General features: G+C 35.3%; 6 protein-coding genes across 12 annotated transcripts in view; 3 read left to right on the top strand and 3 right to left on the bottom strand.

Moving 5' to 3' along the window:
* Positions 1-11294: 11294 nt before the first annotated feature.
* LOC108987840 (transcription factor bHLH149) lies at positions 11295-12621 on the bottom strand. Of its 2 annotated transcripts, none has more exons than XM_035695496.1 (2): positions 12408-12426; positions 11295-12271 (listed from the first exon to the last, which is right to left on the bottom strand). In XM_035695496.1, the coding sequence occupies exon 2, from the start codon at positions 12205-12207 to the stop codon at positions 11614-11616; it is 594 nt and encodes a 197-aa protein (XP_035551389.1). In that variant the 5' UTR covers positions 12208-12271; positions 12408-12426; the 3' UTR covers positions 11295-11613. The 2 variants fall into 2 exon arrangements, with proteins under 2 accessions (XP_035551389.1, XP_018816410.2); XM_018960865.2 differs by having other exon boundaries at positions 11297-12275; positions 12412-12621.
* A 5915-nt stretch (positions 12622-18536) lies between these two features.
* Positions 18537-43211, bottom strand: LOC108987880 (protein SUPPRESSOR OF QUENCHING 1, chloroplastic). The gene is made up of 28 exons (XM_018960925.2): positions 42772-43211; positions 42221-42321; positions 42050-42106; positions 41867-41961; positions 41140-41239; positions 40584-40642; positions 40287-40411; positions 39789-39921; positions 38323-38410; positions 38059-38137; positions 37757-37817; positions 37540-37615; positions 37348-37458; positions 36300-36395; positions 35982-36104; positions 34868-35065; positions 34331-34435; positions 33023-33087; positions 32144-32237; positions 31739-31896; positions 31589-31638; positions 31358-31479; positions 31108-31215; positions 27175-27267; positions 26813-26849; positions 19830-20077; positions 19494-19643; positions 18537-18986 (listed from the first exon to the last, which is right to left on the bottom strand). Exons 1-28 carry the CDS (start codon positions 43154-43156, stop codon positions 18822-18824), a joined length of 3282 nt encoding a protein of 1093 aa, XP_018816470.2. The 5' UTR covers positions 43157-43211; the 3' UTR covers positions 18537-18821.
* Positions 43212-46235: 3024 nt separating this feature from the next.
* LOC108987914 (pentatricopeptide repeat-containing protein At5g66520-like) lies at positions 46236-48759 on the bottom strand. The gene has a single exon (XM_018960981.2). The coding sequence runs from the start codon at positions 48739-48741 to the stop codon at positions 46738-46740; it is 2004 nt and encodes a 667-aa protein (XP_018816526.1). The 5' UTR covers positions 48742-48759; the 3' UTR covers positions 46236-46737.
* A 783-nt stretch (positions 48760-49542) lies between these two features.
* Positions 49543-57358, top strand: LOC108987900 (solute carrier family 40 member 3, chloroplastic). Of its 4 annotated transcripts, none has more exons than XR_001995599.2 (15): positions 49543-50133; positions 50765-50978; positions 51095-51158; positions 51696-51820; positions 51904-51993; positions 52080-52256; positions 52345-52419; positions 52603-52704; positions 52779-52896; positions 52977-53123; positions 54145-54251; positions 54338-54451; positions 55593-55894; positions 56344-56495; positions 57050-57358. XR_001995599.2 is itself a non-coding variant. In XM_018960958.2 (14 exons), exons 1-13 carry the CDS (start codon positions 49976-49978, stop codon positions 55884-55886), a joined length of 1785 nt encoding a protein of 594 aa, XP_018816503.1. In that variant the 5' UTR covers positions 49543-49975; the 3' UTR covers positions 55887-55894; positions 57050-57358. The 4 variants fall into 4 exon arrangements, 2 of the variants coding, with proteins under 2 accessions (XP_018816503.1, XP_018816502.1); XR_001995598.2 differs by having other exon boundaries at positions 57047-57358; XM_018960958.2 differs by lacking the exon at positions 56344-56495.
* A 4032-nt stretch (positions 57359-61390) lies between these two features.
* LOC108999524 lies at positions 61391-65910 on the top strand. Of its 2 annotated transcripts, XM_018976432.2 has the most exons (9): positions 61391-61905; positions 62752-63279; positions 63379-63444; positions 63934-64100; positions 64175-64331; positions 64431-64521; positions 64598-65004; positions 65123-65227; positions 65318-65910. In XM_018976432.2, the coding sequence occupies exons 1-9, from the start codon at positions 61774-61776 to the stop codon at positions 65618-65620; spliced, it is 1956 nt and encodes a 651-aa protein (XP_018831977.1). In that variant the 5' UTR covers positions 61391-61773; the 3' UTR covers positions 65621-65910. The 2 variants fall into 2 exon arrangements, with proteins under 2 accessions (XP_018831977.1, XP_018831976.1); XM_018976431.2 differs by having other exon boundaries at positions 61488-61905; positions 65123-65867.
* A 4100-nt stretch (positions 65911-70010) lies between these two features.
* Positions 70011-71459, top strand: part of LOC108987884 — a 5130-nt gene continuing 3681 nt past the window's right edge. The window contains exons 1-2 of one of the 2 annotated variants that reach the window (XM_018960933.2): positions 70011-70432; positions 71458-71459. The exon at positions 71458-71459 is cut by the window's right edge and continues 658 nt beyond it. The gene's annotated coding sequence lies outside the window, so the exon portion shown is untranslated. Of the gene's footprint in view, positions 70433-71435 lie in introns of both variants that reach the window. The other variant, XM_035682709.1, reaches the window with a different exon arrangement.

Here is a 71459-nt window from a genome sequence, read left to right as displayed (position 1 = left end):
CATGTATATGGATCTAAAATACTGAGGTGTTGAGGTTCACTTCTTGAATGCTTAGACCGGGTGGCCAGTTCTTAAGAACCATATGGAACCCTTTAAAGTTCCACCGTCTGTTATCCAAAACCCGTTCCTTATCTTGTTGTGATGGGAACGTAAAAAGAAAACTGTTCGTTTTGATGTCGTCGATCATAAGACCCAACACAAAACTCCACACAACCTTGATGGTAACATGGAAGGTATTCTTGTTAAGAGGCTTAGATGATATAAGCTTGCCTATCAAAGTCAAGTTGGAGAAAATGTTTGTTATACCAAGCTCTAGTTCCAATTGGAGATCCTTCCATGAAAGCGTTTTTGCTTGGTTGATAACCTGATCAATTTCCTTTTGATTCGTAGACATGTCGTTGACTTGTTGATGAAGATGGTTGTAGGGACCGTGGGGTACAAGGGGTCTGGGCATATTTACCTTGTACTATGATGGTGTTATGGTTGACCGGAATTGTGCGCGCGCACGGGGAAGGGGGGGTGTGGTTTAGATGGTACTTGGGGAAAATGTTCTTTACAAAAGGAAGTTGAGGTATATGGACGATAGAAGGGGTCCTATTTTGGAAATCAGGAACTGAGAACTACTATGAGGGGCCTAACTCACTGTTGAGGTGGAGAAGACTCATCTAGAGAGAGCCAAGATAGTTCTTGTAGAATTGGGCTATATTACAATCAATGTTTTGGTTCTGGATTAAACACTTAAATGTTGTTTGGATAGTCAGTTGAGATGAAAATTGAAGAAAATATTGTTAGAATATTATTTTTTAATAATATTATTATTATTTTAGAATTTGAAAAAACTGAATTGTTTATTATATTTTGTGTAAAAATTTGAAAAAATTGTGATGATGAGATGAGATAAAACACTTCTTATATCTAAACGGGGTCTTAACCAATCTAACATATCCAATAATCCTAACATATGAGGAACCAAATAGTGCAAGTCATTTGTGATCTCCATTTGCTAGAGTTTTTACAAATTAAGAGAAATATTTTAGTCACAAACAAATTACACAAAAATAAACTCACCCAGTGACGTGGCTTGATGTGATATATCAAATTGTAAAATTACTTTTATCGTAAGAAAACCACTTTGGAGCGGTCAGGCTGGACTTTTGGCTGTAACAACCCTCAATCACAATCTACCACATTAGCAATTTTAGCTAAAGCACAATAGACCTTATCACAGCAGAATTGCAAACCCCTGACACACCCGATAGAAACCAAAACCGTTTGCTCAACCCACACTACAACCCACTTTGCTTATTTCTCAAATCTACAAAAACATATGGATTTCTATCTATACATACGAATGGGTCCAGCAGTGATGGCGTTGATCGCCAAATGAAATCTTTTGATTGCAAAAAACCTCCGGCCGACATCAAGGCTTATCAACCCACTCATTTTCAGCAGCAATATGTCTAGATTTCCTGCCACGTCCCATCTTTCCAAATGACCCCATTGAGGCTAAGCCCTTAAAGTTGCTAATTCCCTTACTGAAGTTTTGGGACTTCTTTGACCTTTTTAACTTGGAAGAACTCATATCACCGATACTACGCTCAGTGTCTTTGTAACTTTTTATCTTTGCAACCACCAGTCTGGCAATTGTGAGATTTGGATCGAGGGGCTGCAAGTGTTCAATAGGAAGACAAGATCTGTGCTGGAGAGAGGGAGATTTGAGTGGAGCTCGCCGACGTAGAGATTTGCATAGAAAAGGGGGAGCTCGCTGATCTATGCAGGAGGGGATATCTGAAATGGGAAGAGATGAGTGTGAGAGTGAACTTTTTCTTGTGGTGTGGTTTGATTGTAGTGTAAATGAAATGCCTACGTGGCATTAAATTATTGGAGGGCTGTTTTTTGGTGGAGTTCAGCCCGACAGGTTATAAGATTAACTCTTATCATAAAATAGATCTAACATATCATATAAAATCACGTCAATTTGTGAATTTATTTTTGTACAATTCTTTTGTATATGTAGCATTTTTCTTTTACAAAGCCGAACAAATCATGGAGTATTATGCCATTAATTATCAAGATGATGACGATGCTTATGTTACTTATAATAACCTGATCGCAAAAAACCAATCTCTTGAATTTGCTCTAGAGCTTTAATTTATAGATATCTTTACAAATTTTTGTGATTTTATTTAATGGGCTTTTCTAATTGGTAATCTTTGATTTAAGTTCTATGGGGATGTTTAGGGAATGAGATGAGATGATAATTTTGTGAATAATAATGACATAGATTAAGTTAAGTATTTATTGAGTTTTGGAAAATGATAGAAAAAATTGAATAATATTATATAGTTAAAATATTATTAGAATATTATTTTTATTTTGAAATTTAAAAAAGTTGAATTATTTTTTATTTTTTTACATGAAAGTTTGGAAAAAGTTATAATGATTAGTTTGAATTTGTTCATATTTGAATGATATTTGAGAAGGAAATGAGATGACTTGGAATGGGATGAGATAGAAATTGTTTCCAAACATCCCCTTAATCTATTTAATTGGCGATCCCTTAAAGATACCTGAATGCATATATGCAGTTCTCGAAAGAAACTTTAGGGCCGCAAAAGATCTGGATTATATATATATACGCATTAATGTGATCCTATTTTTGCAATTGTTCTTTTTTGTATGATAATTATATATATTATATTTCAATTTGCTCCATACATACGTAACGAAAATATTCCTATTATATGTACGTACGCGCATTTGCTCCATTTATAAAAGTGGCTATTGGTGTGGAACAGGAATTCACGGTAACTTTTGTTTGACACTTTATTTTCCCCGTGTAACTAGTTATTATTATAGTTTTGTCCCTACTCTTGTATTTTATTTTCTGCTTGTGCCCTTTTATGAGTGATCTTTATTATGGTCTTGCCCCTGTTCCTGTGTAATTTGATTTTTTTTGTTCTGCTGATGCCCTTATTTGATTGAGTATTATTACATTTTTGTCCCTGATTGTTAAACAATATTTTTTCGACCAACATTTTTTTTTTCAAATTTGTTCCGTGTTTTCTCAAGAAATTTCCTTCTCTTTTGTGTTTTTTCTTCATTTCACCGACTTATCTATTTGCTTTCCAATTTTGACCCTTATGCAGTGTCGCCTCTTTCACGGATTAGTCTTAAAGTTCTGTCTGTCTCTCTCTCTCTATCCTGCTGAAAAAATTTCTTCGCAATTTTTGACTTTGATGTGTTTTACATCAACCCCCATATTTTTTATAAGAACTTTCTTAGTAGAAATCTAGGCAATGCCAACTTACACAGGTCTTATACAAAAGAATCAACTCCCAAACTAATGATGACATATAAGATGATACTGGACGATTGGCAGCCATTTTGTTTGGACCAGTAGCAAAAGAAGCAATGGGTTGTACAACAATTAAGTTCATGAATCACACTAATGAGGTAATCAAATTATTTAATAGAAGGTTTTATGGTACTACATTTTTAATAAAAAGCATTAAAAAACATTACTTCTTCTATTCACGTTCATTTCTATGTATATAAAATTCTTACATAAAATTTAAAACATTATAATTTATAAAAACCTCTTTAAAGCCATGGCATAAAATCTAACATCCTTAGAACTAGGAAATAAATACATCTAAATAGATGCATTTGTTTTGTATAGTATTATTTTCTGTCCACATTTCTTAAATTTCTAAATTTATTTTATGTAGAAACATTTATTGTATCTACAAAGTATTTCAACACAAGCTTCAGAAAAAGAATGGATCATACACCTTGGTGCAGAAATAGATCAATTTCAAAAAAGCGACATAAAAAATTTAACGTGTTGTCTATTCATCCAGTGACTGAAACAATAGCATGAGTTCCAGATGTATATATTTCCCTCTGTGTTGTATATATTGTTATTCAAAACCTACCTTTGAAGAGCCTCTGTGATACTTTTTGGATATGTGTTAGATATATGTTGTATATATTGCTCTTCAAAATCTGCATTTGAAGAACTTTTGTAATATTTTTTCTATAAATGTCGTTATGAGATGATAATATTGTCGGTCAATATTGTCTCTACTAATTCCAAGGTAGCAGAGGGAGAGCCGTAATTCGTATGCAACTCATACAGAGTGAGAAACCTGATTCCACAAATTTAGATTCCTATATATCATTCATGTCACAGCAATAAGCAATTTTTCGCAATGAACGAAAGCCTAACAAACATTTCTATCACCTTCATAAAACATATTTTTCATAAAACATTATTTATTCTTCCAACTGGACGTTACAGGGGCATACGTGCCTTGCACGTAGCACACTTACTAGTGTGTATATATATATATATATATATTATATATACGCCCCGGCCAGTACTACTCAATATTGATCTTGAACTTTATATTATTCTAGGAATAGCTAGGATTAATAAAGATGATCATGATCAAGACCCGGCCATTACTTTGAGAATAGCTCTAAATATAGTTAGTTTGTCCTTGCCGTTGAATAAAAAAATGATCAGGTTTGATCTTTTTGCATAAAATAAATGCTCTCTATTTGTTGGGCACCGGGTCCTCATGAAGTACAAGGCCAAACTACCTCTCTACATGATGAACACTTCGATCATTTGGGTTAAGGAAATATGATTAATGGATGTGGATGCCCATCTCAATTATGATCACTCAATTCTTAAGTGACTGACACATACTCTACAAATTCATGTAAAGTATGTACCATTCATTCAGAAAACAAATTGGTGATGATCTTAATGGCCAATTCTGAAAAGTGGGGGTTAGTGGAAAATTTTGTTTTAGATCAGGGGATAAAATGATAATTTTGATAGTTTGGTGATCATATTGCAAAATGAGTGGATAATCGCGGAAAAAATGTGATTTCTCCCTCAAAATTAAACTCTAGAAAACATTAGAAGAATTTGAATACACATCAACAATACAATGTAGAACCCTAGCATTCAGTTGTAGCGTCAAGAGAATTTGCCAACTAAGAAGACATTCTACTGCCTTATATATAGGGTAACTAATTAACTTCAAGTAATTAATTAAATTTCAGCAGCTGCACCCAACGTTTTGAATACCGTACCAGACGTCGTACCAGTCAAGGTACTGGAACGAAATATTTCGGTACCGGTACCGTTTCGGGATAGTGTTTCAGGATAACGTTTCGGGATAGTCGATATATAAATAAATTATATATAAAAATTATATTCTAAAATAATAGTCTATATATAAATAAATTATATATAAATACATATATATAAAAATTATAAATAGTCTAGTTTGAATTAGGGGTTAAAAAATAAGTTTGTAGTTTGAAAAAAAAAAAAAAAACACAGGCCGAAATATCGGCCAGTACCAGCCAAAATATAAGCCGGTATAGGCCGAAATTTAGTTCGGTACGACAGGTATTTTAGCCGGTACGGAACAGATATAGTACCTGTACCAGCTGGACGGTCGAAACGAAAAATTTTGACCGTACCGGTCGGTACGGTATGAAATTTAAAACACTGGCTGCACCACCAAACCACCAAACTCACATATAAACTTCTTCTATAAACGGCTCAAAGGAGCTAGTGCTATTCCCAGGCCATGGATGATCAGTACGTACGTACATGTTGAGCTTGATCTTGTCATGTGTAGTGGCAGCGGAATTAGCTAGGCTTTAGAAATTAGAATAGCAACCACCATGATTCCTGTTTCAGTCCTATCCAAAATGTGCATGTATGAAATAGAAATACAATGAGTTGATGTAAAGGCAAGTGTAGTAGACCGTGGTGTTATTGTAGATGCCCATATTGCAGAGTTAAGGTCTGCCCTCGAAAAGCCTTTTGTTACTCCTCTTGTCACATTTGATATTAAGTGCATTCCAAATTACAATGGTGCAGCTTTGCTGATCCTTTGTGTTGATCATTTACTGAATCTATCAAGAAGTTTTTGAGTGACGAGAGTGTGTGTTTTGTGGGTATGGGAGTTAAGAATAAAGTAAAGAAGATACTGCTATGGCCGCAGATGAAGGGTTGTAAGACTGGTGTAGAGCTGGGTCATTTGGCTGCTAGGGTTCTTAAGAAGCCCAATATTGATGGGTGTACTACTGGTTTCTTTGAGTTAGCAAGTGAAGTTGGGCTGCACATTCATGAGGACCCAAAAAGTGCAAGTTTCTCAGACTGGGGTGCTAGGGTTTTCTCTCATGAACAGGTCAAGTATGCCATTCATGTGGTCTTATTTTCTTTTGTGGGCTTGTATATCTTTTGTCGTTTGAGGTTTTGGGTTATTGGTGTTTTAACTTTCTCTAGTGTTCTTGTGGAGAAAATTGCTATTAAGGCTAAATAAATCAAATCTTTCAAAAGAAGCTCTCATGATCAGATGGTCTGTCTGTACGTAGTTAAAATTGCTTGGGGGAGATATATATACATGATTGTCATGTGAATTTAATCTTTTAAGACTGACTCATCAGTTCTACATTTCTTAACAAGAAATTGATGTGAATTTTAAATTTTCAATCTTGAATCTATATGCATTTTGTATTTTTTTTCCACAAATATAAATTATTCTGTAATAAATGATTCGCTAGAAAGTAAATTATTTCCAAAAAAAAAACAAAGTGCATTTTACTGTTTTGGGTTTCCAGTCAATTAAATGCAAAAACAAAGTAAAATAGACTCAAATATGAGATACAAAGTGGAGTGGATAACCTAAATTATGTATGCATAATAATATACAATGAAAAATTCTAGACAGAAGCTCATATCCTACATTCATTTAAAAATATGTCATTTTACTTTTTTACTCACATAATAAAAATAATTTCAGACATATTTGTAAGTAAAATAAGATAAAAAGATAAAATAATATGTTTTTAAGTGAGTGTCCAATATGTGAGGTTTGAATAATGCTACTCATCATCTCAACTTCTATCATCCTTTTATCATTTTATGATGTGGTATTAGGTGATTAAAAATTATTTATTATATTTCACTTGTAAATTTATTATTTAATGTCATATTATGAAATGATGAGAAGATGATACGAGTTGAGATGATAAATAAATTTTTTCGTCAAGTTTATGGATAGTACTGTTCATATACAATAAGCAAGCAGAGCAAGAAAGAATTTAATGAGGGGTCATTTTCCCAGCCACAGAAGAACCACGTGTGGCAAAATAACAACTGGGACCCCAAATCAACCACATATATATGATGGATGTTTGGGTCAACTTTTTCTTTTGGTCACAAGACAAAGGAATCACGATGGAGGAGGACATTGTGCTAATGGATAGAGCCACGAGGTTCATTTATTTTACTTATTTATTTATGAATAGCACCACACCAAACAGACAACACACAATGTTGTTGTAAACTTTTGTAGGACTACCCAAAAAGTCTGATTTGACACAAGTTTTTGTCTCTCGTTCCTCTGCTAACTGGGGGGGACCCAACAACCCCAAGATGTGTGTTCGTGACCAAAGTTTCTGGGGCTGCCACAAGGATGGATGGATCGATGGATGGGTGGGTTGTTGTTGGACTTTGACAACTCAAAAGTGTTTTCTCTATTGTCGTTTTGTGCTTTGTTTTGTTCACTTTTCACCCACTCTGTTTCTGTTTTAGTGATATTTGGGATGCAATCTCTGGGTTAAGAGTTCATCCATAATACCCCCAAAGTACTCTCTAGGCCTCAAGATGTGAAAATAGAAACCCAAGTCTGTCTTTAATAGGCATTGAAACAGAGTGAAGAATTGAGAATTCTTTCTTATTATGTTCATCATTGGCATTATAACTCTTGTCAAAGACCTCATAATCTCTTTTAAAATGAAGTTCTGAACTTTGAAACCCAAACCCCACACGCATGAAAAAATAAATAAAAATAAAATAAAAGACATTAGAACTTTCACAGAGAAGATGAGAATATTGCAGAAAAAATGGAAAAAAAAAAAAAAACTATTGGGGGGGGGGGGACTTTGATCTACATTGTGATACGTGGCGTGGTGGAAGTGCAATGATGGTGCCAATGTGTCATAATCAAGTTCCAATGTGCCAATGTTGACATGTGGCGTGTCGGCTAGTGGTTGTAAAACCCAATCACTTTCTGCCACCTGACCCTAACTTTGGAGGTCATCAAGAAAAACAAGTTGGCATGTGATGTCCTTGTTAACAAGACAGACAAATTAAGCACTTAACCATTTCTATCCTATGCTATATGTGAATCTGGTTTGTCTGTTTTGTTATCTAAGAATGATCTACACTACACTGTCAACAGAAAAAGCAAATGAAAGGAAGAATTAAAACATTAGAATCTTTCATTTAGTCAAAGATTGCAGGACAAATCCAAAAATCATTACCATTCTCTGTGACATGAAGAGATGTGGTGAGGATTGTCAAAAGGCAGCCTAGGTATGGAATTCATTGGAGTAGATACTGCAGCTGCACACTTTTAAATAAATTGAGAGTACATATCTAGATATGTCGCCTGGGAGAACCAAAAACAATGTTATCACTAGAGAAACTGACATGAAATTTAACATGAGCTTTAAATGTTGCACCTAAGATTCAGAAACTTATGCTGCTGTTAGTAAATAGACATGTACCTTCTTCAGAACACAGATATGCGGGATCTCAATATTCTATTGTTCATCCATAGTTCATTCAAAATCATAGTTTTCAAGCCTCACTTGACTCTTAGCTGTTGCTAGGCAAATAAGTATTTTTAGAGAAACCACTTGTAACTTTGTCTCATCATTATAATTTTTTTAAATTAGATAAAATAAATAATTTAATTTTTTTAAATTTTAAAATAAAAATAATATTAAAAAATATATTCTAACAATATTTTATTCAACTTTTAACTTTAATATCATCTCATCTGTAAAAAAAAAAAAAAAACCCTACAAACTAGCTAATAGCTACATTCACGCATGGGAATTTTCCAAATCTACCATAGGATTTATTCAAGACAATGAAAGAAGATGGGGAAAGGGGGGGTTGTTAAATGAAGGCACATGGATGCATGTGAATTATGGTTGTGTATAGAAAGGAAAAAATCAATGAAAGCAACAGAGACAATTGTGATTTGTTTGGACAGGCAAGCTCACAATAAAAACAACATGTGTGGTCCTTTCGATTGATTCAACAATGTTGGCTCCCAAAACCCTTACGAAGGAGGAGGATGCAATTCTTCCTCTACCTGTCTCGATCTGAACCTCGACGGCTGGGCAGTCTCGGTTGCGCACGTGTTTGCCCTTCAAACTGGGAAAAAAGGGTGTTATGACTCACTCATGGAGACGCCATTTCTTACTCTTGAGTCTTGACAACTGTGGGGTGGTTCGGTCCCCAAAATGCCTTGTCTTGCACCAATACTGTTTTGTTCCCATAAAAATCTTTTCTTATGATAGAGATGAAGAGTATCAAGAATCTTTGTAATCTTTTAAATAAATATTTTTTATAATTTTAAAAAAGATGAAAAAAAAAATACAATTTGTAGACTCGTAATATTAATATCTCGTAGATCCCATGGAACAATTAAGGTAATCTTACTTATTATTTTAATTTTAATTTTTTTTTATTATATTTTATTTATAAATTTAATATTTAAAATCGTATTATGAAATGGTAAAATGATGATAAAAAGATAAATCCTGAATAAATTTTTTTAAAAATAAACAAGGAAGAAAACAAATGAAAATAGTCTTAAAATGTCAATGTGAAAGGGTTTTTGGAACTCACATGCAAGCCATTGTATGGGGGTGGGGTCAGGGGTCAGAAGCACTAGAAATTGTAGGGCCTATAGGGCACATGATGTGAGGCTGGCTTTCATAAGACCAGTTTGGCCTTTGCGCTAACTTTTGGGATTTGGGAGTTAAAACCATTCCCATTATAACTAGCAATTTCGTATAATATCCAAATCTACAAGAGGATCTCACTGTCAACTTTCACCTATTAACTTCACTTTTCTTTTTCCTTTAAAAAAAAAAATCTTCTCTTCACGTGCTCGAGCCGATACCAAAGTTTATCACATTGTTGGCTTCATTCATGTCGGGGAAGGCTTAGCTTTTTGGCACACAAAAATCTATTGTATACAAGATGGTCTTATTTAGAGGAGAAGGGTCATATGTGAGTGTCTCTTATAACTATTAAAAAACAGCACGGTCAAAACAAAGGAGCCTACTATATAAACAAACAGAGTTCTATATTGAAAAATGTAACGTCTGCACATAGAGTTTATAAAAAATAATTTAATAACTGACGTGACTTAATATAATACAGTAAATCTACTTTGCAATGAAAAGAGTTTTGCAACATGATGGATCTGCATCAAAATGTAAACTTTGTTGTGTAAAATTCTTTATGTAGATAAAAAAAAAGGTTCTTGTAGACAGTGTTGGCAACTGTGGAAGGACATGGTGGCACTTCCAACCGTTGATAGAAGACGGTGTGGGTATGATCCAGGGTCGAATTATTCTAAAAACCTTGGTTGCCTATAGAAAGGTTAAAAAAAAGGAAAAAACATGACGAGGGAGAACAACAATATTTGAAGGACCTGTCCAGTAATAATTTCTTAATTCCTCCTAGTGGGGGGGAGAAACAAAGAAGACATTGGAAGTTTAATGCCAACACATATGTATATGGTAACTGATTGTGAACAGCAATGGGGACATTAAAATCTGATTGCCATAACTTGTCAGGAAACATTCTACAGTCAGTAATGGGTAAAAACCAGAACTCCTTTGTTTTGAGTAGAAGCAATAAAAATGGGCAAAATCAATGTAAGACCAAGCTGTCTTTTAGGCAAAATATAAACAACAAACAAATTGTGAAGCGCACGGCAGAAGAGGGGATAGGGCATCCCAACAAGAACTCATTACAATTATTTCAGAAATGCAAATAAAAAATAGAGACAAATGAAGGCTTTGGTCATGGATTTCTTTGGCCTAGTAGGGACAGGTTTTATGCACTTTTGGTACTGTATCTCTCTTTCTTACATTAATGCCTAAAGCCATTTACTATGATGACTTTGTATAACAAATCTTACAATTTGGTATGTTTTCTGTTTGGAATTTAAGGAAATGCTCCTTTTGAGGCCCACACTTCCTTGAAGCTCTCTGTAACTTTTTTTTTTTTTTTTTTCTTAGATCTAAAAGAGTAACAAATAATTAATTTTCTTTCTACTTGAACGAAAACACTATGGATTGATTATTGATTCATACAAAGGAAACAGATTGGCAAAAAATAAGGAATTATTGAACAACTTTTGGACAATTAACTTTATTAAAAACAAATTTTGCCGGACAAAATCTGTCGACGGTTGGCTCCCCTCGTGATTACAAGTTCCAAACAAAACCCCCCAAAAACTTTAATCGTGCAGACATACCTGTTCGAAGAGAATCAAATTGGGTAGCATAGCATATTCAATTCAATTAAAGAATAAATTATCTTAAAAAAATTAAAGATAGTGGATGGAGCTCCAAAGGAAGAAAAAGTCATGTACAAGATGAAATGCATGAATTTATAAATTCATAAAACAATATTTAAAGGGGGAAAATTAAAGGGGGAAAAAAAAAAAAAGTAAGGACACCTGGCACGGTAAAGCCAAGGCCTTAGGAGTCAGAGGTCGAGGCGAGCCGGTCGACCGGCGAACCGGTGAGGAGCTCGGTGAGTGCGGCCATGGCTCGGACCTGCATCTCCAAAGCCGAAATGTAATCGGTCGTTTCTTCCAAAAGGTTCGGGAACGAGACTTTCCGACAACCGGGAACCAAACGGCTCAGTACCTTCACTTTCCTCTGCAGAGCCGGTATAAACCGCTTCTTCTCTGGCATCTTCGACCGGATAGAGCCTGTCACCTTCGCCAACCTCGCCTTCTTGTGCTTCTTGTTGTTGTGAGCGAGTCTCAACCTGAGCCGACTCGCCAGAATCGCCCGGCTCCACCGAGTCCTACCCTTGGCCGCCACGGCCAGAACCCGGTCCGCCGCATCTTGGATGTCGCGGCCAGAGGATACCTTATTCACAGGCGAGGAATTCCGGCGGACCTGCCGGATAGCCTCAAAAAGCTTTGTGGAGTAGATCCTCTGCTCCGATTCGGATCTCCATCTGGTGTGGTCTATCGTATCCGGATCTCGCAGTTCGTCCCCGGTTTTCCTCCTCTTTATTCGCTTCGACTCCTCAAAATTCGTCTCGGATATGGAAGACGCCATGGAAAGCAATCCAACAGCAACCTTTGGGAGTGCGAAAGCTCACAACAAACTTGCTAATAAGTATATACCTGCGGATCACCAAAAACAAGAAGCTGTTAAAAGAATGGCCAGATATCGATTTACTAGACGACATCGATAAAACAAATTCTGTATCAGTAAAGCATGATTCAAAAGAATCTGGCTCGGAATGTATATAGAACATACCTCTGAAGAGGAGGAGGAGAAGGAAGAGAATAGAGATGGCAAATAGTTTAGGAGTGAGATAGGGCTGGGTCTCGTGGAAGTTTCAGTTTTGTGTCTCTCAGAGAGAGAGAGAGAGAGATGGTAGGGAAGAAGCGAAGAAACAAAGGCAGGCTGAAAGGCGTGGATAGTGTTTAAAAAGCAATCACGGGAAGAGAACCACGCGGCGTTACGAAGAGAATTTGAAAATTGGTTGGTTTCGAGAATCATTCCACTCGTCTCAATTTATTATAATTTTTTAAAATTTTTATATAAAATTTAATAAATAATTTAATTTTATAAATTTCATAAATAATAATAATATTAAAAATAATATTTTATTCAAATTATCTAAAATATCTCAACTCTCCAGACAAAAATTTAATTGAGAAATTAGAAACTGAGTTTATGTGATTTTATAATCGAAATTCGTTTTCAATTTTTGTAATTTAGTATTTATGCAAATTTGGTTTATAAATTGACATCTATACGCCATATGTCAATCTCGCATATTGATGCACGTGTCAGCCAACCAAAGATTAAAGTTTAGGTATCGTTTTTTTAAAATTGAATACACAAAGTCTCGAAATAAAAATCATCATACTGAATTTGAATTTAATCCTTAAAAATAACAAAATATATAATTAAAAGTTTCATTATTCTTCTTTTCTTTTATTTCTTTTTATTCTCCACCTAAAAGGAATAATGATATACATGCAATTTTTTTACAATTATTTTATAATTTATTTTTAAAAAAATAATAAAATCATGCCACTTCATTAAAAATAAATTTTAATATTACAAACTTACCCTCTATTTTATGTGCAGTTGTAAAATAATTATGAAAGAATTATAAAGTTATCATTTTCCAACTAAAATTTCAACGTCCCGCCTTTAGGGCTCGTTTGGTTACTTAATTCATCTCAATTCATAATTATAATTTTTTCAAATTTCAATATAAAATATAATAAACAATTCAACTTTTTCAAATTATAAAATAATATTAATATTAAAAAATAAGATTCTAACAATATCTTATCATCTCAACTCAACTCAACTCAGTTTAACATCCAAACGCAGCCTTAAAGACTTTTTAATAGACAAAGTCTTGTATAGGATTTCTCTAAAAGGATTTTTTTTTAAAAAAAAAATAGTTAATGATAAACTAATATCTTTACTATTTTTTTTTTTAAATATGTGAATATCCAAAAAGCATTAAACTTTGTGTTCATACATGATATTTAAGAATTGGGATTACAAATTTTGTGAACTTTGGTGGTAGACTAATTAATTGGTTCTAAGTCCAAAATGTAATCATCATTTATTATGATTTAGTTCGGGAGAGGCTTGAATTTTCTTTTAGTAACGTTTATTTGGTATTATTAGCAAAAATCATAAATTCTTTATTCGAGTTCACTTAATAACAACCCTTAAAAAATTAATTAGAAATTTTTTATTTGCAAGTTAGTACGAAGGACACACTCTCCACTCAATTGATGCATCATATTTTTAGAAGAAAAATGTTATTTACATTTGTGAGTGCGTATACACCATGCAATCACTTTAAAAAAATTGAATAAATATAAGACTCACATAAAAAAAAATTAATCTTTTAATAGTAGATCCCACTCTTTTTTAACAGTATTTACACATTCTATAATTATATGTAATATTACTCTTTTTAAAAAATAAAGCTTATTTTGCAAACTAAGTCGTGTCATTTTAGTGGGTGTCAAGTGTGTATCTTATTATCAATTTACAAGTGAGAAATGATATTTATTGTCTCAGGATGTATAAACTTTTTATAATAAATCTCATTTTTTTTTCAAAATGAATGTACGAGATTTAAATATCTTAAAATTATATCTTACACGACTCTTTACCAATAGACAGAGTCAATGATTAAGGAAATCCTGTTAATTGAATAGCAGTAGCACCTATATTGGTTTTAGTTATGGCTCCACAGCTTGGCATGGATAAAGAGTGAGAGATGGTGACCTTTTGAGTGTCGGTTAGGGTTAGTTTTAGCACCATTTAATTGGATAAAGTATCCATTATTTTTAATAAATGCTTGGGTTTGGATAATCTATCAATGATTCATGTTCATTGTTAAGAGGTTGCTTTTGTCTGGTGGTTAAGTTGATAAGCCTATTTCCACGTGGGAGTATGCCCTATGATATGGACTTCAAATTTCAATCCTGTTGTTTGTTTGAATTAAAAAGAAAAATATGAGATCGAGCATGTTGTGAGATATATATATATATATACACACACATATATATACACTTTTAATTGGTGGGAAATTATCATTTTGGACCTAATTAGCTTAGTACACAAGATTAATTAAATAATACTAATAGACTAGTGCACAAGGTGGTAAGATCACCCCATGCCATGACCCATTTTCAATATTGGGTGATTTGTACAATGTTGATGGTGGACAACTTGCCCATTTCTTTATACCTTTTCTATTCATCTCTAAATATCTATATCTATATAGAATTATTTATTAAAAAAATATATTTACAAGTTATTTATTGACATATCAAACATATTAGCGGGTATAAAATATAGGATAAAGTTTTCGCAACTTTCTTCAATTCCATCTATAACTAGTATCCATTAAGCATGCGATAATCACATACTTTTTTAAAAATCAAACTTTAAAACTAATATGTGTCCCTTTATTAACAAAAATAATTTGCTTGTCACATACCCAAGAAATGCATGTCAATTTTTTAATTGGGTTGGAGGGAAGTTCTGTGCCTAAAACATATTGGTGTCATTTACGTACTGACTCATAAGTAACTGAAAGCCACAGGTAAAAACTCAAAAGAAGAGGAAGAAAAAAAACAAGTTGGATACTAGAAGAGTAATTTTCATTGGTCACTCGAAACATAAAAAACCTTTTTTTTTTCTTATCAATAGAGTTGAAAGAGCAAATAGATATAGATAGAAAGAAAACAAGTGCGCCTCATTGATGAATTTGTTTATTGTGATGGCGATATTTGCAGGTGGCATGATAATTCAATCAAGCTACCTTGAACACAAAGTTAAGCAAAAATTTTGTGATGGTCCCGTTTGGATAGTAAAAGTGTTTCGTTTAATCTCATCTCATCTTATTATGATTTATTATAATTTTTTTAAATTCTAAAATATAATAAACAATTCAAATTTTTTAAATTCTAAAATAATAATAATATTTTAAAAATATTTTATTCAATTTTCATTTAAAATCATCTCATTGTACTATTCAAATCGCATCTAATAAAACATTGATTAGGTCAACAAAAAGGGCTAACTTTGCATTCGGTGAGATAATTATTTATGAAGGAACTTAGGGAAGTGTTTGGTGGTATTAATGTATGAATTTGTACGTCACCACCTGGCTGTTGAAGTGTGTGTACCATGCCGCCACTTATCGGACGGTCAAGATTGAATAGTGAAATATGGACAAAATAAATAAATAAATAAATCTTAGTCGACAAAACATTAATTTCGATCATTGGATAATACTTTAATTTTTGGGTATTATTGGATATATATATTTATATATATATATATATATATATATAAAGTAAGTAAATTTGAGCTGGATGAAGACGTGGAAATGGATGATTGGATAATAATTTATGTGTTGTCTTCTGCCTTTTGGCTTTGGCATTTGTGGGGGCCAATGGAATTTGTTTTGTTTTTATGCCGAGCAATGATTAGTGGGTGAGGCACCAAATATAAATTATAGATAAGAGAAAAAACAAAAAAAAAAAGGCAAAGCATGTAATTGTTTTAATATGCTTTTGGGTATTTATTTATTTTCAATTGATTATTTTAATTGTTAATGGTATTGTTGTTCTACACAAATTAGATTTTTATATAGATATGAACTTACAATAAATAGTGTGTTTGCGAGACAGAGGAGAGTGCTAAAACTCAAATTTAAATCATGTCCTACCCTCAATGATGGTACATTCATTGTGACATACTTTTGAATTTTAATTTATCAATGATGGTAGTGAAAAAGAGAGAGTAAAATGTGCTATGGTGAGAAATAAACCCTTGTAAATAGAGCTTCTTGCAATTAGATGTGCACAAAATCAGCAAAAGAAGAGAAACATACAGTTTTGATGTCATAACATGCCAGAGAGCTTGCCTCCTTGAGTGAGACAGACTTCAATCTAACAAATAGTCAAATCCAGTCTTCAATAGAAAAATCACTTGCCCAAATTAGAAGGAAATATTAAATATTCTCTCTCTCTCTCTCTCTCATGCACAGTTAATAGCCATATAATGAAGTAGATTTACTTTGTGGATATGCTAAATAAAATGCAATTCCATTCTCTGTCATGGATTTTCTTGTCTGGATTACATGCAGTTGCAGGTTCTGGAGTTATCCAAGTCAGAAAAATAAGATTTACCTTACTTTAATTATAAGAGCACAAAAGTCCTGCATTTGAAATCAATTTGGCTTCTACTACTGCCCACATAATGCTAATGCACGTCCCAATCAAATTCCTGCCTATCCCTTCTCTCAACCACTCTATATGAAAAAACCAATCAGGTTCTACTTGGTCTTCAAAACCTATTAAAATATTTCTTAAAAAAAAGTTGTTTGAAGTCAAATAACTTGATAGAATATATCAATTAAAATCCACAACTTTGATTTGTTTCTGTGAATTGTTCCCTGACATGGGTTTCTGACTTAAATACAGCTTAATTGCCGTATACTATGTTTAAAGATATAGTCTTTTCTCTTCTACTAATGATGATTTATGAATATGCTTGGATTTGACATGCAAACCGCTTCATTGTATCATTTGTCACGGACTTGAGTTCCTAATTCATTAGGTTGTCCTTGATTCTCATTCTGCAGCAGAATTCCCAACAATAAAAGCTAACACCTCAGTCCTGCATCTGTAACATGATCTGGTACTGGTTTTGAGGTATTAAAGATTCATGAATCTTCTTCCATTAGGCTGTTATTTCAGATTCATTCTCCTGTCTAAACTCACACTTGTTGATTTGTGGATTATAAATTTGCCCCAACATGGACAATAGATGGGGGGGGAACAAGCCAGTGCATAGAACCAGTCACATGGTGCTTGCTTTGCACTAAATACTTGGGACAAAAATGTTGGAAAGGAGATAAACATGGGATTTGGTGGAACAAACGCGTTTTACGCTGTCAACTTGTTGATTATTATTATAATCTAATGTTTAAAACAAATGTATTCCTCTCACATGATTTGATTCGAACTTGTTTAAAGGTTGTCTCTATCTAATACTTTTATTTTTTTGCTAAGCTTGTAGGGGGCTAATCCACTCATTGCATTAACAAAAACAAGTATAATTCCAAATAATTGACCACAGCGGCCTCATTTATTCAATTAAAGACAAGTGTGCATGCACGAGTGTGTGCCTTGGCAAGCAATCCATCCCTTGCTTATCCTTAACACAAGGATAATAATTCTTAACTTCAAATAAATGAGCATAACAATCATAGTTCTATGGATTTTTTTTTTTTGTTGATAGGTAATCATAGTTCTATGAATATAAAATAAAAATGGAGATTATCACCTGAAAGGGCAGCCGCTGAAGTGCCTTACGAAAGACAGAAAATGGCAATTGTTAGTTTGAAACATCATTAGGACAAAGGCTATATATGGCCATGCGACAGACCTGAGGAGGCCTTGTAACATCTCTCTCTCTCTCTCTCTGACAAGGAATTCTGGAGACCGTATAAACACAACATGTTTTTTACCCGATTAAACCCAAAACCCATGTAACGTACCCATCACACAGATAAGGTAAATCATAAGGAAGCCTCATATAATTCAAAGCAAGACTCACCTAGAACGTCTCACAATTTGGTTTTGTGACCATATAATCTCAAAAATTGACTGGTTGACTAGAATTAGAAGCCCTTATGAGTCATTTGATACCAAAATAGGTGTTGCTGCCAATGATGGGTGTTACTCTTTGCATATGCATACTAGTATAAACGGCCAGGATGATTTATTTACATCCCTGAGTGTAGAACTTCTCTAGTTCTCGAGTTAGATAAAATCTAAGAACTTATCAACATGATTTGAGAAATAGTAGTTATAGCATCAGAGGAAATTAAATAATATGGCTATAAAAAACAACTGATATAATTCTAAAAAGGAAACTTTGAATGTCATGTTTGCTCAACATGTTACAATTAAAGTACTTATGAAGAATTATTGGACGATGACTTGACTTACTTTGTTGCTACTATCATACTGATTTCTATGACTCTGGCAGAAGACAACAATTGTTGGAAGTATCAGCTGCATCCAACTGAATGGCATACTTTCAGGAAAGAAATTGAGAAAAATAGAAAGGGATCTTACAACATTTTTACATGGGAATTTGCCTCAGCGAGCAATTGGCAGCTGTAAGGTGCTTGTTGGAGTTTTGGGCTTCACAGTATACGCGAGTGTGATTTCTACAGGGGCAGAGTCTGAAATTTCCTCGTGGAAGGGTACTTCAAATAACAAAGATTGGTACAAACAGACCTCATCTTCCTTGCAATAGTATACCTGTGAAGACAGGCAATGGTATTTTATCTCCAAGATCGACAATTATGAGCTTAACCTGGAAATAAGTTCTCATTTTCATTTTCTCTATAATTCTTTAATGCTTCTCTCTTTGCTGTTATTTCTAGAACAATAAACTTGCAATTTGGCGGGGATGATTTAAAGCAAACATACATATGGATCTAACAATCTTTAGCATCTGATTATCAAGTCAATTATCATGTTAAGCCCGAATATATTGCGAAAAAAAATATGGGCATAGGAAATTTCTTCAGTCACTCCTAGAAGATTCTATCAGACTTTTAATACTATGGTTAGCACCGATTTTTTTCAGAGAGTAATTGGTCAAGGACTAATCAAACGTCACCTTTGTCAGAGAATATATCTAAATAATTCAATCAATCATTCCTTAAGAACGAAGTTGAAAATCTACTTGAAATTGAATTGAAATAGTTCAAACAGATATTTCTTTTCTAACCAGCGAGGTTTACAGCCAAAAATGAGGCATACCTTGCAATTTATTCTGCCCATTGAAGCAGAGGGGGAGGTCCTCCTAAAATGAAGTATGGCAGATCCTTCTGGATTTAGATATCCATCCAAGGGATCAATAACAATTGCATTTTCAGGCTCACTTTCTACACTAAATTTACTGCGTGCTTCCTGCATTACAGATTTTGAGGCAGTAAGTTAAGGAATATATGGACAAACACACAAAGGATAGTTTTACCACTATTCAATGCCCCAATTTTAAGATAAATGAGACAATTTAAAAAGTTGGGACCTATATGGTACAGGAGAGAAAGAGAGAGAGAGAGAGAGAGAGAGAGAGAGAGAGAGAGGAGGAACCTTCGAGAAATGGTACTCTTCAGGTAACAATATCTTAAGAGATAAGTTTCCCTCATTGGATGAACCACCATCAATAGTAATGGTCTGTGTGTCAGCTGATGATCGCCTTCTAAGGCGCTTCATAGATCTGTTTTTTGGTACAGGAGGCTGAACCCCTTTCAGCTCTAAAGTAAGAAGTTCAGCTTCTTCCTTGTTCAAGTCTAGATATCTGATTACGCTATTGTTTGTATCAGCTATGAAAAGTCTTCCTGAGAGATGAAAAGAAGCAAATTCAATGAAAGCTTGCTACTAATGGGAGTGAAGGTGTACCAATTGAAGCCAATGTCCCATTTGGATGTTAGTATAATTTGTACCATCAAATTTTCTCAACCCTCCAATCACCCAAGGATAGCAGGTGATTCGGAAAAAATTTCAACTGTGCTTGATAAGAAAAAACTAGCTTACATTAAATGAAAATGTCTATTGAAGCAAAAGATTTTGTTGTTTTTATATGCATAGTGGCACCTCCAAAATATGCCAAAAATAAGGTCTTCCTGTTGATTTGTTATTTAGGGTATTGGAATTTAGTGAATTTTTGGAGAAAATTCATGCATTAAAAAAGCACAATATCATGTCTAGATTCTGAGGTGGAAAATAAAAGATAAATATACTCTTCATCTCAAATTTAGCTTTGCCTCCAACCTATATTTGACTTTGTTTGTAAGAGTTGAAAAATCAATATCAGATAGATTTTGAGTCCATCTATGATCAGATATTTTCCAAACGTCCCTATGATCATTACCCTTTCTCTCTATGAGAGAAAGTATAAGCCACATCTACATGCGACAGCAGATAAGTAATGTTTCAAACTAGTTAAGCTCGTGTTTCCAATTCTGGTACCGATTAAGCTTTTATTAAGTGTTATGACATTCTATAACAATTAAGCTAGTTATATAAGGATAGAGTTGTTTTTAATTCAGAAATATGTGGATCTACTTGATGAAGGAGGGAGTACATCCAACAGAAAATCGAGCATCCTGCTACTTCACAAAGAATGTAAAAGGGGGATGGAAGAATTTAGGATTTTGTAATTTTTTTTTTTATCAGTAAAAAGAGTGATATTATAATATGAATGAAAAAGGCATAGTCCTTGTACACAGGACATATACATAAGAACTCCTAAATATATTCTAAAAGCGGTAAATTAAAGACAAGAAATCATGAACAATGTCCCCATGTAATACAATAGTGGAAAACCAACACATTAGAGCGTGGAGAAAAAAATTCTTCAACTCAGTCATTGTGCGTTCCTTATCTTCAAAGCAGAGTGCGTTCCTTTCCATCCAAATACACCATATAATACACAACGGAATCATCTTCCACACTGCTGCCACTTGCTGGCAACCTTGCAACTTTGACCAACATCCCAACAAATCCACCACCCTCGTAAGCATAACCCAGACAATATCAACCCTTAGAAAGATCTCATCCCACAACACCCTTGTTACCTCACATTGTAATAATAAATGGTCCATAGATTCTCCATTCTTCTTACACATGTAGCACCAATCTAACACTACACATCCTCTCTTCCTCAAGTTGTCCGTGGTCAATATCTTCCCAAGAGCTACATTCCAAACAAATAAAGCTACTCTAGAGGGCACACGTGACCTCCAAATATTCTTCCAAGGGAATAGAGCAATATCAAATTGTGTTGTCAAGATGCTATAATATGCCTTAACTGTACATAACTTGTGGTTATTAGACCTCCACTTCAAACTATCTCGTGGTGTCAATGGGATCTCCATGGAATATAATAAGCTGAAAAATTCTGGAACAATAGGTAATTCTCAATCATGGAAATCCCTATTAAAAAGGATATGCCACAGGTGCGCACCATGAGAGAATATACGCACATCAGCCACTGAGACCTCCCTATTAACTGCAATACAGTATAAGGCCGGAAAAACCCTTTCCAAAGCTTGGACTCCACACCACACGTCTCGCCAAAATCTTATACGACTGCCCTCACCAACTACAAAGCGAACTTGATTTGCAAAACATGGCCACCCATTCCTTATATACTTCCATAAACTCACCCCATAACCCCCGCTTACTTCCTTAGAGCACCAACCACCCCAAGCAACACCATATCTAGCGTCAATAATATCCTTCCACAATAATCCCCCCTCCAAATAATATCTCCATAGCCATTTTCCCAATAAAACTTTATTGAAAGTTCTCAAGTTACATACACCGAACACCCCATTCACAACTGAGGCACATACAGTCTTCCATCTAACCAAATGGAATTTCTTCTCCTCCCCCATGCCTCCCCATAAGAACGCCCTAAAAAGTTTCTCCATTTTGTTCACCACCCCTACAGGCATAGGAAACAAAGATAAAAAATAAGTAGGGAGGTTAGTGAGAGTGCTCTTGATAAGAGTGAGGCGGCTCCCTTTTGATAAATACACCCGTTTCCAGCCAACCAACATTTTCTCTATCTTCTCCACTACCACATCCCATATAGCTCTATTCTTAAATGTTACTCCCAGCGGGAGAACCAGATATTTCATTGGGAAAGAAGACACCTTACAATCCAGAAGGCTAGCTAACCTAAGAATATTAGAAACCACACCCAAACGAACCATCTAAGACTTGCCCAGATTCACCTTTAGCCCAGACACTGCCTCAAAGCAAAGTAACAATGCTATTAAAGTTTGGATTTGGCTACTCTTTGCTTCACAAAAAATTAGCGTATTATCTGCAAAAAGAAGGTGTGAGATGACAATAGAGCCACCAGAACCATTGCCCACCTAGAAACCTGATAAGAAACCTCCCCCAATTGCAGCCTGCACCATCCTACTTAAAGCCTCCATAATTATAACAAATAAAAGAGGAGATAAAGGATCTCCCTGTCGCAGTCCCCGCGAACTATCAAAGAAACCAGCAGGTGTGCCGTTAACCAGAACTGAGAGCCGGGCGGTTGAAATACAATGACACATCCATACAATCCACCTATCCCCAAAACCACATCTCTTAAGCACATATAAGAGAAATTCTCAATTCACATGATCATAAGCCTTCTCCATGTCAATCTTGCACAAAACGCTTGAACCTCCCTCCCGTTATCTGTTGTCCAAGCACTCATTTGCAATAAGTATTGAATCAAGAATTTGTCTCCCATGGATAAATACGTTCTGGGACTTGGAGATAATATGTTCCAACACCAGACTAAGCCGGTTAGCAAGAACTTTCGAGATTATCTTATATACGCTACTAACCAGACTTGTAGGCCGAAAGTCTTCAATAGTCAAAGTCTCGTGTTTCTTAGGAATAAGAGCAATAAAGGTCGCATTAAGGGACTTTTCGAACTTTTGACAAGAGTGAAATTCATTAAAAACCTTCATAACATCACCTTTCACAATATCCTAGCAAGTTTGAAAGAACCCCATTGAAAAACCATCCGGCCTTGTGCTTTATCCTTGGCCATCCCAGATATGACCTTGTAAATCTCTTCTTCAACAAAAGGTCTCTCCAATACACTCACATTCTGCGAATCAATTGCCTCAAAATGCAAGGCATCAAGCTTTGGCCTCCAAGGAACCGATTCTGTGAGAAGGGACTCATAGCACTGTACTATGTGATTTTCTAGCTCGGAATGAGAAGATATCACCTGAGAGCCTGATTGAAGTACTTGATGACATTGTTACGCCGATGTGAATTAGCCATTTTGTGAAAAAACTTCGTACACCTATCGCCTTCTTTCAACCAAAGTGGCCTGGATTTTTGACACCATGAAACCTCCTCTGATAACAAAACCCTCTTCAAGTTTGCCATAACCAATCCCTTCCTCAATAACACCTCCTCCAAATTATCTCCCAAAAACTCTTTATTCTCAAGTTCTTGCAGTTCCTCCATCAGTGTAATCTTCTGATTGTCAATGTGATAAAAAACTTCCAAAGTCCACTTCTTCAAGTCTTATTTCAGTGCCTTCAACTTGCTTGCAAGAATGTAACTTGGAGTACCAAAAAACTGATATGAAGACCACCAAACACGAACCATCTCAACAAACCCATTTGCTTTGCTGTTAGCCATATATTTTCAAACTTGAAATATTGTTGCCCCCTATGAATACCCCCCCAATCAAAAGAATAGGATAATGATCTGAGCTAACACGAGCTAGTCTTTTCTAACTTACTTCGGGATATTTAGCTTCCCACGAATGAGAAACTAAGAATCTATCCCGTCTCGACCAAACCTGCCCATTTGACCAAGTGAATTCGCCCCCTACCAGATCAAAGATGAAATCCATGAAATCCAGATCAAAGATGAACTCGTTGAATTCTTCCATGGCCATAGAATGTCGACAATGCCCTGATTGCTCACTAGGAAAACGGATAGTGTTAAAATCATCTCTCATGCACCACGGCACATCCCATAAGGAGTATACACCCGCCAACTTCTCCCACAACCTTCTCCCGTCTCTATCCACGTTAGGACCATAGGAACCTGCAAATGCCCATTTCCATTCATCAACCACATTTTTAAATAAAGTAGAAACCGAAAACTTTCCAACACATTCCTCAATTGACTCAACCACTCTTTTATCCCACATAAGCAATACTCCACCTGAGACTCCCAAAGAGGTCAAATAAGTCCAACCCACATATGAGCACCCCCATAGACTTCGCACAATTTTCCTATCAATGAATCGCAACTTTGTTTCTTGAAAACACATCACATCACCCTTCCACAACCGCAATAATGATTTGATACGAAGGCGTTTATTGCGATCATTAAGCCCCCGTATATTCCATGATAAAATCTTAGGTTTCATAAAGATTCAAGAACTATATTACCCCTCCCTCTCAATCTATCCCTTCCGTCACTCCCTTCTTTCGCATCATAATTAATAGAGCAAGTTAGCTTTTTAAGTTCCCTATCCCGCTTTGAGGTTGACTTTGAATGGCTAGCCTTAAGTGCTACGATGAGGGCCTTAAATTGTTCTTTGTACCCTCCAAATTAAATCTCAATGACCTCCTGAGTTTCCTATACTTTCTTGAAAACCCAATTTGACAAAGAACTCCCATAATTAGATTTGGGTGGGAGTGTACACAAAGGAGTTAGAATGGCCCCCTCCTCAGCAGTACTGGCAAAAGCGAATAACGCCAATTCCGAGCCATATACTACCTCTGGTTCAATACTGGATTCCACTACATTTTCAGGAAATCTAAAACCTTCCAATCCAACCCCTAATTTATTCCCCTAAGAAACACCCATCTCCAGAAATAACCCATGCTCCAACAAAACAGACTGCACAGGAACCACTGTTGTGCCTCCATCCACCACATGCGGATGCTTCTGTGCATCCTCCAACAACAACCCACGAGATGGCGATGGACAAACAGATCTCAGATGCCCCTTATTTATCGGCTTCTCTATCAGAGCCCTCAGTAACAAGAACCCTTGCTCCGACAAGGAAGACTGCACAGGTAACACTATTGTGCCTCTGTCCACCACACACGGCAGTTTATGTGCCTCCTCCAACGACAACGCACCAATCGGCGACGGAAAAACAACGTTCAAAGGCCCATGCTCTATCGGCTTCTCCATCGTCCTCGATAACCTCCCGTCGAGGTGACTGAGCCGGCACAACGTGATGATCATCAACGGCCGTCAAAACTTTCTGTGCCGGTGTGGAGGCCGTTACGGCGCTTATCAGTGTCGCAAAAGGGTGGCACAAACGCTGACCTGAAATATCGGCAGGCCTTGGATTCGCCTTCCAGACCTTCTTTGGGCCTGGCCCAGCCCATGTCCCTTCCCCAGCCCAATCTGCAGCCCAAGCCTATTCCCTTCCCTTGAGCCCATCTCCCTCTGATCCGAATCCTGGCCCAAAACGTTCGAGCCCAAAGCCTAGCCCATCCCCAGCCCAGCCTGCGTCACACGCCTATTCCCTTCCCTTGGAGCCCATCACCCTCTGGTCCGAAACCTGGCCCAAAGAATTAGAGCCCAAAGCCTGGCCCAAGTCCATCACTTTCTTCCCCTTAACGCAACACTTAAGACCAACTAATTCTTCCAATAACATCCTTACTTTTATCTCCATATTACTCAAAACCCTTAGCAAATATTCTTCATCTATCTCACTGCCTCTGCACGACCTCAAACACGATAGGCACCGCTCCACTCATGTCTTGCTGTCGTAGTTTCTGCGTTTGAACCTCAATGTACAACCTCGAGGCATCTACCATCAACAAAAGAGCACAGCCTTCTCCCCTTAACACCTTCGGCTTGTCTGCTTGCGATGTCCATGGGAGTGCCATCACTCTGTTTCTCACACCCGAAACAGAGGGATGAGCTGTGAGCTCCTTCAAAATGTCTCCAAATTTCCTCTACCCCTCCCCCTTCCTACCTTCTGGAACCACTAGCATACCTCTCCTCTTTTCATGCCCAAATTCCGAAATGGAGAAGTACCTACCATTGAGGTTGCATCCCCTCTGCATCATTAATACTGCATTTTCAGTTCTATGGGTTCTAAGGAACTCTGAAGAGCCCAAAGACACAGCACGTTCCCTCACCATAAGGCCCAGCCACCCCAAAGCTTCATGCTCTAAGGAAATATACTTCACCACACGACGACTATTCTTAGTGATTCTCCACCACCTATCATTCTCCTTTTTAAACACAAATAACTTCTGTTCAATGAAGACCTTTTTGCCCATACCCATCGACACCAACCAATACACTAACACGATAATGATAATCACCAATCTAAACTTCACCCTCAACTGGACTACATGTTAATCACCACAAGGATCTATCACCATTAACGACCCAACTCCAAAAAAAAAAAAAACCAAGAAAAGCAAAATGTGTACGGAGAGAAAATTTTAGGAGAGAGAAAATTGACCAGTGCTTATGAGAGGATTTTGTAATTTCACAAAAATATTCCAACATTATGGCTAACAAATTATTTGTGGCGGATAAATAGGTATGAGAATCACCACTTTCTGCTTCAACGATTCCTGATGGCTCAGAGAGCTGCAAGACAAATAAATGCATCACAAATTCAGCAATTAGCTTACATAGTTGAAAAAAGTATTTTCACTTCTCAATAGCCGAGCAATTAAATAAATGAAAAACACTCTACTGATTGGACGCATGTTCGTATATTAGATAAATGTTTATTATTTCCTTTATGCCTTGTTTGAATATGATAAACAGCAAATATGAATGTGGAAAGTGCACCTCAAGATCCAATAAATATCACAAGTTGGTTCATAAAAAAAATATATATATAGACTAAATTTTGTAGCGCTGCCATCAAAGAATATTCATCAAATACGAATAGAAGTATTTTTCCAACCTGAGCGGTCAGGGCTATTCCATCCTTGAAACCAGCTTTCCCCATTCCAGCTAAGGTACTGACTCTTTTACTAGCAGGATCTAGCTTCTTGATCTGAAGTTTGGGTAACAAGGAGAGGTAGTCGCCGTACTTATTATAATCATGTTATAATGAGTAATCCACAGTAATATAATAGACACACATAAAAAGGGCTTCCTGGTACTTTCACTTCAATGTAAAGTGAAGCAGTGGAGCACCTTGGGCAATGCATTGCAAATATTCTAAAATGAACCAGATATGATTCACCTATAGCAGATAAAGTTGGAAGTACAAGCTACCTTTTCATGATAATTTGAATACCAATAAGCTGCTTATAGTAAGCCGAGGGCAGAGATGGAGATAAGAACCACTTTTAATTACCATAAAAAGGAGTAGAAGTTTACAGACACAATTTGAATTAAATTTAGACCATAGAACTTTCCTCTATAGTAAAAGGGAATTGAATGACAAGTCCAGTGTGCCAAAGAGAATCACCCTTTTGTGCCTAATAACCTTATGACCTAAAATTTTGATGAGATGCTGAATATTGGATGAAATTTATTGCTTGGAACAATATTCTATAAAAATGGCTCGAATTTTATCAAGGCTACTGAATCCTATTATTAGTCAATGTTAATATTTGGTCTCCATATAATTTGGAATTTGTCACCATAAACTTTAGAGAAATCGAAGAATACATAAGAATTATTGAATCCTAACATGCAACTGCCTGTTTAATAGCAACCTTAATATGAGGCTATGAGAAATATGAAGAGCAGCCCTGCTATCTTCTGAGCATAATAGGAAGGAGGGAGCAATTTTTTCGAAGTTTACATACTTAGGTGTACATGAATATACGATTATACGTCTCTATCTATGTCTATCATATACCCATTGCATTGTCTATCATATACCCATTGCATGTGTATTTCAAAGTTGAAATCAGATTAAATGGTTCATTGACGTCCTCAAAAGCTCGTGGCACATGTTAGAGAAATCATATTTTCTCGACAAAGGCCGACAGTGGTGGTCTTCTTACCAATTATATGGAAACCCAAGCTATATCTTGGTATGCAAATTCAAGTCTCTGAAGAAATATTTGAAGGTTTGGAATGAGCAAGTGTTTGGCAATGTGGAAGGTCACAAGAATACTTTCTTTGAGGAACTCAAGGGATTGGAAGCAATGGAGGAGAGTGCTAGTAAAACTCAAGTGACCGCGGACATTGATAGGGTCTCTTTATTGGAAGAAAATCTTAGAGACAAAAATCAAGAGCATTATGGTTGAAGGAAGGGGATAAATGGACCAAGTATTTCCATTGGATGGCTAACTCACATGGGAGAAACAACATCATAGAGACGTTGATGATTGATGGGTGGCTTCCTCTAGCCAACCTGAGACCATATCACATTGTCAACTATTATGAGAATGTGCTCTCGGAACCATTTTCTTGGAGACCGAGATTAGATGGGCTTACTTTTGATGCTCTTGACTCACAGGAAGTGGAACAGCTCAAAAGGCCGTTTGAAGAGCCAGAGGTTAGGAAAGCATTAAAAAACATGGCGTGTGACAAAGCTCCAGGTCTAGATGGCTTTTCTATGGCTTTCTTCCAAATATGTTGGGAAGTGGAAGACGTAATAGGGGTCTTTCATGAATTTCATGAAAACGGAATGTTTGAAAAAAATCTTAATGCAACTTTTATTGTGCTCATTCCTAAAAAAAATCCCATTACAAAGGTAAAAGATTATTGTCCCATTAGCTTGTGAGCGGGATGTAAAAGATTCTCTCAAAAGTTTTGTCAAATAGATTGAGCAAGGTGATGAAGAAATTAATATCAAAGCCTCAAAATGCCTTTGTCAGAAGTAGGCAAATTCTTGGCTGGGTACTTATAGCCAACGAATGCTTGGATAGTAGATTCAAGTAGGGAGAGTTGGGGTTTTTGTGCAAGCTGGATATGGAAAAGGCCTGTGATTGTGTCAATTGGAGATTCTTGCTTTACATGCTTGAGAGATGTGGCTTTGGTATGAAATAGTGTACATGGATCAATCATTGTACTTCCATGACTTGTTTCTCTATATTAGTGAATGGCATGCCAAAAGGTTTCTTTAATAACTCACAAGGCTTGAGACAAGGTGACCCCCTATCTTTGATACATTTTTGTTTTGTAATAGAAGCTTTTAGTAAGATGATTTCAAGTGTTATGGAGGGTGGGTTCATATCTGGATTCTCGGCAGGGGAGGCAAATTTCGGCACTCTTAACATATCTCATCTATAATTTGTTGGTGATACCCTAATCGTTTGTGGGGCTAATCATGACCAAATTAGAGTTTCGAGGGCTCTCATTTTTATGCTTTAAAGCCGCATCGGGGTCGAAGGTGAACTTGGCTAAATCAGAATTAGTTTTGTTCCTAATGTGGAGAGCATGGCTTTCATCTTGGGATGCAAGATATCTCAATTGCCTATGAAATATCTTGGCCTCGAGTTGGGTGCCTCGTTCAAATCGAAATCTATTTGGAATGATGTTCTAGAAAAAATGGAGCAGAAACTGGCTAGTTGGAAGATGATGCATTTATCCAAAGGTGGTAGGGTCACCTTAATCAAAACTACTCTTTCCAACTTGCTAACTTACTTCCTTCCACTATTTCTGCTCCCAGCCAAGGTGGCTCATCGTATGGAGAAACTCCAACGTGACTTCATATGGAGGGCGATAAACAATGAGTTTAAATTTCACTTGGTGAAATGGGCCCACAATATGCTCTCCTATTTAAGGAGGATTGGGTATTCTGATTTGCAGTCTTTTAACAAAGCCTTGCTTGGAAAATGGCTAAGGAGATACCACAATGAACGGGGGTCCTTGTGGAGAACTGTCATCGAATTGAAGTATGGTGAACCATGGGGGGATTGTTTTGAGGTGAGTGGGCCTTATTGGGTAGGAATATGGAAGCACATAAGAAGGGGTTGGGATACATACTCAAGAAATATCCGCTTTGAGGTGGGTGACAAATCCAAAATCAAATTTTGGCATGACGTATGGTGTGGTGATAGGGCACTCATGGAAACTTAACCTCAAATTTATGGTATAACAAGAATAAAAGAAGCTTTGATTGCGGACCTCTTAATCCTAACCAATGGTACTCCTCAATGAAATGTTGTGTTCCTCGTAGATGCACAAGATTTGGAAATTGATGCTTTTTCGAAGTTCTCTGACCTAGTGTACTCCAACCGTTTGATGGGGGATTCAAAGATAAGATTTTTTGGTGCCCCTCTAAGAAAGGAAAGTTCACAGTCCGCTCCTACCAAGCCATGATAGCACACAATATGAATCCATTCCCATGGAAGAGTATTTGGAAGACAAAGGCACCTATAAAGACAATTTTTTATATTGACGGCATCCTTGGGGAAAATCCTTACTCTAGACAACTTGAGGAAACATCAAATCATAGTCATAGATTGGTGTTGTATGTGTAAAAAGAGCGAAGAATCCGTCGACCATCTACTACTTCATTGTGAGATTGCCATAACTTTGTGGAATGAAGTCTTTGCTCGAATGGGGTTAGCTTGGGTGATGCCGAGAAGGCTAATTGACTTCCTAGCTTCTTGGAGAGGCATTCGGGGCAACTCTAAGATTGCAACAATAAGGAAGATGTTCCAACATGTTTATGGTGGTGTATTTGGAGGGAGATGAATGAAAGAAGTTTTGAAGATCAAGAGTAGTCAATGGATGAGCTTAGAGGTTTCTTTTTCAATATTTTACTCCATTGGTCGGTTGTAATTGATTTTCATGGCATGACTTTACATGAGTTCCTTGTATCACTAAACTAGCATGCTTAGGTGCTGCTCTTGTATACATTCTGTATACTTGGGCTCTTGCCTATTCTTATGATCGATAAAATTTTGTTGACCTATAAAAAAAATACCTTGTGATTATAACTATCTGCTACATAAATTTGGCCATCCTTCGCACATAAGATCCCTAATGGATGTTGAAGAAGTACTTCTGACCCCGTTCCATCATGGTCTCCAAACTGCAAAAGTTAAACAGCAGAAGAATTACTGGAAGGAAATAGTTAAAATAGATCACATTAGAAGCTATAACACGGAATGTACATCAAGAAACAATTATGTATGTCTAGTATGGAACTGACTACTTAATTTGAGACAAATTACCTTAAACAAATTGTCTGAGAACATAGGATCACCACCAACTAGCAATCTTGATCCTCCAGTTTTTAGATCAAGTGCTCGAATTGAGCTACTCTCACTATCCGCAATGTAGATCACTGTCAAATCTACAAACATGCAACAGAATAACTTTCACAATAACAATAAAATTCCAAAAAGTAAATATTTAAAAGGGTGGTTGAAATTCTTTCAGATCAAAATACTACAACATATTACCAGGAGATAGCGAAACTCCAGAAGGTTGTGCGAATGATGTGCTTGTAGGGCTATCTCAATAATAAGAATAAAAATTATCAATGTTAAATTTATGCAAGTATCTAAAACACACACACACACACACACACATAGATGTATAAAAGTCAATGCCTTGAACCATTCAAGTTTCTTTCATAACCATCACCACTAAAAACTCTAGTAACTCCATCCAATGTGTTGTGTTCCCAGATCTGGTGTTGGCCTGCCATGGCAATGTAAACCCTCTCATTGACTGGCTCGAAGCAGACATCCCATGGAGAGTTAAGGAGCTGAAAGGAGAGACTAAAAATTACAAAAGTTATAGCGATAGTTTTCATAAAATTCAATATTATAATTCTATATTGAATTTAACAATTATAAATACTGTGGTTACTTGTTCAACAAGATTAACAAACATTAGTGCACACAACTTGATGAAGCATTATTATATAGTACATGCAGGCTATCTTTTTGGTTTGAACTTCTGTAAATATGATATAGAAGTAGATCCTCAAGTTTCATCTTTTGCAGTCTTGCCTGATTGGTTCCTTTTTCCCCTCCTCGGTAGTCAGAACCTTTGGATCCATTTCCAGCAAGAGTACGCACTGTCTCATTGGCAAAATCAATCACCCTACAATAATAAAATTTAAAAATGTTACAATGGTAATATTACTGTGATTTCCCTGTTATAATACTTGGGATAAATGGACTTGCATTCAGTCCTCATAGTTGAGACAAGACAGAACACGAGTGGGAAGCATAAGAAGAAAATAGTTTCCTATTTAAGACTTTTCTAGTGTATTATTTTCTAAATTTTAATTCCAAGCTTTCCTTTCCTTGTTCTGCCTCACATGTCTAATTCTGCAGAGTGCACAATAGAGGTTCTCTTAGAAGAGTCACTGGGATTGGCGGCCCACCAGTTTATTTTTTTATGTATATATTTTGTAAGCATTAAATATTTTATTTATTATGTACCTCCATCCACTTCCGCAGTCATTTCTCTAACCCGCTTATGATGGTGACTTGGATCTCAGTCTGCACAATCAGCCCTTTGTAAATTATAGTGTGTCCTATTTTCTATAACTGATGCAGCTAAAAAACTGCTCACTATGAAATTAACCCAGATAAATTCTCAGGCTAAATTTTTTTTAAGCATTAGAATATATTTTTATTTTGAGGCATGTTATAAGCAAAAGCAGTTTTTCCTTCCAAAATCAGGTTTCTTCTAATAGAAAGCATAATTATTACAGAAGAGCTATTGCACTGTCCAAAAGGATAAAAACAGAAGCATCTAAACTTCACTTGAGGAAGCAAATCAACTTGAACAATGACATTGAGAAGATACAGCCATTTGATAGCTAGAAGAGTACGAGAGTTAAACAATCAAGGGATAGTTCTGAAGAAACAGCCACGTACCTCAAAGCATGATTTTCAGTATCTGCGACATAAAGGAGGTTTTTCTTTGCATTGTAAGCCAAGCCCTGAAGAAGCAACAACTAAACAGTTACTGTGCATACAGGCAACATTGAACATTAGACACAGGATGGCAAATCCCAGAACAGTCAGTCATAAATGAAGTATGCCGGATGGTCAACACAACAGATACTCCATCATCTTAAATTGAGTGTCGTGATTTTAAATAGCACAATGTTTAATGAAGAAGAAAAGCATATCCGTTCTGGTACAATTTCCAATCATGGGCCCAAATTTGATGTATATCTTTTTTTTTTTTTTCCAGTGGTAAGTGCCAATGATGTCTATGTGGTGGAAGTTATGGTGATAGTGGGGGAACAAATCCAATGGAACATTAATTTTAGCCTGGCGGCACATGATTGGGAAGTGGACAGTTTTGAAGCTCTTTTCAGCCTCTTGTATTCACTCAAACGCAGTAACCATCAAGCTGATTTATTGTGGTGGACACCTACAGGAAAAGGTTTATTTTCGGTTCGCTCGTATTATAAATCTCTGTCACAAGAACCTCCAACTCAGTTCCCTTGGAAAAGGATTTGGAGACATAAGGCGCCTCTCAAAGCAGCGTTTTTTGTGTGGACCGCTTCTTTGGGTAAGATCCTCACAACGGATAATTTGAGAAGAAGAGGGGTGATCATCGCAAATTGGTGCTGCATGTGCAGAAACAAGGGTGAATCAGTGGACCATCTTCTACTACATTGTGATATAGCTCGAGGGATTTGGAATGAAGTATTTAGAAGACTAGGCTTGGGGTGAGTTATGCCCGACCGAGTCTGTAGTGGAGATGTTGGCTAGTTGGACAGATCTAAGAGGTAACCAACAGATTAAGGCTGTATGGAAAATGTTGCCTATTTGCGTCATATGGTGTTTATGGCAGGAGCATAATGAACGGACATTTGAGGACAAAGAAAGATCAATGGAAGAACTAATTGCTTTCTTTTCTAGAACTCTTTGTACTTGGGCCATTGCCGTTAACTTTAATGGCCAAGATTTTCATGATTTCCTTGTTTCTAATGCTCCTACTTAGCTAGAACATTCTTTGTACTGAACATGGCTTTTGTCTATTCTTTTATTAATATACTTACACTTATAAAAAAAAAATCTTTATTTTTTTTCCAATTGATGAGGGTGTTATTGGAATATAAAGAAAACAAGGTTTTGAATCTTCTGAACTGGGCACTCATTCTGGAACATCCCAAAAGGAGATCATGATACTATATTAAGGACGGAGAGAGTAAGATATTAACTTATTACCTGAGGGCGATTAAAGGTGGCATCATCAAAGTTACCATCATGTAAACCTTCCTCCCCTGTGGGCCCAATTTGGATGATAAAATTCCCATCAAGGTCGGTTACCACCTGAACATAAATGTGACAAGACGTCTAAATAATGATTTGAGTAAATCCAAGCAGGTTCTCATTCCTTTTGATGCAAAGGGTAAGAATAACCGAATTTACACGCTCTACTACTTGATTATTATAAGCTGGACATGCATTATTGGAGCCGTGTCTTAAAAGTAATTTCAAGATAATAAGTTGTCCAGCATGCTATTAGAGTCTGGTTGTATGTAACATCTTTGTTCCAAATCTAGGTTACTCCATTCTTGTAAGTTCTTTCATTTTCTAGTCTGCATCAATTCAGGATTGTTGGATGGTGTGAGGTGGAGGGGGTCTTTGAGTTTGATAAGCTTAATATACTTTTTTTCACATTTTAAAACCAGGAAAAAAGTACACCTTGACCTGGAGGATGTGCATGTTTGTATGTGTCTGAGAGAGAGAGAGAGAACCCACTACGCGGTTATGGTTACTGTCTGAAATGAAGAGCCTGTTGTTCAGGGCATCAATTGCTAGCTTTCCAGGAAACTTTAATGGAGATGTCAACAAGCGAGGATCATTATCTTTCTCCAATCTTATAGGAATCGGTGTGTTGTCCAAGACTTTCTTTGTGCCATAAAACAGAAGAGCTGCCTCCACTAAATCGTTAAGATCCTTCAAAACGAAACCGAAAAAATGACTTTTTTTACTTTTAAAGTACAATAACAAGCAGTAACTGAAATATGATAACATTTTCCTTGGTAAGTACTAGACAAAAAAAAATCAATCTAAAAATTGCAATTTGATGTTGTCAGCATGTTCATTGAAACTTGTTCCACGTAGAAGGTGATTTATTCAATTTAAAGGCATTTAAATACTGATTACCAATTTAATTTATGGGATTGAGATTATAATTGAGGAAAGAAAGTTGCTTCTAGTGCAAAGTGGGATTTAAGATGATGCTACAATTATGGAATAAACGAAGACAGTTCTTGCAAATGCAATGATTTTTTAACAGGATATCTCCTATATGAGGATGTCCTAACAGAAGAAAGGCAAAGTCCAGCATTTGACAATAGTCTTTCTATGGACAGTGTATATTCAAATAATTATGTCAAAAAAACAGACATCAATTTGCCTTCATCTCCCCAGTTCTTGCACCTTTCAAAAGTTTCAGTAACTTTTATCTTCTATTTGGCTTTGCATCTTTCCCATCCATTTAACAGTCCTTGTATATGTGGCATAAAGTTGAACCTAAAATCTAACTTACAATAAACAACACAGATAGCTAATAAACACCATCAGTTTTACATTTTTCAAAATTAGAGACAGTTACGAAATTTCTAGTTTATTCAATATCAAGAGACATGTTAATCAACTTAAGCAGAACTGCAAAGTCAGATTTTTCTTTACAACTCCAGTTGCTGCTAGAATCTTCAAAGTAAGAATACAATTTAAAACATGTGCATGCAGCCAAAAACAAACTGCCATTTTAGACATCATTTGGATTGACACTTTCAAAACAAAAACAGTGCATTTGCTAAAGAATGGAAAACAGGACATACGAAAAGCTAGAACTAGTCATCAGTACCTTTCGACGACCTTCACCTGATAGTTGAGCAATGAGCTTACCATTGGGGCCAACAATAGCAAATGTTGGCCATGAACTCACACCTAGCTCTCGCCACATATACATATCTCCATCATTGACCACCTAAATTGTTAGAAATAATCAGATATCCACTAGAAAACTAATATATACTAGAAAACCATCCTAGGAACTGTGGAAATGTCTTCACATAGATCTGAGAGAATTCTACCTACAAAAGAATGTGCCAGTTCAAAAACACCCAATATTCTTTGAAAGATCAAACCTTTGCTCATACGATGTGCTAGACAATAAGCTTACCGGGTGAGTAATGCCATAGCGCAACACAGCATTCCGAATGGCTTCTAAATCTTTCTCATTGTCAAACTTTGCAGAGTGTACCCCCACAACTGTGAACTTCAGAAACATGAGCATATATAAAATAGTTACTTATGGACTTGAGACATTTGATAATCAACACTTGAAGCAGCTAACTACTCACTACTGATGTGGAGGAATGTCAGAAATACGTGGCATGTATCAAGAATTATAACAAAAAGCATACATTTTGCTTTCAATGTTTCTTTACCAAGTGATATGGTAGGTGATGTATTATTTTCTATTGGAGAGATTTCCCCAAGGGTAGCTTTGAGTATCCAACTACTAATCAAACTATGAAGTATGAGATTAAGGGGCACACAATAAGATAGATGCCATGGAAAGAATAATGTGAATTTTAAGAATATGGGGGATACTTGGTTGGAAACTTCACAACATACATCAAACTTGAAAATTTTCATCTTCTTTCTAAGTCCATATACTTTACCCTTAGACTTACTAGAAGTTGCTTGCTCATACTTGAAATTAGTATCATCTACTCCTCCGCAGTTGGCACATATAGAAATTGTACATTGATTTATCTCAATATCTAGAGTCACTACATATCATGAACGGTGTTATCAGGAGAACAATAAAACTACCAACTATTCGTTAATCTTTGGCAAATTCCATGGGCAAAACAGCTCCCCCCCTCCCGGGGCCAATTGTGACTCATTGTTTTCAACCTTGGCACCAAAAAAAAAACTCATAAAAGGAAGGATAAAACTTGCTTATATGAAAACTATTATCACTACCACGTAGATTGTGCTAGTTTGAGCATTCACAAGCTTGAATCAGATATAAACAATATCAAACTTCTCAGAAATAAGCAATAGTGCCTCAAATATTTAAGAGAGTAATCTCATTCATCATAAATAAAATAAAACAAGACATTAAAGCTAATCAGACTCTATTCAATGAGCTACAAGCAATTTGATATTATCAAAAGTACTTGAGATTGCCAACAGATTGAAATATCTAAAGTAAATACCGGCATGTCCTTGTATTTTTTCTCCAAAAACTCCAGGTCTGGCAACACATGCATACAATTTATACAACAATAGGTCCAAAAATCCAGCAGAACCACTTTTCCTTTCAAATCCTACCAAAAAGGAAAAATGAAAATCAAAACTAAAGTTGTACATTAATCTCACTAAAACAAAACAAGTTAAATAGACTTTACCCTGCGAAGCTGAAGTGGAGCCGCATTCAGCCAATCGAGTTTAGATGGAAATTCTGGCACAGTTGGAGAAGTTCCCCTTACATAGTGAAAGATTATTCATGCTAAACATATCGAACTTTAAATTTATGGAACATATCAACAAGGAAAATGAGTAGATAAAATTGAAAATAGTTTGTGAAAAAATACATCTTAAAAGGGGAAGTAGGGCAATTCTTACTTGGTTTCTAGATCAGATATATAGTTCACAAATTGTTGGATCCTGTCGGAATTTAGATCATCTATTACCATAAAAAACTGCAGTGAGTTTGAATTCTTACTTGTGCAATGACTATCAAAACTTGTGTAGAAGAAGATGATACAATCTACAGAACCATAAATCTCAAGACTAACTAATTCATTACAGCTAAAACCAAGAAAGAATGAAATACAGAAAAAGAATGGCAGGCGAAAAAAGTGAAACAAAATGAAGCACAGGAAAATATCAGAGGTGAATGTTACATGGATGACATGTATCAGTACCTTTATCTGATTTAAAAGATGGCTGGGTGACTCCTAATAGCATATTCCAGATAGCTTTTGGGGATGCATACTGCATTGCCTGCAAAGGCGTGGCAGTTGTATATTTTTTTTAAACCAAGTACAATAATAAGCAAAGAAAAATAGTTTTTGGGCATTCTCTTTGCATATTCGTGGTCACTAGAAAGATTGCAAACTGAGATTCAACACAAATCTGTAAGATGCAAATATATTCTCTTGCATTCATCTCTGTCAAGTTACTCATACCTTCCAGTTTGAGATGGTAAAGAGGAGACAAGAAATTGCAATGCCCAAACTTCCATATCTCAAAATATCTCGCCGAGAACCCTGCAACCTGTCCAAAATTATTTTGCACCCTCAAGGTAAAGTTTCTATAGAAAAAAACTAAGTGTTTTGTTCTAAGGTAAACTGGCAAAGAGATATTGTTATAAGTTATGCTGATAGATGACACTTCTCATTGATGAGACTGTAGGTACGGTAAGCTGGCATTTTGAGGAAAATAAAATGCCAAAAATTATGCAAAAAGATGTTTTTGTCAATTTGGGGGACACCAACATGTTTTGCCACTAGAATAACTTTCTTGGGGTATTTATAGTGGGCCTTCAGAATCTATTTAGCTTATACACCAAAAATATCCAAAAATGCCAAAAAAATTTCCATTTGGTTCTGATTTTTTTTCTGTGTATTGTGTCCAATTTAGTTATCTGTACTGCTCAACAGCAAGCATATACCATAAACAATATATTTCTTTATGTGCTAACTTTCCTTTTTCATCTAGTATGTATTTAACCATTTGATCTCTTTGTCAGAGTAAAGAGGAAAAATGGAGAGGGAATATGTAACAATTCAAAGTAAGTTCAAGCTTATTTGGAATTTTTTTTTATCAATGCTGTTACAATCCAACTTAAAAACAAAAGAAGAAGCTACATGTGAACTTATACTCCAAAACAATTAGTCAATTTTACAACTGGAGCTCACTGGATTCATTATAAACCGTAAGAACTTCTCCATTCTAGAGAATGTGGTATTTCCATTCACCACCTTCTCGTACTAAATCCGGGTGATACAATCCCCCTTCTTAAATCTCTAAAGTCCTCATCAAGACATTCCAATATAGGTGATACGGCTCAAGTCTTACACTTCTGATTGAGGATTGATTCTGATACCATTTACAACAAAAGAAATGCTCAAGCGACGTCTAGCTTATACTTCAAAAGACTAGTGAATGTTATAGTTGGCACCCCTTAAATTATTATGCACCGGGTCCTACCAGATTGTTACAAATACACATTGACTTAAGGCTCAGAGTTTTTTATTGTATTGTTAGATAGTAATCATTACATGACCTTATGAAGGAAAAAATTTGGATATAGCCAAAAAAACAGATATGAGAATAAAGGTTTGGTGATACTTCTAAAACCAGATCTTTGTCATGGGCATATCCAATTGAGTAAGGCTTGCTAATAATATAAAAACTTAAGTTTCTATTTAAGCTTTAAAAGTTTTCATTTACAGGATCTCGATTAGTTTAGATTAGAATTTAGTTGATCTCATTTAAGAATTTCAATTTCAGTTCTTGCTTGTCTATTATAATTTCCACCTCACCTCCACATTCTATTTCCCTCACAAATTTGATTTGTTGGCTGAAAAAAAAAAAAATATATATATATATATAAAGATACAAATATATGCAGATTTAGAACATGTCTTACCCCCCAATAGAGAAATTCCCACCACTGTTAGAATATCTATCCTGCATCGCGCCATTATCTGTCCTTTCTGTGAGCTCTGCAGCTGAGGTTTGTGTAGAGGGAAATAGAAACTGATTACCCTGCTTCTTCTCATCTGCAATGGCATGCCTTTGTGAGTAATTGTGAGCAGAAACTATAGATGCTTAACAGTTACATAAATTTAGAGAGTGAGTGAGAGTGAGAGAGATAGAGAGCTCGGAGAACGACATTATAATTACTAAACATGAGCTTTTTGCTTCACCATCTTATTAAACCAACAAATCCAAGATCACTTAAACAATTTATTGGTGTAAAGGAAGCACTAAGCAGTAAAGGAGCAAATTCCAAAATATATGACACCAATTACAAGAAAATTGATCTTACTTATAGTTCTTAAAACATGAAACAATTGTAGCTTCAGCATTCTACATTAATGATGGTACAAATTGACATTTGTAGCATACTCTCAGGACTACATACTATAGCCATCTGAGCCACCCCTGAGAATATCATGCAGTGAAACACTTCCTATCTCATTCCGGATAAGTGATGGACTGGCAGCCTTTAGAGTTTCTTCAGACAATGTAGTTGTCACGGCTATACATCTACAAGCACCAAAAAGAGATTATCATTTCTACCAAATAATCATATAATCTAATAGTTCCAAGGTATACGAACAATGATTAAGCACATGGGAAACCAACCCAAGCTCAATATGATTTACCTTTATTTGTACTCGATTTTAATGCAGGAAACACATAATATAAAGAAATTTACCTCATTTGAGCAGCTTTGGCAGCTTGAACTCCAGCTAATGCATCTTCAATGACAATACACTAGGAAAATATAGGCATAAAATTATTTCAATAATATAAGAGTGATTGGTCAGAAAAGCTACAATGATCAATTCAGTCTAGACAATTATGCTGACAAACACTCATTCAGCAGTACGATGAACAAAAAAAAAAAAAGGCAAATTATTGAGATGAAGAAATTAAATCAGAATATTCATACAGGAAAAGTCTTAATATTGGGTCCATTGCAAAAGCTGACAGAGCCAACTTTTTCTGAGAAATTTTATGTGATGTTCAAAAAAATCATAATTTGTGAAAAGCAGCAAACTATCCAAGTACTTTCCAAATAATGTGCTAGTACCTAGCAATGAGCATTCCACCTCTCCATGTCTTGAGATTTTATTTTCCAGAGAATTTAATAAGAAAAAAACCACCAGGGATAATCACAAGTTCAATACAACCTATGTTTGAAGCCAATAAAAATAATTGTTTGGAAAACATGTCTCCAAAGACAATAAATCTGCAGAATCTCAGTATACCTCACTGGGCAGCACATTCAAAATCTTTGATGCAGCTAAGAAAATATCAGGAGCAGGCTTCAAATTCTCGAAAGCATCTGCTGACACAATAGCATCAAACCTGAAAGAAGGCTAATAAAATATTAAGAACCAAAAGTATCATAAAGCTGAATTCGTTGTATACTCTCAAATATTGGGTAAGTTCACAGTTCAAAGTATGGATTTGGACCAATCTGATTTCTAGACAAATAGTCATGCCCAGCACCCAAATATTACCCAGTTGCTTACTCGCGTATCCTTTTTCTTGGGATTATATTCTAGATGGTATTATACAATTTCTTTTGTCCAACAATGGGGGGAAATATTAGTATACGTATTTAAAAATTTTCAGTGTGTTTATAGTTACTTACAAACTACAAACTATGTTCTTCTTTCCTTCTAAGCCTTTTACACCAGTTGTTAGACTCTTGTGAGTTCAGTTCCAATTTCAACTGATCAGAATTTAACTCTACGCATCTTTTGTAAAACTAAAAATAATATTTATCTTTAAGACTTCCACCCTCAAATGTTATTGGTGTTTAAGTTTAAAGCTTAAAAGATTAATTATGGTGACAACTTTCTGAACATGTTGGTCTTTAGTGATGACTGCAGTTATATATTGACTAATTAAAAGTATAAATGGGTGAAAAATGTACGCAACCAGATTACATAAATCTGAGAAGCACAGCACACGATTAGATTGGCTTACATTGACAATGGTAAACCAGCAGCAGCAAGATTTGCATCCACCTTGATACGATCAGCACTAGATGCAACAGCAACCTTAAGGCCTTTGCTTTTACACTGTTATCCAGCAGGAGTGTATTATTTAATTTCTAGATGAAGCAAGAAGGTAGCAAATCATGTCATCTATGACTCATTCCCCACGTACCTGAGTAATGAGTTCAAGGGCACCTGGGAATCCTATTCCAGAATTTGGTTTTGCATACTAGAATAAGTGTAAAAACTTTAGGTGTTAGCGACTATTTGGTTTTGCATACCATTAATCATTATGATATAAGTTGCAATTGCATTATGCATTCAAAGATAGCGTATCGATTACCTTATCCAAATATATTTCAAAGAATCGCTTTTTTGCAGCCTCAGGATTGAATCCCTGAACTCCCTTAACAGAAGCAACGCCTCCTAAAAAGTTTGCTTCACCTAGTATTGGTGTTAAAACAAAGATTTAAATTTAAAAGTTTGCACAGTAGCAAAAAGCGATTAATCATTTCTATTGGTTGTTACAAAGCTACCCAAAGTTTTAAAATTCAAGGTTACTTTCAATTCCAACCCCACATAATAAAACCCCAAAAGTACATTGAGCACAATTTCCCACTTTGCTATGAAGAATGGCAAGAAGGTAACGGCGGCAGAAGCCATTAAGAGACTTGCACTTCTTTCTTCGAACAATTATCAAAAGTAAGAGAATTTTCATGACCAATATAGCATGTCATATCAGAAAACATTCCTAACTTAAAAATACAGCAACACAGTCTGAATAAATCACAAACCAAATTCCCTACAGTATTTTGCTTACAGATTCTAACATAACTAACAATGTATAAATACTAGCCACTGAAAATGAATATAACAAAACTTCATATTCATTACCAGTTCCCATGAATGGCACAAAATCCTCCACAGTCACTTCGACCCCCATCTCGGCGAACACGTCCACCCCGGCCTTTCTCGAAGGCTCTTCGCTGTTACACAACACTCCATCCATGTCAAACAGCACGGCAGACACCTTCCCCCAATTCCTTAATGAAGAATCTTCTTCTTCAACACTCTTCTCCTCAACCTTCACACAGGCTCTTGCCGACATCTTTCGCGAAAAAAGGCTGCTTCTTCGCTGGTTGTGGAAGAGATATCTAGAGAATGAGATGGGTTTTGGCCCTTTTGAGTATGCATATAAATGGAAGAAGAGCGAGGGGCGCGAGAGAGAAGAAGAAGAAGAAGAGAGAGGTGGCAGTAGTAATTTCAAGTTCATGGCCATGGTGGCTGATAAAAACTGAAATTACTCGATACCGTAGGCGTATAGTGAGTGGCGGGGATGGGGGGATGGTTTTGTTATATTGTGATGCGCTGGGACGAAACTAACCTTGCTGTTTTGTGAAAATGCCAATGCAGTTAGCAATGGGTATGTTGTTTTTTTCGGTGTTTGCCTGCTTGAAGGGATTTTCTCAGGGGTATTTATTGAAAGAAGATTTCTCTCAGTTTTTTTTCTTCTTTTGTTTTAAATTGCTGAGGTGTTGAATAATTGGTGCATTATCCACTTGGTGACCACTCTTTATTTTTGAAGTGTTTTTCTGATTTTGGGTTGGTGGACAGCTCAAAGCCAGATTAATGGACTGTTCAATTCAAGCTAACTCTTTTTTTTTTCTTTTTTTCTTTTTTTTTTTTTAAAAAAAGACGGAAAGATCCCCTATTATTAAAATAAACCCTCACCTTTGACGGAGGAATACCTTATACATTCCATATGTCATAAAACTAGAGCCTTACAAACATTGTTTCTCAAACCAAATAACTGGTGAAATTACATCCGGGAAGGACTCCCCCCAAACACTAAGATCATTCACATGCCAAGCATATTTGGCCAGTCTGTGTGCCCCTTCATTTCCCATGCGTCCAATGTGCTGTATCTTGCAGTTCCTGAAAGTCTTCATCAATTCTTAGTCTCTTTAATAAGATTGCCTTGTAAAGACAATGACTCTCCTCCATCTTGAAGTGCTTCTACCATTAATAGGGAATCACTTTCTAAATTAAGATCAGGTATACCCCGATGAAGGCAGAATTGCAGTCCTCTGAAAATAGCCAGTAGTTCAATCTCTGTTGGGTCATTAACTGCAAATTCCTTTTTGCTTGCTGCCATAACAACTTCTCCCTTATCATCTCTAAGTAGGAGGCCCACCCCTGCATTGTATTGATCATGAAACATAGCCCCATCTACATTGAACTTCAAGACTCCTTGTGGGGGAGGTATCCAACAGCATTTAACTCTACTGGTCATCTTTCAATAAAGATAAAGCATAATTCACTGCTTCTTCAGGCTTTAAATCTTTATTCTCATAAAATTTTTTATTTCTTCTATGCCAAAAACCCCAAGCAATAAGAAAAAACTTTTCCAACTCCTCCTTGTTACCCCTAGCTCTCACCTGTCTTGCTATATCAACAAATTATATGTTTCTTGCCTCAGGTTGTAGGTATAATAACTGGTTTTCCCAGCTCTCTTTCAGAGGTGGACAAAAATATAATGCATGTGTAAGATCTTCCAATTCATCACAACAGAACTGAAAGCAATCATCCATTAGTACACGCCTCTTCTTTAAATTAGCTTTTGTTGGTAGCCCATTCTTGCAAGCTCTCCAAGCAAAAACCTTCAGCTTGTTAGGGATCTGTAACTTCCACAACTCTTGTCATATGTGTTTTTGTTCTTCTGCATTGGAGCTTTCACCCTCTTGGCTTTCTTTTCCCATTGTTCGAAACAATTTATAAGCACTCCTCACACTGTACATCCCATTCTTCTCTGGTTCCCAAATCAGCTTATCTTCTTGATCACTTGAACTCAGGATAATCTTCAAGACCTCTGCTGCAGCTCTAGTTGGGAGAATATGGTTAACTTTTTCTATGTCCCACCACTTTGTATTCTAATCAATGAGACTCAACTTTTTGATTAATATCCAAGCCAACATCATTAAAACTTAGTTGCAAGTTTCTATGATCTGGTATCCAATAATCTGTCCAGAGATTAATGTCTCTTCCATTTCTCACCCTTCATCTACAACCTTGTATCAGCCCTTTCTTTGCTTCCCATACACCTCTCCAGGCATAAGATATGAACGAAAATAGCCCAAACATCTCAAATCTTAAATTCAGGTACTTGCACCTTAAATGCATATTATATATTATATTTTTAACACTGGCTTCTGTAACTAATCATGAAATTTGATTACTGGTTTCAGTGCATATTTATCGTGAAGACAGTACTTGTAGCTCTACTAGCCATTGGATTGCGCTTTCTTTTTGTCCAAGGTGATGCCAAAAGGTTTATCTCGGAGGAAGTGACTACAGGAAAAGCTGGAGTAAAAAATGGTGAAACTAATGCTAAGCCAAAAAATCAACTCGATAAGTCAGGCGCATATGGAAATTCGGTAACAGGTTGTGTCAACTGTTTGAGGACAATAATGATAGCATGAGCAGCAACAATTCCAACCAAGATAACTACAGCAAAGATGAGAAGAACAAGAGTAATGGAACTTATGTTGATAATTCTGGATCATCAACCGAGAGTCACCATTTGTTCTGTAACTGATTGTCAGCCTGGAAAAAGTTGAACTTCTATGAAGAAGATGGTGTGAATATGTAAACTACAGTAAAAATAAAGATGGTGTGGAAAATGTGTGGCACTTAGATTGGTATCACGTCATTGATGTTGTCTTTCACACTGCTTAGCAGGCAATTAAAGCTTTGTTGGTGTGTGATTGTGCCTTTTCTAGTAATAGTTTGTCATGGTTTGTATGGCCTCCAGGTCCAGTTCCTTTATATTATCATTAGACAGGAATAAAAATCATCACTGGTTTGGATGGAGGCTAAAATAAATATTTAGATTATTCTGTCTGAAGAATAACATAACTTGAAGGCCTTGGGGATATATATAAATCTTGTTATCTGCTTAATTAACGTCCATCTCCATAAAATTTAACCACGAAATAGAATAACCTCCCATCTCGCAGCCCCCTCCCCCCCCCCCCAAAAAAAAAAAAAAATGAAAACATGTGAGTTCCTTTTTTCCTGTCAATCAAATTCTGAATTATTTAAGCCTCAGTTAAGATGGAATGCTCTTTAAAAATTACTGCTGTCAAAGTTTAAACCTGATATTACTAAACCAACCAGGATAATCATTTTAATTTGACTGAATACAGGTTCCCCAATTTCTGTTGATTTACTTGGGGGATTCTGAAAGTTGCATGATGTTCATTTTACTTGTCACATAGATTCAATTAATTGCCAACAATGATATTGTATAACCTCTGACGAGTGTAATTGTCTTGAATGCTTTAAGAAAACATTATCCATAGTACAGAACCAGCAGCACTTCTCTTCACCAGAAGCAATCTCATAACATAATTAATCACAGGAACGTTCTACTATATTCAATTTCCTTCCTGGCAAAAATATGATACAGCACAACCGTGTAATGTTCCTGCTGTTCCATGCATTCATGCAAATATATCTTAAATAAATGTGCTCATCTTTGTATATATTAAAACCAGGAATGCTCAACTAGTTTCTTACAACAACAACCTTGTCTTACAGAAGATTTCTCATGTTGTTCTGCACAGGCAAACAATGCTATATTGGCATTTGCTCTCCAAATGTATGGTGTTCATCGAGTTTCGCAGGTAGTTAGACCTGAACAAAACTTTTCTTTTTCAAACTTAAAGTATGCCTTCTCCATTTGAAACCATTGGCTTCGTTTCATTCTTTGGAGTTTGAATCAAAATTCCAATCACTCAGTCCTGTTGTTTCTACTTTCTCACCAAATAGACATTGGACACAATTTTTCTTTAGGAGACCTTACCAATAATCCTTGCAGGAACATTTTCCATTTTTGAAATGATGATAACGAACACGGTCCCTCACAATTATCTCTCGGTTGTAAACTTCTGAAATGAGCTTTGTTGCAGAATGGCAGTCGTCGCACACCCTCAAATTATTCACAATTCGGATGGCTGTTCCCGGTTCTGTGCTAAGCAGTCCAAAAGCAATTGCAAGCTTTTCACTGTGGTATCGAAGTGTAGTTTCCTTCTCCTCTTCTTTGATATCAAACAAAACTTGGGAGGTTTTTGGTGAATAACCTTCCATATGAAGCCTCTCAAAGATCCTGTCCAGCATCAAGTAGATTTCCTTCTTTTGTGGATGTGAACTATCAGCCATTTTGAACCTATGAACAATGCCACCTACATCAATCATGCTACTCCCAGCTGTAGTCTTTATCCCCCTTTCCTTCATCAGTCTTCTTACTTTCTCAACATCATCCCATCTTCCAGCCTTTGCATAGATGTTTGACAGTAATGCATAACGACCACTGTTTTTCGGTTCCAATTCAAGCAACACCTTCCCTACTCTTTCACCCAATTCAACATGTCCATGTATTCTACAAGCACCCATGAGGGCTCCCAAAACAGCTGCATTGGGTTCCATGGGCATTGAACTTATGAGCTCCTCTGCCTCTTTCAAGAGCCCTGCCCTTCCTAGGAGATCAACCACACACCCGTAATGCTCCATCTCAGGTTCAATACCATAAACATTCTTCATAGAATCCAAAATTGCTAAACCTTCATCAACCATACCGGAATGAGCACAAGCATTTAAAACACCCACAAAAGTTATTTCATTGGGCTTCAATTTTTCCCTTTGCATCTTGGAGAATAACCCAATTGCATCCTCTGCTCGGCCATGCATGGCAAGCCCTCCTATCATGGCATTCCATGTATAGACTTCTTTCTCTATCATCTTCTCAAAAACCTCCCATGCCATGTCAAGACGCCCACATTTGGCATACAAATCCACCAAAGCAGTCCCTAAAACAGCATCCATGCGCATGGAATTCCTCTTAACATAAGTATGAATCCACCTTCCTTGATCAAGCGCCCCCACATTGGCACATGCAGCTAGCACACTCGACAAGATAAATTTTCTTGGCCTAATATCTTCCCTTTGCATTTCATTGAAAACTTCCAATGCCTCCTTGTAATAACCTCCTTTTATATAACCATCTATGATAGCACTCCAAGATATTTCATCCCTTTTGTCCATTTCATTAAACAATTTCCTAGCCTCTTCAATCATCCCACATTTAGCAAAACCACTTATCATTGCATTCCAAGAGCCAATATTTTTATCCGGCATACACTCAAATAATTCTTTAGCAGCTTCCACATCTCCACATTTCAAGTATCCATCAACCATCGTGTTCCAGCATATAATATCCGAGTCTCCCTCCCCATCAAGCATTCGGCGTGCCTCCCTCACACGTCCAAAGGACGCATACATTTGAATTCCAGCACTTTTTATGTGTCCATCTCTGCTTAGCCCATGTTTCACTACATGTGCATGAATTTGCAATCCTTCTTCAATGGCATGCGTAATAGTGCAAGCCTTGAACAAAGGCGGATACGTAAACTTGTTTGGCCTAGAATTTGCTGCCACCATCAAATGATATAATGAAATAGCCTTAGATGGCTCATTGTTCTCTAAGCACCCTCTGATCACAATATTCCAGACAAAAACATTGGGATTCAAGACATAATCAAAGACCTTTAATGCAAAGCCAAAGTTGTTGAAATGAGGATTTGCATAGCACTTTACCAAGGTTCCAGCAACATAATGGTCTTGAAAGTGGCCAGTCCTGAGTGTAAGGCAATAGGCTAGCTTGAGACACTGTAAAGAAGTGTTGCATTTTGTGTTTAGAAGGTTTAGGATTGTTTTCTGGGAGAGCTTGGAGGCGGATGTGCTCTCTGTTGAGATGTCTTTGGGTTTGAGATGATGAGGAAGATTTGTGGTTGTTGTTGTGCTCATCTTTACTCTGTTATCCAGTAGTGGCTAAGGCACGAGATATGTATGGAAGTGAGGCAACATTATTTATGGTGTTTGAGAAAGCGTGTACTCGGTGGTCCATGTGATTGGCTGCTGCCATGAAACGTGGCATATTTTCTTGAAGGAGTTTTTGAACCCATTATTCTGCATAAATGCTACCAAACATATTAGGGTTAAATTGGCCTAATCATTAGGCTGTTTTGGAGTATGTACACTTGGTACTCTCAAGTGTTATATCAATTAAAAATTAAAAAAATGATATTTATAGTCTTGAAATATGTAGTTCTTGTGTATTTTCTTTAAAAAATATAGATAAATTTGAGACCTATGTGAAAAAATTATTTTTTCAGAGTGACCTCTACTTTTTTCAAAAGAAAAATTCTTCTCATCAGCCACTATTCATTATCCCACACCTCACATACTATAAAAAAAAATTATAAGTATGGAATGTGAAAGTGAATAATGACTGATGTATAACATTCTTCTTTTCAAAAAGAGTAAAAGGAGAGTCGGGAACTATATACTCCAATACTGTATATAACATTATCATAAAAATTTTTATATCAGAATAATATATTGTCATAGATTAGAAATATCACATCATCCATATTCCGAATCTATCTAATAATTTTTTGTCGAGGAGAAAATTTATCGTGAGCTATGTCACTGTAGCCCCATGGGCTGGCAGCTGCGGAAAGGGCCTACTTTGCTTTGTTGGGCTCTCTTGTTGATCCAAAAAACTATTGATCACTTGCCTTGCTTGTGGAGTTCTGCAATGAAACTTGGCATAATTTGACTGACGAAAGCTGTATGCTTTGTAATTCACCGATCCAAAACTTAGAACCACAGAGAATCATCCACGCACGCTTAGAGCTGTCCGCCCGCCGGCGGACTCACTCAGCTCAGACGTCAGGTCGATGCCAAACCACTTCTAAACACCACCAAACGGATAAGCCTGAAGTTTCTGAAAGACTGAGACTAAACCCCAAAAAAACCCACAAATACGAAAAAGAAAACCCTTATAAATTAGAAAAAAATAAAATCTTTTTGTTTTTATTTTTTGGTTGATGAATTCTGAGAATCCATTTGTGATGAGACTCTGAGTGACCAAACCAACTGCTCAAACTTCTTTGTTTTTTGTTTTTTTCTGAGTCTGCATGAGAGGGAAGGAACACATTTGGTACTCTTTCAAGCCAGAGCACTTGGAGAAACAACCATGGTTGCTATGGTCAACATCAGCCACTCACACTCACACCCTTTCAGTTCGTTCCAATTTTCGTTTCGCCAAGTTTCTCTATCGGCGCCTCCTTCTCAAGTTCGCCATCGCTTCGCTCCTCGCCAACGGTTGAATTTTCACCCGTACAGTTCCTGCAGGTGAGCCTGTATTTGGTAATTGGTTTGTACTTTTTCATTTATTTCCGATATAAGTGCGGTAAGTGAGAAGAAAATTTTGGGTTTTTCTTAATTCTTTCGTGATGTTTGGGACTTGTGCTCTAGCGGTCCAGATAGAACTAGTTTACTTGAGCTAAGAAAATGTCGTGTTTTTCTTGTTGTTTTGTAATGTTTCTGTTTGTTCTTATTTTCAGAACATCTGGGAAATGTTAACAGAGTTTGTATTTTGAATTTTTTTGTTAGTTTTACGAATTGTGCTTAAATTCCTGTACTACTTCTAGTTTACTTAGTTGAGCACTTGAGCTGAATTGTTATTGTGGGAAACCAATAAAAAAATTTCTTTCTGCACAATATGTTTGTTTGCGGAGAAATTTGGGTGGAAAACTCAGTCTTAATGAATTCGCTGAGTTCTTGGTTATGTAATTAACTGGCTTTCTTTTCAGCTTTGTGGGCTGCGTAATCCATAAGAAATATAAATATCACCTGATAGAATGGTAAAGCTTAGATAATTAACATGAAAGTTCAAAAGTTTAAATAGTAAAGCTCTAAACGTTTAGAACGAGAGAACAAATTGTGAAAATAAAATTCTTTTTTCCTTTTCCTTCGGTTGCAGGTTTGACAGTTTAGTTTCAAGGTGTTCAATAACAAACACCAATGTACAGTTTGACCAGGTTGCTGCTGAGGATGAGATCCAAGAAGATTTTTCAGCTGTTGAATCTAACTCTTCGGTCCCGATTGTTCGTCTCAATTCTGATATTCTTGAAACTGAATCATTGAACTTACTGACCGAAGGGGCTTATGTAGATAGTCTATTGACAAAATTGCCAGTACGTTCCCTTGGGCTGTCTAACATGTTTTTCCCGCCATCTTTGAAGATCTTTCACGTTTTTTTCATTCTTGAATCTCAACATCTTATTCTCTCATCACTCTATTGAATTTATAGGTTTTATCAGAGGAGGAGCAAAATGCCCTTGCCGCAATTCCGGCCCATCCAGCAGGATTGTATGGTGAGAGTCTCCACCTTGTCCCATGTTGATGGCTTGGAAGACATGTGGCATTCCCATAAAATTGTCTGATGATGTGACCCTCCATGTTTGACTCATCATTCCTAGTTTTGGAAAGATTATCTAATATATCTATGAAAGTATGAGTTTTGATCAGTCAGCTTATGTGTGGCATAAAGTATGTGTGTTTTGGAGAGCCAGTTATTTCTTTATTTGGGTGGGGACTCTCCTCTGATCTAAGAACACCTTCACTGTGTCAAATTCCTGCACTGGCCTCTGTATGTTAATAGCAGAGTAAAAAGCCATTTTATTTTGCTCGTTCTGCCCCTTTCAGACTACTGCTATATCCATAGAAACAATTTTGCTTCACTAAATGGAGTCATTTCATCTGAATATGGGGTTTCCATTCATTTCAAACAAAGTAGCAATAGATGACCCAAGACTGTTATTTCTTAGTGATATCCTGATCTGTCATTTAAATTACAAAAATATATTAGATTCTTGAAACATCTTTTAACAGAAAGCATATATAAATTTCAGCTTTATACGCCAGCTGTGCTGCTGGGAATTTAGTGGAACAGCTTTGGAACTTTGCTTGGCCTTCTGCAATTGCATTGCGCCATCCAAGTCTTCTACCTGTGGCTGTCATAGGATTCTTCACCAAGGTTGTTATGATGTGGAAGAGATCAATAAAGCTTATGCAATAGGTTGGAAGAATATACTTTCTAACATGCTTCATGTTGAACAGCTTACAATAATTGGTGGAGGCCCTTTGGTTGGAAAGCTTATGGATCATGCCCCCAGAGTGCCTTCATATATTTGTCTTAATGTTGTCCAGGTATTTTTTTTGGAATGCACATATATCCAAGCAGGTAGGGAACCATCTCGTTATTTTTTTTTCTCTTATTCTCATGATTTTTTCAGGCAGCTGCACAGTTGTTATCTGCATCAATGATTATATATACCTATTCTCGTCCTCGTACTTCTGCATCATCCATACTTCTCCGTCCTTGGTTCATTGTGCTAGTATTAGCTGGAGCTGTTGAGAGGCTATCTGGGTTGTCATTAGGGGTTGCTATGGAGCGTGATTGGGTGGTGCTGGTAGTTCCTTTCTTTACTTTTCTTGTTCCCTTCGTGTGTATTGAATTCTAGTTTGAGTATGTCCTAATTATTTTCTTTGTTTGTGCAGTTAGCAGGAATAAATAGGCCAATTGCACTTGCTGAAGCTAATGCTGTTCTAAGTCGAATTGATCTTCTCTGTGAGGTGTTTACTCATTTGTGATTATTATTTATTTTTTCCCATGACTGGCTGATTGAGTTACATATGTATCATCATAGTATAATCTTTCTGTGGAGTGCAAGCCTGGTAAACTGAGCACAGTATATACATGTAGATATCATTTAGAAGACTTGAGTTTTGGTGACTCATTCTTATCTGTGATTACAGATAGCTGGGGCATCTCTGTTTGGTATCCTTCTCTCTAAGTTTGATCCAGTGACTTGCTTGAAGTTTGCTGCTGGTTTGATGTTATGTTCATTGCCTGTTGTGGTAATTACTTTCTGCTTACTCCATTTATGGTTCTTGGTTGGAAGTTGTCTTCATTTTTGGACTCCACTTCTCAGGTTTTTCTGACATGGTTAACCAACAAGCTCTCTACCGGTGTTCTTGATCGTAATAAAACTTCACAAACCTATTGCAAAACATCCAATGGGGAACCTTTTCCTGACGATGACAATAAAGGTAAATTTGTTTATTGAGATTAACGTGGAAGGTTATTTTTCTCTTGTTATACCTGTTAATTCTGCTGTCTGGAAAACCAGTGGATATAGGTCTTGAAGCTATTAAACATGGGTGGAAGGAATACATGCAGCAGCCAGTTCTTCCTGCAAGCCTAGCATATGTGCTTCTCTACTTCAATGTCGTTCTCACTCCAGGCAGTTTGATGACTGCATTCTTAACTCAGCATGGTACTTTCCAAACCTTTTAGTATGCTGACCTGCAATATCCCTGGTGAATTTTGGTTGTTAAGAATTCAGTATAGGTTCTGAGGGAATGTTCTCATCCAGGTTGAATGTCAACCCACATTTAGCTATATAATGCATCACATATTAGAGGTGTTTGGTGCTATCACCAGCAAATGCACCCACCAATTTTATTTTTGGTTTATTTTTGGCTTTTAAGAACACCTTATAGTTTGAAGTAGTGGCAGTTTGCCCTTCTTTGGCTGTCTGAATTGGGATGCTTTTACTGGAAAATAACATGTGCCTGATACTATTGCTTGAATAGCTATTCTTTGGATAATTTCCCCTTACTTCTCTAGCCTTTTTTTTTTTTAAATAAAGTTTATTAGTTTAGAAAAGTGCTCATGCCTATTTACTTGTCTTAATAAAATTTTCTCATCTATCCAAAAAAAAAGCTTGAAAGAAAGCAGAAATGGTATAAATTTATCTGTTAGTATTACCAAAAGATTGGTGTGGCTTGTAGGATGGAATGTGCTTATAATTTATAATTATAAAAAAAGGTGCTTATAATTTATAATCATAAAAAAAATGTGCTTATAATTTACAAATGATAGGCTAAAGCAGGGGAATGAAATGCCAATTCTTGAACTCTTTGGTGCTCAGTGTACTTTTTAATAGAAGTTTAGGTTGGTAAACCCAAAATGACATAACTTCAAGGGTTTTTCTCCTTTTTTTTAGTTATTATGAAAATATCACATAGAGTTTCACAAACTAGAAATCACTTTCTCAAATTTTGGTTTGGTCATATCAATTGCTTCCTTTAGTATTTTTGTTTGCTGGATTGATGCAATCTTGATTTGTTGAATATGTGACTAGGAATGCATACTATGCTCTACAATACCTTTTTCCTTTTGAAAATCCATTTGTTGAAAATATTTTCTACATTTCTCTATATTTGCTTTACAATATCATTTTCTGGTCATTCTTAGAAACTCGATTCTAACGATGATGTTATATTTTTTCACAGGTCTAAATCCATCAATCATTGGGGGATTTAGTGGGTTATGTGCTTTTATGGGTGTTGCAGCAACATTTATATCTGCAGATTTAGTGAGGCGATTTGGCATTTTAAAGGTTTCCCCTTCTGTTTGCTATTCCTGTTTCTGATATATTAAAAGGTTCCTGTTTGAGCCTTAAATCTTTTGGATTTTCTTCTTCAGGCTGGAGGAATTGGATTGATATTTCAGGCTTCACTTCTCACCATAGCTCTTGCTGTGTATTGGAGCGGATCTCTCATCCAGCAGAGACCCCTTCTTTTCTTCCTATCTTTGATTGTAAGAATCATATTTTACTTTTTTTTACTCAAATTAGATGAGATGATTGAAGTCAGAGGTAACAATAACACAAAAGCCCATTGACTAAGATTGACTTGATTCAGCATGAGGCTAGGAATTATCCTAGTACAGATATAAGTCCAATCTGGACAAAAAAGTAATAAGTGGCACTGAATGCAATTAGCTAAGGAATTTAGTTGATGGGACAAATTAAGCATCAGGTTATGAGGAAACTGGTGAAATTTTATAAGAATTTGTAATCTTGATAGTAGCAAGGTTTATCAGAATTAGTAATTATTATAGTAACAAGAGAATTACTTTAGCCACAAAAGGATTATACAAAAGTAAACTCACAAACTAACGTAGCTTGATGTGGTTCATCAGATTGTAAAGTTACTTTTATTGTAAAGCAGATCTAACAGATTACATGAAGCCACATCAGTTTGTGAGTTTACTTTTGTAGAATCTCTTTGTATCTGTAGCATTTCTCTAGTAACAATGCTTGTCAAAGATTCTCTACTGCTTTCGAATAAAAGAGAGATTCAATTAAATCATTTAAGCTCCTGAACACCTGGAATCTCTTATAAGAGGGGTGATGTTGCCAGTGGGCTATTGCTTAAATAGCACCTCATTTCTCTATAAGAACAAGGCGTGTTTCAAAACCTTCCAAGTGTTTGATTTACATATTCGAAAAATAAATAAATAAAGATATCTATGGTGATGCTGGCTGCTATATCTGAATTCTTCTGTTGGCTCCTATATGCAGTTCTAACATAATTCATAATTTTGTGCACGAATAGAAAATACTTTTGCCAGATAAGCGAATGAATTGAAACATAAAAGAGGGAGAATAGATCCAGGCATATTTATAAGAAACTTCCTATGATATTCTAAAATGACCTAAACTAAATAACAATGCTATACATTGATTCAAAACATTGTCATCACTAATAGGATATAATTTCCATATTTTGGGTCTTTAACTATTAGCCGCAAGGCTTTATCTCAGGAATTAAAGAAATAAAAAAAGAAGGGGGGAGATGGTATTAAGAGTCTTAAATTTGATTTTTTCCCAACAAAGAAAATTTGTATGCCTGGTTATGGAGTTCTGAACAAAAGGTTGATCTACTTTCATATGCAGGTAATTTCAAGATTGGGTCACATGTCATATGATATTGTGGGGGCACAGATTCTGCAAACTGGGATTCCATCAGGAAAAGCAAATCTTATTGGGACAACAGAGGTTGCAGTCGCTAGTTTGGCAGAGTCTGTAATGTTGGGAGTTGCTATAGTAGCAAACAATGTTTCACATTTTGGTTTCCTTGCACTGCTGTCACTTTTATCAGTGGTTGGGGCAGCATGCATATTCTGCCGATGGTTGTTGAATCCAACGGATGAACAAAGAAGTCTTTTCCCTTTTGACCCTCAGTTTTAGTTCTCATTGTAAGTGTGTGGTCTTTTCTGATTTGGATTATCATCTTAGAAGCATAATTTCTTACCTCACGTATGAGTCCATTCATTCTGCAAAAGTATACATGAACCTGAACCCTCACTAATTTGACAAATCGCATGGTAATAATTGAACTGGTTTCTATAGTTTGGGGTCCTCATCTTGGATCGGTTTTGACAGACACAGGAAGTGTTTGGGTGAGGGTGATGCTATTTACTTGAACAAGAAAGGCTGAGGCCGTTCACTGATTGACTACGACAATGTTGTCTAAATTGTCTAATACTATACTTCTGATGCCTTCTTGTGATCAGTTGAGATGTATGAATTTGAAGTCTCCATTCTAGCTCTAGAAGCATGAGTTTGGCATAGATTTATGAGATAGACTCCTGAATCTGATAGTGCTAGTGCTGATTCCTTTAGTCCTGGTTGTTGTCTTTTCCAGGCCCAGCAATTATTTTTAGATGAAAACTCCTCTTATTCTTCTAAGTTCAAGGTGTCAAGAGATATCGCTGACTGTTAAGACCATAAGATGAATCTTAGAGCTGCCCCTAAATCTCAAGGCTGCCTTTGCACCATTACTGCAGAGGAGTTAAGGTACTCATGAACCGATGGTTTCAAAGATTAGAATAGGTATTCCTTAGTAATATGTTGTTATTTTTGGATGTGGAAATCCTTGGTATCACATTTAGTGCATCAGATGGAAAAGATACCGATTCTTTTTTCTTTTCTTTTGGAAAAAGATGACAGTTTCCCATCAAGCTGCCCAAGTGACTATCAGATCATGGACCGGAAGAGGTTGATTGGAAATATACATTTTAGAAACCTTGAGATAGACTTGCGAAGATGCCCATGCCATTCATGTTTGAGAAAATCAGTTTCTTCTTGCATTACAATAGATGCATCATAAAATACATTACTTTGTAAGCTAGCTAGTTAAAAGTGCCACAATTAACATAAAATTGCAAGGAATGCCATGTACCCGAGCATAGGCTAAAAGCTGAGAATACAATTGTATTCTATTAGGATAATTGAAGATGTCATGGATTTGGTATTTTGGAAAGAACATTGTTGTAGAGATTAAAATTGTTTTTTTTTTTTTTCTGGATTATCTTTATGTTATCTGACTTAAAGTCATTCTTTATCAGCAGTTGATCCATCACTTTCCTTGGTGCAAAGGCTGTTTTGACAGAAATTGGAGTCCAACCAGGTATGTAAATATACTTATTACAAAGTCCACAATGATCCACATAGAAGACTCAAGGCTATATATTCTTGATCTGCTCAGTTGGTCACACTATTCATGAGGTCAAATCGGATTGGCGTGATGAAATAGATAACAAAGTTTCAAAAAGGTTTTAAAGTTTCATTGGTGTAGGCCGCAGCTGTACAAACATTTGTAAAGGACTGATTCATTGTAGTTTCTTTTACTTGCTATAAAACATTTGATTTGGACGTTCCTTTGCTGTCACATCCTTTTGGAGCATTCACGAAGTTGCAATTGAATCATAACAACAAGAAAACGATTTACACATGAAAAAAGATGCCAAGATGGTAAGGGTGCTAGATATCTGTGACAAATTTGGCTAGAGTGGGTTGCTTTTTCCAAGTTGTTTGTGGGAAATCTGAAAAGAGTTGTTAAACTAAGAAGGGATGGCTGCTCCTGCATGCTCAGTGACTATGAATGGCAAATGAGAAAACAAAAACAATGAAAAAAGTAGTTTATCCAACATTTTTCTTTTCTGGATGATATATAATTGATAGACTGTAGTGGGGTGCAATCCCATCAACATTGATGGGATGTGTGTGTGAATTGGTCTGTACACACATATACAAAACCTTATAAAGGTAAGCCATGAATAGAAAACAGATACAACTCAAAGGAAGTATGAAACTGCACCTCTTTAAAGTTTAAAGCATGGTTCCACCACTTGACCAAATAAAAGACGTGAAGAAGGTTACAAGTGGAATTTTTTTTGTAATTTTCTCATCTAAAGAACTCAAAACTCCCATGTTTACCATATTGAACTTTGAACATTGGGCTGGTCTCACTTTTTTCAAATCATCCGTACGGAACTTGTACACTTTAAGGCCTAGTCTTGGTATTTATGTATTCTGTAAATATTTTATTATTACTTTTTACTTATTTTTCATTACTAGTCACATAATACCTTATAATATCTCACTAACCAAACGCAACATTAAGTCTATATCCAGTGTTACTCAATTTAAGATCCCAATCCAAGAATTAGTATTTTATATACACATAGATTAGTATTCTTAGTAAGGTTGTGGGTGAGTTTGTTTGACGAAATTGAAAGTCATACATAAGAGCACTGGCAGAGGATTCGGTAAAATAAAGAAAAGTCTAAAATTTGAATAGATTGAGAGTTAAGACACTGGCATTGGATTCAATAAAACTCAAAATTCAAGTTTTGAGTTACAGGAAATTTAGTTTCATCTTCATATTTGAAGACTCACTATTTATAAGTCTATCTTATTATTTTATTACAAAATACAGGAGACTATTAGTTTGGGTTTGAAAATTAGTTTGTGAAATATGTTTGTTGGATAATTAGGTTGAGAAAAAAAATTAGTTGGGAAACAATAATTTAAATATTGAATTAAATATTAATGTTATGAAAAATAAATTAAAAATATTATTATTAAAAAAATAATATTATATTATATTTTAATAAATTCAATGGTTAATTTAATGTGAAATTATGGATTGAGAGGTTTTGAATTTATAAAAAATATGTATATTTTATCAAATTTTAAAGATAATTTTAATGAAATCATGCTAATGCTCTAATACGTGCATGTTTGGAGCTTGTTTGGTTACGTTGTACTCTGTAGTTGTTGTATGTGCGTATCTACCCATCCATGTCGGCCATGGGTTTCTGTGTGTGCCGTTGCGAATCGGGTCTTGGGTTTTGGTTCGAATCTCGGTCAACGGATCGTAACCTGCCCGTCACGCTGGGCCCCGTATCCCAGACGAACACAGTAATCAGTAAATGCCCGTCACCTTTTTTGGTAGTAAAATAAAAAATAAAAAAAAATGATAAACATACACTGTTTATAATATTTTATATAATTATATTTTAAAATAAAAAATATTTTATAAAAATAACATTATTTTTAAAAAATATTTTTATTTTAAAATATATAGTATGAAATATGTTAGGTGAGACGGAAAATTATTTATAAATATAAAAATACGGATTAAAAGTTCTAAATAAGATAAAAATTAAGAAATAATATATTTGATTTATATGTTTTATAGAGTATAATTTTTTCTCTAGATTGAAATAATATATTCTAAAAATATAAATATTATTAAAAGTGTATTATTTACGTCACTTAAATTACAAAATTTAATTTATACAAATTTAAATTTTAAATTTATCTTTAAAATTAAATTATATTACATAAATATTTAATTAAATATGTTCACGAAAAGAATTGAGAATATAATTTTTTATTTAATAATAAAAATTGAGGAAGAGGCATTCTAAAACGAAAATTGTTGGAGGTGATGCACGTTGCATCAATGTTTCATTGTCCATAAGATAGATGTCTTTTCTTTTCAATTTGTCATCTGATTTTTTTCTTAATTTTTTCAATACACACAACACGTTATATAATATATTATATAAATAAATATATTTTTTAAAAATAATATTATTTTTATAAGATATTTTATAAAAATATTCTTCGTTTGTAGAAAATGCTGTGAAAAATATAATAATTTTTTTTAATAATAATAATAATAGTGAGAGAGAGAGAGAGAGAGAGAGAGTTTCTTCAAGTTACAAGGGGGGGAGAGTCACGTCACGCGAATCAAGGCACGCAGGCACTTACCGCCAATACCTAAAAACTCTCCCGTGTTTGTCGCGTGTACTCTACGTCTCTCGAAAACACAACACTAATTTCATTTTTCACCCCTTTTTTGTCCTCATCCTTCTATTTTCTCGCGATATCTATCACTATTTCTAGGTTCAAAAACATTTTTTATAGTTATTTTTATGTATTATTTTTCATTTTATTAATTTAATTGATTGTATTATTTTTTTAATATAAATAATTGTATACAAAAGAATATATAAAAGTGATTATATATTATAAAACTCTTAATATAATTTTAAATTTTAAATTATATCTTTTAAATTAAATTTTATCACATAAATGATGTACAGTATAAGAGAAATGATAGTTATAATGATAGAGCGTGATTTTTTTTTTTAAAAAAAATTAGTAAATACACGACTAACATAAAAAAAGCCCTCTACCGCTACATGTAATATTACTTATGGTATAAAGACTTTTAAATAGAATTGTATTTATTTAAATGCTAAAATATTTTTATTATAAAATAAATTTTATGTATCACATTAAATCATATTAATTTTAAAAAAATTTAGATAGATGTAATACTTTTGTTCTAAATATGTATTCGGATCAAATTATATTATATAAAAATAATTTAACCATAAAAGTAATATATAAAAATAAATTTATAAATTAACGTAATTTGATCTAAATAGTAATATATCAAATTATAAAATAATTTTTATTATAAAATATATTAAACGAATCATATATTTTATATAATAATTTATAAATTTATTTTATACAATCACTTTTTATATATATATATATATAGATAGCACTTTTTCTCTGTTATATATATATATAGCTGGACTTTTGGCTAAAGAAGTTTGTGCCGGGCAGGCCTTGCCTTATTTGTGAAAGACCTGGCGAGTGTACAGGGGGCCTCATGGCTCATTCCATAATCTGAGATAATCAGTATGTCGTGAGGGGAGAAACTGTAAGTGAGATCAACTTTCAAGAAAACACCCAAGACTTTTTGAGGGAAACAACGCCTATCCCATTTCCCAAAACTAAAAAAGAATTTCCACAGCACAACACAAAGCCCCCACACTTCCCAAAAACCCTTGAGAAGGGACATTTCTAGATCCACATCAAATAACCCACCTTGAAAATTGGGGGAGAAAGAGAGAGAGAGAGAGATAGAGAGATAGAGAGGAGGAAACACTTGCTCTCTCCCATCAATCCCAATGTCAGGTTAACAATGAAAGAAAACCATGTGGGTTTTAAAAAGAAAAAAAATATATTAAATATAATTATTATAAAAAAATTAATTTTTTTTTATATATTTCGTATTTTTTGTAAAATAAATTATTATAAGATATTTATATATATATTTATGAGTGTAATTATTATTTTTTAAATAAAAAAAGAAAGCAAGCCACCTCACACCCCTAAACCTATTCTGTCAAAAAACCTCAAAACTCCCAAACACTTTCTTCATCATTTCCCACGACCCGATGCCCCCACCCTCCATCATTTTCAGCAAGACAAATGTGAAAAAGCAAAAGAAACTGCTAATAAACAATTGACTTATAAAAAAAAATTAACAATAAAAAGAAAAAGAAAGAAAAGAAACCTCTCTCTCTCACATAAGTCATATATACTCATGATTTTACATCACTAGTCAATGTTCTTCGAACTTATCCAACCATGTAGTGTGTATGTTTATACTGTAATATGTTTGTACGGCTTTTGTTTAATGGATATTAGGAGAAGGGTTTTATTTATTTAGGGAGAAAAAAAAATGTTCTTTTCACCACGACCTTCTGTTGTTGTTGGTTGCCACAGTGATTTGGACTTGAAAGCGCCCATCTTTTCATGTCCATTGACACTGATTGTTGATATATCACTTGGCTTGTTCATGTCCTCTTTTGACCCTTTTATTTCCGTTCTCTCCTCTCTTCTATTTCTTCATCTTTTTCTAACTACTGTGCTGAAGTTACACTAAAGTTTTGTCAAGAGAAAGAGCGTCTGTTTGGTAATGGGGTCTTTGGGAGGTGAAACTGCAAAGAAGAAGGCAATGTGGCTCTATCCAAAGGTTTTGGGATCCAATCCTTCCGAGAGATGGGGGCACTCAGCTTGTTGTTCTCAAGGGGTTGTTTACATCTTTGGGGTATGCATAATTTTCTTGATGAAGGAAAATTTATTTTTCTCCTATTTTCCTTAACAATATCATTGATATACGATGATGTAGTACTTTTCAGCTTCGTCTTCTTTAATTATGGTTTGTGGTGCCTCTCATGGTTTCATTCCTTAGAAATTCTGCCTTAATATGCAGCATATATGGTTTCCTGTGAGCAGTTGTTCTGTTATAACAAGTAGCTTTTTTTCTTCCATGTCGTGTGCTTATTTAATGGTATTTTCGTTTGGATGCCTATACTCCCTCTGTCTTTTTTTTTTTTTTTAATTCTGCAACGGAGCTATATTAGGCTAAGGAGACATACACTTTCTTAACCGGATACTGCAGATTCCTAAATATATCTTCGTTTGTGTCTTGCTGGAGAATATTAAGTGAATTTGTCTGGGTTTTAGTTTCTCTATTTGTCCGGACAGTTATGCGGTAGAATGGAAATTATATTTTTTTCTTGAAATAGTAAAGATGTTTCATTTTCATTTGTTGTTCTCTTAGCCTTCATTTTTCTTGCATCTAATTATTTCCCTTTTCCTTTGATTTCTCCTTGGAGTTTGATAAACCATTCCCAAAGATTTCCTCTGGTGGCAGTATGTCCTAACATTCAGCTATACTCTTCGGGATCATTTACAAAATAAAAAATCCATTACTTGCTTGGACTTTAAAATTGACGTTACTGTTTGCAAGTTCTAATCTACTGAAATTGACGTTATCCGGTCATATTGACTACTGGAGTTAGATCCTTTTAGAACTACCTTGGCTGCTAGGCAATCTTTGTTCCCGATGGAATATCCAGATTGATTTCTTCTCTTTGACAAACCATTTCAGGGATGTTGCGGGGGTTTACATTTCAGTGATGTTCTCGTGTTACATCTGGATTCAATGGTTTGGAACACTCTCATAACTACGGGTCATGGGCCTGGCCCAAGAGACAGCCACAGTGCTGTTCTTGTGGGGCACAGGATGATAGTTTTTGGTGGTACAAATGGTTCTAAGAAGGTGAATGATCTTCATGTTCTGGATCTTGTGACCAACGAGTGGATCCGGACTGAATGTGAAGGGTCTCCACCATCTCCTCGTGAAAGTCATACTGCCACACTTGTTGGAGATGACAAAATAGTTATATTTGGGGGTAGTGGAGAGGGCGAAGCTAATTACTTGAATGATTTACATGTTCTAGACCTCAAGACTATGAAATGGACTTCCCCTGAGGTGCAGGGTGATGTCCCTGTCCCTAGGGACAGTCATAGTGCTGTTTCAATTGGTAACAAGCTCTTCGTTTATGGTGGGGACCGTGGTGATCGTTATCATGGTGATGTTGATATGCTTGATATGGAGACATTGACTTGGTCAAGGGTAAACGCTTCCCCTCACCATTGTCTCATGTTTGAAGTACTTCACTGATGTTGTTTTAAATAAATGGAAGAAATCTGATTGTTTCATTTTTCTGATCAGTTGGCTGTTCAAGGATCTTCACCAGGTGTGAGAGCAGGTCATGCTGCTGTGAATGTTAGGACAAAGGCAAGTCATCTTACTAACATGTAATAGTATAAAAATAAGGGGCGTAGATCCTGCGCAGAGTCAAAATCATTCCATCTAGTTTTACATTGTTAGGGAAGTGAGATTCAGCACTTATCTGCAGTTAGATTTTTGTCCATTTTTCATCTGCTATTGGTGGTTACTCCACTTCTTTTGTTGGAGGATGATATACATACCCAGTTGAGATGTGATATGATTGCATCATGGACAACAGTTCTCCGTGTTACTGTATTTTGAATACTGACACAGTGAATTGAGATTATGTAAATAACATAATTGAGATACTGAATGTATGCACCAATGTAGTCTTTACGTTGCTGTTATTTCAGGGAAATTTTGAAGATGTAAAATATACAAGATGGCAAACATAGATTTCTTGTGGCTAATTATGAATTGATTTTGCATAGTGATATTTGAGATCTCAACATTTTCTGAAAGGACAGAGGTTCCTGAGCTCTTCATGATTTGCAGGTCTATGTCATTGGAGGTGTTGGAGACAAACATTATTACAATGATGTTTGGGTCCTAGATGTGAGTACTTGTTCATGGACTCAGCTTGACATATGTGGCCAACAACCACAAGGGCGCTTTTCTCATACGGCTGTTATTACAGACTCAGACATTGCCATTTATGGAGGGTAAGTTCCATCATCAAGCGATCGAGCTTAACATTTATGCATAATGTCCTCAAAATTCATTGTTTCATTTTCAGGTGTGGGGAGGATGAGCGTCCCTTAAACGAATTCTTAGTCTTGCAGCTTGGAGCAGAGCACCCGAATGGCCGATATAACATTTCCATGTGCAAAATTTTTGGAAACCACTGGAATCAAGAAAAGAGAAGCTTCCCTAGAGAGGCAGATAAAAACCTGGTACGTTCACAAAGCTTTCTATGGATATGCAAAAATCCACTTCTTACTTATGACACTTCAATTTAAATGGAGAAGCTTATAAATCATGCTTTGGGACAGAAAAATGTGCTCATGGGGAATCATGTAGCAGTAAGAAAGAGAGCTCATGAACCAGAATCAGAGACAAAACAATGTTTCGGCTTTAGTTCAGGTTTGTTTTGAAAATCATTGTATGTTTGCCTCTCAAATAGGCATGAAGATGATAGAGTTTCTTCATTATGATTTAGATACATTGCATCCAAAGAGAAGAAGAACTGCCAGTTCAAAGGCATGGGAGGTTGAATTAGAACAAGAAGAGCATTCTCTTTCACTTTCTCAGCATTCATCTCCCTCACAATCTGATCAAGAACAGGCCTCACTTAAGAAATCTGCTGATTCCATCTCAACCTCTCATGGATTTCATTTGTTTAAGCAAATTCCAAGCAATTACCAGTCTAACAACGGTCCTGCAAGCAAACAGAAAGAGCTTGGAAATATGGCCAGAAGAACTCAACAGGATATTCAATTTCTAGGAGAACATCAAAACCATCTAAATCTGGAAACGCGCCTTCATGTTCTTCCTACAGGTAGACAAGGAGCCCAATATTCAGCAGTAGGGCAGAAATCATTCGAAGGAGGGCCTGTTCAAAACCTGGTAAGTGGCGGTTATCCCAGGATCTCTTTGAACTCATTTTCAATTGGCCCTGCCTTGATTTATACCTCTACCATTTACATTTGTTCATGCCATCGAATTTTGCTTTTTACCCCCTTAGATTGGTGCGGAGGTCCGAGGTAAAGTTGATGGAGCATTCGATTCTGGTCTCCTGATGACTGCAACAATTAATGGGAAAACTTTTAGAGGTGTATTGTTTGCACCGGTAAGTGACAAAACCTTTCGAGGACAAGTACCGCCAGACTTTAATCCGTGGAAAGTAGAAGTTCCTTATGCAACGAACTTTCTTAACCAGGCACCTGTAGTTGTTCCAAGAGGGGCAATTCTTGCACAAGATACTTCACCTATGATAAACCAGATTGCGGTTGCTCAACCATTTCCAAACTCAAACCATGCAGAACCCTTCAAGTCCTTGCAGCAGCCAATAAAATATCCCATGCCAGAGTCCAGTCATAGCTTCCAGCAAGCTCAAGTGACTCGACCATATCCAGTCATGAGAGCTGCTCCATCTCCAGCCAAAGAGCCAAAGCTCAGAAGTGATCTTCAAGGTGTGGTTCTAACACTAGGAGGACCTGGAAGTGGCCATGGCAGATCATAAACGCATCAGAACTCCAAGTCAGGATGGATATCTGGTCCATATACTAGAATAAAATTTTGTAAATTTTTATATAGAATCTCTCTTTTTTTTCGTTTGTTTAATTAGTGGTTTCGGTTTCAGGCTTTCTGGTTAGGTAAGTTAGTTGGTCCCCCACCCCCTGTATCAACCATCGGCCTAGATGTTTCTTTGTTAATGTAATGTTAAAGAGTTAAAAGACTTCCTTCCTAATGCTGTTTCCTTTCTTCTTGTTAGTGATGAAATCAAAAAAGATCATCTTTTAGAAGTCTAAACAGCCTCATTTTTTTTGGTTCTGCCCCCTACTTTCTTTTTTCTTGTCTTAAATTTATCATTTCCTATTATGATATATTTTAAGTAAATTGTTATTTGATAATAAGAAGGGAGACTATTCAAAGGTATACAATTTTATTATTAAATAAAAAAATCAAAGTAATTTTCATCTAAAATAACTTTATAAAATAGCATAAACTATTGAAAATTGAGTCTTGTACCTTATAGAATGATCATTTGGGTCCCTTATAAATTAAATATTAGAGATTGTGAAATATAAAATTATGAAATATTAAAAGATACACACTCTTTATTAAAAAAAATCATATGGCTTTATTTGGATAGTAAAAATGTTTCATCTCATTTTATCATTACAATTATTTTAAGTTTTCATACAAAATATAATAAACAATTCAATTTTTTTAAATTTTAAAATAATAATAATATTAAAAAATAATATTTTATTTAATTTTTATTTTAACTCACTATTTAAACGGCACCATAGGCTAAGAAAATAATACACAAATTAAATTATGTAATCAAGAAAAAAAATAAAAATCTAAAGACTTTATCACATTTTGAGCAATTCTTTTTTAAATGGTAACAACTAAAAATTCAAAAAAAAAATTCAAAAATGGTAGGAGTAGGACGTAAAAAAGAGGTGGGTTGATTCCCACCTGCTGCAAAAACAGTGGGGGAGTGGGTCCCAGGAGAAGTACTGAGATCTTGGTGGGTGACGTGTGGGACTGTGAGAAACAGCTCCCGTGCATCGCGCGCGACGCTGTCGTTGTGTCCTTTCTCCCGGAAGGCAGAGGAAAGCCAAAAGCGTCGCTGTCAGCCGTCCGATCTGTCTTCCACGTCATCCCACCAACCCACGTGGGCCTTCCGACTTCTTTGTTTGCAGTTTTACCGAGAGCAAGGTGCTGTTTCTGTTCCTGATAAATCCAACCCACAACTCTATTTTTTTATTAATAAATAAATAATAACCATCCATTTTCATTGCAATTTAACAGTTTTCAAATAATAAATAAATATTTGAAAAATAAAAAAAATAATAAATGTGAAAGAGATGGATGGATTGGGAAGGAGAAAGGAGATTGTGAAGTGAGAGGGGTCTTTCTAATGTCACCCGTCTTGTCAGAGAGAGGTGTCATTTGGGACAAGACCCCTCTCCTGACGTTGGTTGCGTCATCCACGTAGCCTCTCTGACCTGTCCCATTCCAGACCAGATTCCTATTCGTCCGTCAATTTGGCCCCACCGACCTCATAATGCCACGCCTCAATTTTTTTACTTTTTCGTGACTTATTTCAACCTACCTCAATTCATATTATCTAATCATTACAATTTTATTAAATTTTCACATAAAATATAATAAATAATTCAACATTTTTAAATTTTAAATTTTAAATTTAACTTTTTCAAATTTTTACATAAAATTTAATAAATAATTTAACTTTTATTCTATTATTCACAAACTATCTCAATTCTTTTCTGAATCCAAACTACTCTTTAGTGCTCTTTATATTATCCGAATCCATTATTTAAAACTAATATTTATAGTCTAAAAATATTAAACAATTTTTTTTAAAAAATAATTAAATACTAAATTTATATAATAAAATATTAGATTTTTAATAATAAATTTTACTCAATTTTAAAAGGTTTACACAAGACTAAAGTTATGTTTAAATCTTGAACTGAGTTAAGTTAAGTTGAGATGATAAAATATTATTAGAATATTATTTTTTAATATTATTATTATTTTGAGATTTGAAAAAGTTAAAATATTTATTATATTTTATATTAAAATTTAAAAAAATTATAATAATGAGTTGAGATGAATTTATGAACCAAACCAACCATAACTCAACTTCTATCTAATATTATTTTATTTAGTATTTCAATTATTATTATTATAATTTTTTATTTTTTGCTTAGGCCTTCTTGTCTTTGGGGCCGGCATATTTGGGCCTGACTCGGTGTATTTTGAGCTACAGGGTCTAATTAGTATGAAGCTCAAATTGGGTCTAAATGGGCTTCATTTCATTTCACAGTGATTTTAGAATTTTTCTCTTAATTGATTTTATTTTGTTATGTTTTGCATTGAGGTGACAAAAATTTAAATCATTTGAACCCTTCAAATAAACACCCCCATTTCTTGCCTTGATGTTCTTTCAATGATGTAGAGAGTTTATGCTACTCATCATCTATTTTATCACCATTCTCTTATTATCTTATGACATTGTATTAAATGATTGGAGACTATTTATTATATTTTATCTATCATTTAATGCCGTATCAAGAGATGTCGAAAGGACGATGATAAATAAATTTTTCGTATCTCCTAACATACTTAGAAATTAATGCCAAGCATGAAAAGGCATCATTGCTAGATAGGCCCCTTGGGTTTGTCTGGAATACAAATTGGTCTATCTAGTAAAAAATCTAAAATAAAATCATCATATACCAAACTAGTAACTCCATCCATTTTTCATTAAATTTTGGATAGAAAATATTGACGTGGACAGTCACTTATATCATATTAAAACCATTTCTATAAGCACACGTGTCATAAATGCACAGTCAGTTTAATAATTTTAAAAAATTATCTCCTTCACAAATCAAATCATTAAAAACTTAGAATTATAAAAAATAAAAAAAAATGCAAAATATACTTTAGGTTTTAGTACAAAATACAAAAAGTTATTATACTTAGCAGTCATACACCATACACCTGCTGCAGTAGAAAAACTATTTTTATTTATTTTTTCTTCTTAACAGGTGTGTGGTGTAGAGTTATTGAGTAGAACTTCTCAAATAGAAATAATATAATTATATTATTTTTAGGTTTTAGTGAAATCATGACTAAAACCTAAAAACAGTATTTTAGCCGTGAGGAATGTTGTTGTGTACAATTTTTACAAGTTATTTTAAGTTAAATATGTGTTTAGATGTTGAAGTGAGTTGAGTTGAGTTGAAATGATAAAATATTGTTAGAATATTATTTTTTAATATTATTATTATTTTAAAATTTGAAAAAGTTGAATTGTTTATTATATTTTATGTTGAGATTTGAAAAAGTTGTAATGATGAGTTGAGATGATTTTGAGATCCAAACGAAGCCTAAAGTATTATTATGTGCATATTTTAATTAGAATAATTTGTGTATTTTGACTAATTGTTTTTAGCATTTATTTGGTTATATAAGTGGTATTTTGAGCTAAAAAAGTTTATTTATTTGAGTCCGGAAAACCAATTAGGCCAATGAACAATTGAAGAAATTGAAAAATTAGGGTGCAGTTTGGATAGTGAGTTCAGATAAAATAAGTTGAAATGAAAGTTGATTAAAATATTATTAGAATATTATTTTTTAATATTATTATTATTTTATAATTTGAAGAAATTGAATTGTTTATTAAATTTTATGTGAGAATTTAAGAAAATTATAATGATAAGATGAAATGAAACATTTCTCGTAAATGGGGCCTAGGTTCCCTTGATGAACCTGTTGGCTCACAATTTCAAAATCGGCTTATCTTGATTCGGCTTAGCAATAAGTCTAAAATTGGATTGAACCAAACTAATTAGACTCCTACTTACTCCATATTGCAATAAGGTCCTATTTGAATATAAAAATAATTTCATTTCATCTAATCTTATTATATCATCACAATTTTATCAAATTTTCATATAAAATATAATAAATAATTCAAAATTTTTAAATATTTAAATAAAAATAATATTATAATAATGTTTTATTCAACTTTTAATTTTTTTTAAAATTATTTCATCTTATCTCACTATCTAAACGAGATCCAAATATCTCGTAACTTTATATGGTATTATTTATCAATTTTAAAATTAAATGTTTAATTAAGAATTTAATAATTAATCAACAATATTAGAATATAAAAGATTTTTTTTTTTTACTCCATTTACTTAAAAAATATACACAACTTAAGCGTTATCCATAAATAGTGCAGTTTTCCATATAAATTATTATAAAATTTGACACGTAAGTTTGCGTCAAACGTGATGTCATCATGTATGGGTGAGTCGTGTGTACAAGGAAGCAGTATACCAGTCTACCAAAAACGGAGAAATATCAGCTGAGAACAGAGGATGAGATGCAGTAGGAGTGCGTACTACGCACTCACCTGCATCGCCCAAAAGCTCAGAACAAAGGGTTCAGTCTCTCAAAGTTAGAGAGAGAAACTAGAGATAGATTAGGGGACCCTATCAACAACAAGGACAGCAATATGATAGGCTACAAGGTGGTGACCCAACAAAAGCACAGCACCTGTGGTTCTGGAACTATAGCGAAGATAATGAGCTCTCTTGCTCCTCACCCTAGCTCTATAGACTATAACATGGTAACCCATGTATATATGTCCAATCACACCCCAACACCTGGCTGAAATATCCAGCCTTCTTTTGAATTATACTCTCTCGTCTCTCGTCTCTGGGGCTCAGCCTTTCCTTGATGATGTTCTAGAGTAGGTCGGTTTTGTCACCCACAAAAGGTATAAGCCCTTTCTTCGTGATTTACTTGATGTTAAATTTGTTTTTTTTTTAGTTTTTTTCCATGTGCATATTTGGTTTTGGTTTGTTTGCAAGGTTTTTTCAACTGGGTTTTCCTTGAAGTCATGTTATTTTTTTTTTCTTTTTTGTGTGGCAATTTCGTGGTTGGTTAATGGATGTGTTTGCTTTCTGCACCATTTATTTTTCAAATATGTGATGTTTTCGTCGGTGGTCATAGAGATTTTTTTAGACGAGTTTTATGTAGTGGAATATATTATGTTTTTTTAACTCGATAGTTGATTTGGTTTTCTTACAATCGAAGGAATTCATTTGGTATTACATACCAAACAATAAAATAATAAAAAAAAAGGATTGATTTTGGTGTTTGTGATTTCATTTGGTGATTCATAAAATCTTTTAGCCTTTTTGCGTCTGGGATCTTTGTGATTGATTGGGATTTCTCGAATGCATTCAATTTTTGCCTCCCGAAGCCTGATCTATAAATCAATTTGGAAATCGTTTGTTGAGTTTATATGCAAATCAGTTTTTGTGGTTTATGGTTTGTAAGAAGCTACTCACTGAAAAGAATGGTATTCTTGTGATCTTTTGTTGTTGCATGGCTCTGCCTATTTGCCGTGTGGTGTAGTGTAGCCGCAGCTATATACGCATTTGTGATCTATTTGGTTGCTTAGAAAGTCTAGGAATAGGAAGAAACTAAACATATTTATTTTAGTTCTCTTAATACGTTGAAGTGGAAAAAAAATCAATTAGTTTATTGGTTTTGTTGCGGTGGTTGTTTCAGCTTGTGGAGACCAGCGCTTGTAGAAAATTATGCTTAGAACTTATTTTCTTTTCTTCTCATAATTCTCTCATCTATATAATCGGAAGCAGAGGCATTGTTGTGTTTAGCAAATATTGGTACAAAAAATTGAAATTCTTCCTTTTTTTGGTGAATTGTTGCTTATCATTTGGGTTTAGCCCTTTTAACTTATTCAGGTTTCTTAGTCCTCTTTTTTGAAAATTACAGTA

This window comes from Juglans regia, chromosome 11, assembly GCF_001411555.2.
Source record: "Juglans regia cultivar Chandler chromosome 11, Walnut 2.0, whole genome shotgun sequence".
NCBI classification, from domain to species: domain Eukaryota; kingdom Viridiplantae; phylum Streptophyta; class Magnoliopsida; order Fagales; family Juglandaceae; genus Juglans; species Juglans regia.
This window is presented reverse-complemented; position numbering and strand designations above follow the sequence as displayed.

Bases quoted from the DNA above. Each gene is read 5' to 3' on its own strand.
- LOC108987840 (XM_018960865.2), bottom strand. From the start codon at position 12,207: ATGGCGTCTTCCATATCCGAGACGAATTTTGAGGAGTCGAAGCGAATA.
- LOC108987880 (XM_018960925.2), bottom strand. From the start codon at position 43,156: ATGGCCATGAACTTGAAATTACTACTGCCACCTCTCTCTTCTTCTTCT. The intron at 41,240-41,866 runs GTAAGCCAATCT...GCCTTCTTTCAG, and splicing joins GCTGGTTTACCATTGTCAAT to GTTTGATGCTATTGTGTCAG. The intron at 37,616-37,756 runs GTAAGAATTGCC...TCACTATGTAAG, and splicing joins ATATCTGATCTAGAAACCAA to GGGAACTTCTCCAACTGTGC.
- LOC108987914 (XM_018960981.2), bottom strand. From the start codon at position 48,741: ATGAGCACAACAACAACCACAAATCTTCCTCATCATCTCAAACCCAAA.
- LOC108987900 (XM_018960958.2), top strand. From the start codon at position 49,976: ATGGTTGCTATGGTCAACATCAGCCACTCACACTCACACCCTTTCAGT. The intron at 50,134-50,764 runs GTGAGCCTGTAT...CTTCGGTTGCAG, and splicing joins CACCCGTACAGTTCCTGCAG to GTTTGACAGTTTAGTTTCAA. The intron at 51,159-51,695 runs GTGAGAGTCTCC...TATAAATTTCAG, and splicing joins CCATCCAGCAGGATTGTATG to CTTTATACGCCAGCTGTGCT.
- LOC108999524 (XM_018976431.2), top strand. From the start codon at position 61,774: ATGGGGTCTTTGGGAGGTGAAACTGCAAAGAAGAAGGCAATGTGGCTC. The intron at 61,906-62,751 runs GTATGCATAATT...AAACCATTTCAG, and splicing joins GGGTTGTTTACATCTTTGGG to GGATGTTGCGGGGGTTTACA. The intron at 63,280-63,378 runs GTAAACGCTTCC...TTTTCTGATCAG, and splicing joins AGACATTGACTTGGTCAAGG to TTGGCTGTTCAAGGATCTTC.